Source organism: Triticum aestivum, chromosome 4B (genome assembly GCF_018294505.1).
Source record: "Triticum aestivum cultivar Chinese Spring chromosome 4B, IWGSC CS RefSeq v2.1, whole genome shotgun sequence".
In the NCBI taxonomy this organism is placed as follows: domain Eukaryota; kingdom Viridiplantae; phylum Streptophyta; class Magnoliopsida; order Poales; family Poaceae; genus Triticum; species Triticum aestivum.
In genome coordinates, this window is record NC_057804.1 from 454687759 (window position 1) to 454759847 (window position 72089).

The following is a 72089-nucleotide window of genomic DNA, read 5'->3' on the forward strand; positions in this document are numbered from 1 at the left end:
TTAGGGGGAACACTTTCTTGAAATTTTAATGAGGGATCATCTTATTTACTACCATCGTTCTAAGCAAATAAGATGCATAAACATGATAAACATCACATGCAATCAAAAAGTGACATGATATGGCCAGTATCATTTTGCTCCTTTTGATCTCCATCTTTGGGGCTCCATGATCATCATCGTCACCGGCATGACACCATGATCTCCATCATCGTGTCTCCATGAAGTTGTCTCGCCAACTATTACTTCTACTACTATGGCTAGCGGCTTTGCAATAAAGTAAAGTAATTACATGGCGTTGTTTAATGACACGCAGGTCATACAATAAATTAAGACAACTCCTATGGCTCCTACCGGTTGTCATACTCATCGACATGCAAGTCGTGATTCCTATTACAAGAACATGATCAATCTCATACATCACATATCATTCATCACATTCTTTTGGCCATATCACATCACATAGCATACCCTACAAAAACAAGTTAGACGTCCTCTAATTGTTGTTGCATGTTTTACATGGCTGCTATGGGTTTCTAGCAAGAACGTTTCTTACCTATGCAAAACCAGAACGTGATATGTTAATTGCTATTTACCCTTCATAAGGACCCTTTTCATTGAATCCGATCCGACTAAAGTGGGAGAGACTGGCACCCGCTATCCACCTTATGCAACAAGTGCATGTCAGTCGGTGGAACCTGTCTCACGTAAGTGTACGTGTAAGGTCGGTCTGGGCCGCTTCATCCCACAATACTGTCAAAACAAGATTGGACTAGTAACGGTAAGCATATTAAACAAAATAAACGCCCACAACAACTTGTGTTCTACTCGTGCATAGAAACTACGCATAGACCTAGCTCTGATACTACTATTGGGGAACGTAGCAGAAATCAAAAAAATTCTATGCATCACCAATATCAATCTATGGAGTAATCTAGCAATGAGGGGAAGGAGAGTGCATCTACATACCCTTGTAGATTGCTAAGCGGAAGCGTTCAAGTGAACAGGGTTGATGGAGTCGTACTCGTCGTGATCCAAATCACAGGAGACCCTAGTGCCGAACGGATGGCACCTCCGCGTTCAACACACGTGCAGCCCGGTGATGTCTCCCATGCCTTGATCCAGCAAGGAGAGAGGAAGAGGTTGGGGAAGACTCCGTCCAGCAGCAGCACGACGGCGTGGTGGTGGTGGAGGAGCGCGGTACTCCAGCAGGGCTTCGCCAAGCACTACGAGAGACGAGGAGGGAGAGAGGTAGGGCTACTCCTTGGGAGAGAGAGACTCATGTGTTGGGCAGCCCCAAAACCTCCACTATATATAGGGGGAAGGGAGACGGGGAGGCGCCCTAGGGTTTCCCCTAGGGGGCCGGCGGCCAGGGCAGATGGGATCTCCCCTTTGGGTGACTTGGCCCCCAAGCCAGGAGGTGGGAACCCTAGATGGGGCGCCCCAAACCCCCTGGTCACGTGGGAATAGATGAGGGGGGCGCACAGCCCCTTAGTGGGCTGGTTTGTCCCCTTCCCTTGGCCCATGAAGCCCCCCCAACACTTGCCGGGGCTTCCGAAACACCTTTCGGTCATGCTGGTCATCACCCGGTACCTCCGGAACACTTCTGGACTCCAGAACCCTTCGTCCAATATATCAATCTTCACCTCCGGACCATTCCGGGACTCCTCGTGACATCCGGGATCTCATCCGGGACTCCGAACAACATTCGGTAACTGCGTACATACCTTCCCTATAACCCTAGCGTCATCGAACCTTAAGTGTGTAGACCCTACAGGTTCGGGAACCATGCAGACATGACCGAGACAACTCTCCGGCCAATAACCAACAGCGGGATCTCGATACCCATGTTGGCTCCCACATGTTCCACGATGATCTCATCGGATGAACCACGATGTCAAGGATTCAATCAATCCCGTATACAATTCCCTTTGTCTATTGGTATGTTACTTGCCCGAGATTCAATCGTGGGTATGCCGATACCTTGTTCAATCTCGTTACCGGCAAGTCTCTTTACTCGTTCCGTAACACATCATCCAGTGATCAACCCCTTGGCCACATTGTGCACATTATGATGATGTCCTACCGAGTGGGCCCGGAGATACCTCTCCGTCACACGGAGTGACAAATCCCAGTCTCGATTCGTGCCAACCCAATAGACACTTTTAGAGATACCCGTAGTGCACCTTTATAGCCACCCAGTTACGTTGTGACGTTTGGTACACCCAGAGCATTCCTATGGTATCCGGGAGTTGCACAATCTCATGGTCTAAGGAAATGATACTTGACACTAGAAAAGCTTTAGCATACGAACTACACGATCTTTGTGCTAGGCTTAGGATTGGGTCTTGTCCATCACATCATTCTCCTAATGATGTGATCCTGTTATCAACGACATCCAATGTCCATGGTCAGGAAACCGTAACCATCTATTGATCAACGAGCTAGTCAACTAGAGGCTTACTAGGGACACGGTGTTGTCTATGTACCCACACATGTATCTGAGTTTCCTATCAATACAATTATAGCATGGATAATAAACGATTATCATGAACAAGGAAATATAATAATAATAACTAATTTATTATTGTCTTTAGGGCATATTTCCAACACGGTGGTGCTGGATTGTGGAGGAGGACCCATGGTCGTTTTGCGAGGTTCCCCAGACTCCGCCGGTCCGTGGCAACGACCGGAGCGATCTCGACCCCAATGACAAGAAGCTCATGGTCGCCACCACTAGAATTCACCACCTCGTCTCCACGGGCATCACACTGGAGATGATTGGGGCCGACTTCATCCACTGCCGTATCGCCCCTTTGCACCAGAAGGGGAGGTCGGCCTGGGATTTCAAGAATGCAGCAGATATCATGAGGGTTCGCCCCTGGCCTGAAGCATAACTTCACGGTGATGTGGCATGCATCCATCTGCCAGAGGCTCTTTCAGCTCAAGGTCGACGAGGACGGCAACACTGAGAGGACCGGCAAGGCCACAAAGACCGGCAAGACCGGCAACCCGTTTAGGTTGCCATCGGGGGTGCACCCATTAAGCAACAACTCTTGCCTGACTGACATCATTGCTATGATGCCAGTCTTCAACGCCCATGGCCTGGACCCAACCTGGGATGAGCCAAAGATGTCGGGGGAAACGAACACCTATGGTGTCACAAGGATCCCTTCTACATTCAGTAGGGGATTAGCTGCACAATGAGCATGTCGGGGGTTGGGTGCGACATATGCCAAAGGATGGCTTATCATGCTGGGAGCGAGTAGAACGTCGCCGGTGCCAGGAAACGGGATTAGGCGAAGGCATGCACGCCGGTGAATCTTACCCAGCTTCGGGGCTCTCCGGGGAGATAACACCCCTACTGCTGCTCTGCGGGGTCTCCACATGATCACTAGGGCGTAGTGACTACAAGGTTGCTCCTAGAGCTGTATTCTGGAGGTAGAAGGAGGCAAGGCTAGCCCTCTTCTTCCTACACGATCGGGTCTAAGGCTAATGGAAGCGAACCCTTTGCATGGGTGCCCCGGGGGGTTTATATAGGCCAACCCCCCGGGGATACAATGGTAATCCGGCTGGGTGCGGGTCCCAGTCGTCTGTCTCACAGGTCGCCGTCTTCTCCGCTGACTGATGGGGCCCGCCGACTTGCGGGCCCTGCCCGCGAGTCCGGCACTGTAGGCGTGCCTCTGATGATGCAGGCTTGGTCATTGGGTCGTGGCAACAGTGCTGCCGTCTATCAGGCAATCACTATCGTTACTCCCCATCTTGTCTGGCTAATGGCGCGTGGGACCCGTGAGAGGGGCTGGCCGACTCCGGGGAGCCGACTCCCACGGGGCCGCCTTCGGAGCGTATCCGCCGTCTTCTAGCTCTCACTGACTGGCGGGTCCGCCGTCTCTGAGACGTATAGGTAGGCCATCGTGGCCACAGTGCGCCGCGCACTATGGCTGAGCTCAGGTCTGGCATGGCTATAGTGCCGGGCCACGTCGGAGATCTCCGGCGGTACGGCACACTGTAGCCACGCCGGCTCCTTGCAAGCAGGAGGTGATGGCCACGCCGTGGTCGTACCCGCGATGAGTGTAGAGTCGTGGGCCGACTCTCCATAGCCGGCTCCTCTGGAAGTTGCCGGCCATGAGTCGGCCCATCTGGGAGTCGTCATCTGAGACTCGGCTCATCTGGGAGTCGTCATCTGAAACTCGGATCATCTGGGAGTCGTCATCTGAGACTCGGTTCATCTGGGAGTCGTCATCTGAGACTCGTTTCATCTGGGAGTCGTCATCTGAGACTCATTTCATCTGGGAGTCGTCATCTGAGACTCGGTTCATCTGGGAGTCGTCATCTGAGACTCGGCTTTGAGGGGCGCGGCCTGCCCCGATGTCTTGAAAGGTTCTGGGGCTCGGGTCAGCCTACCCGTGGCCCATTACTCCGACAGTAGTCCCCGAAGCTGGTGAGGCTCCGAGAATGACTCACTGGGGGGCCTCAACAGTTTCATTCTTCCAGTGGTCGAATCTGGGCTTCGTTTAACGTCTTCCTCTAGGCCGACTATCCGTAGTCGGATTCGTAGAGGGTCGTCTTGTTCTGTGGAAAACTCGAAAGTCGTGGCGGGAGACCAGGCGGCGTGCCTGATACGCTTCCCTGTTGCCGCCCACCGCGGCCCTATCACGCGGCGCCACGCGGCAGGGACAGTCTGCCATCCCACGCGTGCGACGGGATGGGCTGTCAGGCGGGGCCCGCCACTACCGCACCTCGGCACGCGAACGGATCCGCTGCGGCCGCACGAACGGTTAGGCTTCTCACGCCGTTACTGCGCGCAGTAACTTCGTGGGGTAAATCGTGGGGCAGCGTGGGGCTCTTGGCGCAGTTAATCCCACGCCCGCCCCCTCGGCTTCTCAGCCTCCAAGGCTATAAGTAGGGGGGGAGTGGAGCGTCATAGCACGCGCGCCCATCTCCCTCGACCCCCGCTTCCTCTTGCTTCCTCTCTCCCTCTTGTCGCCGGCGAGCAGAACCACACCGCACCAGCCAGCGATGAGCTCCTCCTCCGCCGCCGCGGCTCCGGCCGTGCGTTCCGGCACGTGGGACGGCTCGGAGGTCGACGACGACCTCACTGAATTTCTCCGCAAGACGCGCCGGCTCCCCGGCACACACCTCGTGCGAGCCCGCACCACGCCGGCGAAGGAGATATCGCGAGCGCCGGAGGAGGGCGAGCGGGTCATCTTCCGCTCGCACCTCATGCGCGGCCTGGGGCTGCCGGCGAGCGGCTTCTTCCGCTCCTTCTTGGAGTTTCACAGCCTCCAGCCGCACCACCTCACCCCGAACACGGTGGTGCTGCTCTCCGCCTTCGCCACTCTGTGCGAAGGTTTCCTCGGCGTTCTCCCCACCATCGAGCTGTGGGGGGAATTCTTCTCTTCTAAGCTCGGCACGCACGTCGCCGGCGTGCCGGCTCAATGTGGTGCCTTCATCACGATGCGGCGCTCGACGGCCGACAACCCCTTCCCTTCCATCTCGCTGATCAAGTCGGTGAGGATGTGGCAGCGCTCATACTTCTACGTGAAGAACCTCGCCTCCAACGGCGACTGGGTTAATCTGCCGGCTTACGAAGCCGGCCCCCCAGCTGGGAGGCTCCCTAGCTGGTCTCATCGGGTCAAGACGCTGACTCCCGCCGGAGCCGCCGCCGTAGCGTGACTCCGAGCCTTGACGCAGTCGGAGGGCCTCGTCGGGTCTGACTTGCTGGCCACCTTTGTGGCGCGCCGAGTTCTCCCGCTCCAAGGTCGGCCTCACCTGATCTGTTAGATGAGCGGCCTCCGAGACCCAAGTCGGATGAGCACCAAGGAGATGCCCCGCGCGGAGGTGGCAAACATGGTGAATCATATCGCGAACTACGAGTTCAGGGAGGACTGGCAGTTCAGCAAGGAGCCGTACTCGCGCGACAACCCCCCACCAGTGGTAAGTCGCATCACCTTATTGCTTTGTCTTCTTTGCGAGTGAATCCGGTTTCTAATTCTCGTTGGTTTCTTCTGAACTAGAACCCCCTCATGCAGCCTGCAGCCGGCGCCACGAGACAGCCCCGCGAGTTTGTCCCCGATCGCGCGGAGAGCGATGTCGACAACCCCGACTTGGGGGCGGCAGCGATGGAAGCCGGCGCTGAAGGCGGGGGAGGAGGAGCGGTAGGCGGCTTCAGGCCCTCGGCCACCTTCGCCGACTGGCCTGATGACGACGCCGAAGGGGAAGTCGCCCCGCGCCACCAGCCGAGGGTCGGCTCGTCGGGCGCCGGCTCCTCCGCCGGCCTGGCTGGCCAAGGCGGCGCGAAGAGGCGTCACGCCGGGCCGAGTGCGCCCGGCGGCAAATTGAAGAAGTTCAAGGGGGCGGCCACCGCGACCAAACGGGAGGAGGCGGCCGCGAAGGCCAACCGCTTCTGTAGGGAAGTGAGAAGGCCGCTGCTAGTCTCTGCGTAAGTCTTTACGCTTTTTTATTTTCCTTCAGTGAATCTTGTCCGAGTCTTCTTTTATACTCCTCCAATTCTTCTTCAGGGCCCCTCATTCCCTTGAGAGAGTCGCCGTCCCCTCTGTCATGGGGTCGGCAGAGACGTCCGCCAGTACTCGGTGGGTCGATCCCGCCGCCGACCTCTGGGAGGCAACGGAGCGAAACGCGCGGGGGAAGCGCAACGAGGAGCAGGCCGACCGTCTAGAGAAGGCGGAGGCTGAGAAGGCAGCCGCCTCCGCCCAGAAGAAGCTGGAGGATGCCGAAGCCGCCCTTGCGGCGAGACAGCGAGCCGAGGAGGCCGCGCGTCGCCGATCGGCGATGCTCGTCCCCCCACTGTCCTCTGCACCGCCGCCTCCAGAGTTCACGGGGCAGACCGGAGAGGCCGGCACCGAGAACTCCGTCGTGGAGAAGGAGAGCGGCGAGGCCTCCATGTCGGACACTCTCGTGCCGCCACCGCCGCCTCCACCGCCGTCTAGGAGACCGCACGGCAAACAGCCGGCGGGTCCGCCAGAGCCGCCGACTGTGGACGAGTCCGAGGCGAGGCTGCTTCTCCAAGTCGCCTCGCCGATGCGCCGCCGTCCTGAGAGGGCGACCTCGGCGCCGCGACCTCGGGAGACCGGCGCCGCCAGCTCGGCAGCCCTAGACGCTGAGGCAACAAGCGCCGCGCCCATCGGGTGGTTGCGCGGAGGTGGCACTGGGCCGCTGAATCAAGCGCTTCTAGACGTTCAGGCGAAGCTGCACACTGAAGGCGACACCCTTCAAACTTGCACCAGGGCGCATCTGGCAGCGCGGACGGTCGTCCGAGTACGTTCCCTTCTTCTTTTTGATTCTTGCTTTTCTCTGTGGGGGCGCGCCAGCGCACCCACTGGGTGTAGTCCCCGAGTTTCGGGCCGGCTGCTGAGCAGGCGGCTCGGAACTCCCTCTGGCGAGTTCCAAGTACTTATTTTGTCTGACATTGTTGTTTGCAGGAGTATCACAACCTCCGCGCCACTGCCTTCAACCGCAATGTTGAGGAGTTGAGCAAGCGGACTGCCGACTTGACGGAAAGCCGGAGTAAGTTCTTTCCCTCTTCTTCGCGGGGGCGCGCTGGCGCACCCGCGGGCTGTAGTCCCCGAGATTCGAGCCGACTGCTGAGCAGTCGGGCCGGATCTTTCCGGCGATCTTCTTTGCTGATGACTTTGTTTGTCTCTTTCTTTCGTTCTTCAGGGGCCAACGCTACTCTTCAGGAGCAGCTGGGTGAAGTTAACACCGCCTTGCACGCCAAGGGGGAGGAGTGCAGCAAACTCGCTGCGGAGCGCGATCTGCTTACCGCGCAGCTGGCCGCGTAGAAGGAGCTGCTCAAGAAGGCGCAGGACAAGGCCGAGAAGAAGGAGGCTGCTCTCTTGGCCGAGTTCGAGAGCGAGCGCTCCTCCTGGACCGACAGGGAGGCGATGCTGACTTCCGGCTTCCACGAGATTGAGGATATTATTGATGGTGAGCTTTCTTTCTTTGAGTTTCCGACTATGTGTCAAGCTGACTTCTGATTTTTCGACTTGCTTCTTTTTTGTCTTGGCAGACTTCTTCCTTGGCCACTCGCAGGCAGTCCCTTTGGCCATCGAGGCTGATCGTGAGGCGCGAAGGGCAAACGGCGAGGAGATTGCCGACAACGCTCCCCTGACCGTCGATGAGCAGCTTCTGAGCATCGAGGCCCATCTTCGTCCGGCCCACCGGCGGATGCGCCGGCTTCAGCGTGCCGGCACTCAGGCAGTTGCCGCCCTGTGGCCAGACATGCCGGCTCTGTGTACCGCCAGCCGAACTGCCGACTAGCTGGAGGTCGCAGCCGGCCGTCTTGAGGCCTGGAAGGGTTCCTCGGCCCGGGCCGGAGCGCGCCGGGCCTTGGAGTTCATCAAGGCGTGGTATCCGGGGCTGGACCTGGACCATCTGGCCGCGTTCCGGTTAGAGGCCCAGGCCGAGCTGGAGGCGGTGGACGGCGCCCTTGTCGAGCGTGCGGCGGCCATCGCCAAGTACACGGACACCAGTGTCTTCATCCCTGAGCGGGCTGAAGGCGGCGAGGAAGTGCCGCGAGAGTGGTTCGGGATGAACCCGGAATATGGCGAGGAGTCGTTCGAGGTGATTGACTCCAGCACCGAGGAAGAGGGCGAGGCGAAGGACGAAGGCGAGATGGAGGTGCCAGAAGGTGGAGCGGGCGACCAGCCTCAGCTCGACCGCGCCTCTAGCAACGAGCCGCGTCCGACTGGGCCAACTGCCGCAGGCAGCGATCAAGCCGAGACTGGCCAGCCGACTCCCCCGACGCCTGACACCGCCGTCTCCTCCGACCCTCCGAACCCGTCTGCTGCTCCTTAGGCTGCCTTCTGGCTTTATTTATCTGTTCTAGAAGGTCTTTGATGAACTTGTTAATTTGCACAATTCCACCCTCGGAGTGTATTTTAAACTTCTGTCTGAAGATTCGGCCAATGGGCCTATGCTTATGTAAATATTAATCCGAGTCCTATCTTTCCTTGCTCATTGCTCCTTTGGCTTTTTCCTTTGCCATCTTCCCCTAGTTGCCGCTTTGCCAGCCGGCAGACCGCTCTACGGACTGCTGCTGGGCCAAATGCCTGGCTACTCTGGGGAAAGCAAGTACTTGCCTTTCTTTGGAGTTTATTTAACAAGTTGGATAGAAAGCAGTAAGCCGAATATTCGCGAGTCGGCTTGTAAAAAAGGGGGGTTGGAAACCGGCTTAAGCTATGTTGACGTTTTGGGTCCTTAGCCATTTTTCGTGTGGACGCCCATTCATCCTTACTCCTGCTTACCAAACAGTCGCTCTGCGAGCTGCGGCTTCTAGCAGGAGATGGCTTAGGCGCCGCACACTACTTGTCCGACTTCAGGAAACATTTCATAGCACCAGACGGCGAATCCCCGGGCCGACTAGTCGAACCCGGCGCCAAGCGGCATAGCAAGAAGTAGCATACTTGAAGGCATAATTCTTATCATACAGATAATCAAAAAGGGCAGTCCCCGAGCTCGTCTCGGGGGGCCCGAAGTCTCGGTACTTTAATACAAAGGGGTAGTGTGATACAGACTGAATCAACTGTAAAACCTTCGGAGGAGGTTTGCATTCCATGGTCGTTCCGACTCTTTGCCGGAGTCATCTCTCTTGCGAGCTCGGGGCTTCTGAGCATCGATCAGGTAGTAGGAGTCATTGCCCAACACCTTGCTGACAATAAAGGGGCCTTCCCAAGGTGCCGACAGCTTGTGCTGGCCGGCTATCCGCTGGATCAGTCGGAGCACAAGGTCGCCCTCTTGGAAAGATCTTGGCTTGACCTTCCTGTTGTAGTATCGGCGCAGGCTCTGCTGGTAGATGCCGGACCGACTGAGTGCCAACAGACGGCCCTCTTCCAGCAGATCGACGCTGTCTTGACGTGCTTCTTCTGCTTCCTCCTTGGTGTACATGGTGACTCGCGGCGAGTCGAATTCTATGTCCGTCGGGATGACGGCTTCAGCACCGTACATGAGGAAGAAAGGCGTGAAGCCGGTTGACTTGTTTGGGGTCGTGCACAGACTCCAGAGGACGGCTGGCAGCTCCTCGAGCCAACAGCCGGTCGAGCGCTCCAGTGGTTCAACCAGGCGGGGCTTGATGCCAGATAGGATGAGGCCGTTTGCTCGCTCTACCTGGCCGTTTGACTGCGGATGGGTGACGGACGCTAAGTCCAGTCGGATGCCCTGTGTAGCGCAGAAACGGGCCAAGGCTCCTTTGGCAAAATTTGTGCCATTGTCGGTGATGATGCTATGTCGTATGCTGTACCGAGTCGTAATGTCGGCGATGAAGGTTACTGCAGTCGGACCATTCAATTTCTTGATGGGTTTTGCTTCGATCCACTTGGTGAACTTGTCCACTGCGACAAGTAGGTGAGTTAGGCTGCCTCGTGCCGTCTTGAATGGTCCCACCATGTCCAGGACCCAAACCGCGAAGGGCCAGGCGATGGGAATGGTCTTGAGGCCGAAGTTGGCTGGAGCGGCTTGGAACGGAACATCTGGCACCCCTTGCAGTTTTGGACTAATTCCTTGGCCTCTTCCAGGGCAGTCGGCTAGAAGAAACCGTGTCGGAAGGCTTTGGCGACGAGCGCCCTTGAAGCCGCATGGTGGCCACACTCACCTTTATGGATGTCTCTGAGAATTGCTTGGCCTTGTTCTGCCTCGACACAGCGTTGGTAGACACCAGTGACACTGCGCCTGACCAGCTCTTTGTTGACTATGGTATAGGCTACCACTCGGCGTTGCACTTGCCGAGCCAGGATTTCATCAGCTGGCAGCTCTCTGTTTACTAGGAACTTGAGGATGGGCTGGGCCCATGAGGGTTCTGCTACTTCTTCGATTGCCACTATTGCGACTTGGACAAGGGTGGCTGGGCTGGGAGGCGGCGGGCTGGGATCCGCGGCCGCATGCTGGGTCGATGAAGTCCCCGGGCCGACTGGAGCAGTCCCCGGGCCGAGTTCTGGAGTCTTCAGGCTGACTGTTGCAGTCCCCGAGCCGGGTTCTGAAGTCCCCGGGCCGGCTTTGACTGCGGCATTTTTGGAGCCGTCTGCTGGTGCTCTTGAGTCGGATCCGACTTCTTCGGGAGGAGCGGGCACAAAAATGGAGTCTGATTCCGGCGAAGGCTTGATAGATGGCTTGAGGAGGCGCTGAAGGGCGACGCCGGATGGTATTGCTTGACGGGTGGAGCCAACTCATGCCAGGGCATCCGCTTGGTCATTGTCATTTCTTGGAATGTGAAGGAATTCACACCCCTCGAAATATCTGCTGAGTTGCTGCACCAGGAAGTGGTAGCTCGCCATGTTTGCGTCTTTGGCGTCCCAGTCACCAGATGACTGCTGGACCACCAAATCGGATTCGCCGTAGCACAGGATCCGGCGGATGCCGAGTTCTTTGGCAAGCCGGAGCCCGTGAACGAGCGCCTCATATTCGGCAACGTTGTTGGAGGCGGCGAAGTGGATCTGCAGCGCGTACTTGAGCTTGTCGCCTTTGGGGGAGGTGAGGACGACACCGACTCCCAGGCCGGTGCGCATCTTGGAGCCATCGAAATGCATTCGCCAATGGGTGGAGTCAGGTGCTGGCGGCAGGTACTGGGTCTCGGCCCAGTCGACAAGGAAGTCGGCCAGTGCTTGTGACTTGATGGCGGTGCGGGGCTGGTAGTAGATGGTGTAGGGAGCCAAATCTATGGCCCACTTAGCTACTCGGCCTGAAGCATCACGGCTTCTGATGATCTCGGCCAGTGGAGCGGTGCAAACCACAGTGATTGGATGTTCTTGAAAGTAAGGCTTCAACTTCTTGGCAGCGAAATGCATGCCGTAGCACATCTTCTGGTAGTGGGGGTAGTTCTGCTTGGAGGTCGACAGTACCTTGCTCAGGTAATATACCGGTCTCTGGACAGGGAGTGCCTTGCCTTCCTCCTTGCGCTCGACTACGACAACTGTGCTGACTACCCGGCTGGTGGCGGCAATGTATAGGAGCATGGGCTCTTTGGGAGTCGGAGCCGCCAGCACAGGGGGAGTAGTCAACATCATCTTCAACTCGAGAAATGCTTCATCCGCCTTGTGGTTCCACTCGAAGAAGGTGGTCTTCTTCATCAGTTGGTACAAAGGGAGAGCCTTCTCGCCCAGTCGACTGATGAATCGGCTGATGGACGCCAAGCAGCCGGTGAACTTCTGCACATCTAGCAGTCGGCAGGGGACTGCCATCCTCTCGATGGCGTTGATCTTTACAGGGTTGCACTCTATGCCGTGTTTAGAGAGACCAGGAAGCCAAGGAGTTGGCCAGCTGGTACTCCAAAGACGCATTTCTCCGGATTGAGCTTGATCTGGAATCGGCGCAGATTCTCAAAGGTTTCTTGGAGGTCTTCCAACAACGTTCTCCGCTTTTCCGTCTTCACTACCACATCATCCACGTAGACGTGGGCATTTCTGCCGAGTTGCTTGAGGAGGCACTTCTGCATGCAACGCTGAAAGGTGGCGCCAGCGTTCCTCAAGCCGAACGTCATAGTCAGGTAGCAGAAGGCTCCAAACGGCGTGATGAAAGCAGTCTTCAGTCTGTCTGCCGGGTTCAGCTTGATCTGGTGATATCCTGAATATGCATCTAAGAAGCTCAACAACTCGCATCCGGCTGTGGATTCTATCACCTGGTCAATTCTTGGTAGGGCAAATGGATCTTTGGGGCAAGCTTTGTTGAGGCTTGTGTAGTCGATACACATCTGCCACTGCTTGTTCTTCTTCAGCACTAGGACCGGGTTCGCCAGCCATTCTGGAAAGAACACCTCCATAATGAAGCCGGCCGCTAGAAGTCGGACTATCTCTTCCCCAACAACTCTTCTTTTCTCTTCTGACATGCGGCGCAAGGGCTGCCTGATGGGCTTCACATCAGATCGGACATGTAGCTTGTGCTCGGCGAATTCCATCGGTACACCCGGCATGTCTTTAGGGGACCATGCAAAGATGTCTCGATTCTCACGGAGGAAATCGACGAGCTCGCCTTCCTATTTTCCGTCTAGGTTTGCGCCTATGACAGCATGCCTCTCCGGGTGCTCCGGGTCCAAAGGTATCCTCTTTGTTTCTTTAGCCGGCTTGAACGAACCATCAGCTTCCGACTCCTTGGGGTCGGGTGACATCTCTGGCTGCTTGCCGGCCATCGCCACAACCCGGTCAAGGAGCCGCCTTTCAGCTGCGATCACCAGAGACTCGGCCAACCGACTGCTCTCGGCCGCGCAGGCGGACGACTTCCTATAGTCACCAGCCACGGTCAGAATCCCCTTTGAACTCAGCATCTTCATCTTGAGGTAGGCGTAGTGGGGGACCGCCATGAACTTGGCTAAGGCAGGTCGGCCAAGCAGCGCTTGGTATGGGCTTTCAAGGTCCACCACTTCAAACCAGACTGGCTCTCGGCGAAAATGATCTTTGTCTCCGAAGAGGACGTCTATCTGGATCTTGCCGATTGGGGAGCAGGATAGGCCAGGCACAATGCCGTGGAAAACAGTTCGGCTGCTTTGAAGCTGTTTCTGCTTGATTCCTAATTTCTCCATGGTATCCTTGTACATGATGTTGATGCTGCTGCCTCCGTCTATCAGCACTCGCGAGAAGCGAGCGGCCCGCCTATCAGTGGCCAAGGTAGCACACAGAACCAAGGCGTAGGAGCCTGGATTCGGCATCACCTCTGGGTGATCTGCTCTGCTCCAACTGATAGGCTTCTCGGACCAATGCATAAACTCCGGTGTATCTGATGCTACTGCATTCACTTCTTGTTGCTGCAACCATCTGCTGCGTCGATCATCAGCCATACTGGTGAACACCACATAAGCTCCATGTTCTTCGGGATATTCATCTTGTACAGCGCCGACTGGTCTGGCCGCCGGCTGTTGGGGCGGCTGTGGAGGCGGCGGCCCAGCAGGCGGAGGAGGAAGGAGGCCGTCTCCCTTGGCGATTCTGGTGAGCCAGTGGCATTTCCGGGTGGTATGGTTTGATGGCTTCGCACCGCTGTGGAACTTGCAGGGACCATGCAGAGTCTGCTCGTAAGAGAAGGCTGGCAACCAGTTGGCCTTGCCGCCTTTCTGCCGCTTCGTCGGAGGCTGCCCCTCAGGCTATTGGTCTTCGACTGTCGCGACCTGCCAACTGCTGGAAGTCGGCTGCGGGGCCTTGCGCTTGTGATCATTCCGCTGCTGTCGCCGACTAGTATCTCCAGCCGGAGTTCTGGGAGCTTGGGCGGCCACTTTGCCAGTCGCACTAACTTGAATCTCTCTCTTCATGGAAGAGTCGGCGGTGGCATACTTGTCTGCAATGACCAGCAACTCGTCGAGGGTCTCGGGCTCGTCGCAGAGGAGCCGGTGCTTGAGGAGGGTGCCTTCTCTGCACCCGGCGGTGAAGTACTCGATAGCCTGCACCTCGTGCATGCCCTCGCAGGAGTTCCGAAGCTCGCCCCATCGCGTGAGGTAGTCGCGTGTTGACTCGTCTTGGCCTTGCACGCACAAGGAGAGTTGTCGTGGCTTGGGAGGCCGCTTGTACGTGCTGGTGAAGTTGCGGATGAAAGCTTCGGTGAAGTCGACCCAACTGTTGATGCTGCGGGGCTTCAAACTGTTCAACCATGTCCGGGCCGTGCCCTGGAGCATTAGCGGAACGTACTTCACGGTTACACGCTTGTTGCCGTTTGCTATGTTGACGACTATGGAGTAGTCAACCAGCCAATCTTCCCACTTCACGGAGCCGGTGTACTTGGGGGTGTCTCGGGTGAGCGTGAACCCTTTGGGGAAGGGCTCATCTCGGATGCGGGGGCCAAAGCAGGGTGGACCCAGCTTGTCTTCTTCTTCCAGCGCCAGGGATCGGTGGAGTCGGTCGATTCGGAGGCGAGCGTCGTTCTCTCCGACTCCCTCTCGACGGCTGAGGTGGTCGCTGAGAGTCGGATGCTCGATAGGCAGCGGGGAGACTCGTCTTTCCCTTCGTGGAGGGGGAGGCAGGTAGTCGCACTGCCGCTCCACTGCTCTTGGGCGGCCGTCTTGGTCGTGCTCGATGCTGATGCGAGTCCGACTGTGGCTGACAGCCGAATCCTTCTCTTTTCTTCCGTGGACTCCGCCAGTCGGCGTAGACGTCGCGCCTTGATCTCGGCGGGGAGGTAAGTCATCATTTTGTCGCTGTGGTGCCTCCGTGCGGCAGCCAGCTTCGTTCTGTGCGGCAGCCGCTTTGAGGAGTCGCTGGACTCGCTCGGTCATTTGGCGGCGCTCTTCGCCTTCGAAGTTGTCTAGCTCGTCTGCTGCCGCCTGGGCGGCACGGATATTCTCCGCAGGCGTGGCATATATGGGGCGATCGTCCCCGAACAGGTTGGCGACAGCCGCGCCGTGTTGTCGGACCGTGCCTAGGCGGCTAGGCCCAGTCGGTGCTGGCGAGCCGCCCATAGCGCGATCCATCTCACGTTGGTAGGCCTCCGACAAGCGTCTCATGCTTGCCAGCTTCTTCGCGCCTTCGACAAGCTAAAGGCGGCGTGCCTCCAGCGTCTCGGCGTCAGCATCCTCCAGAATGGGCGCCGTCAGGTCTCGCAGAGTCGCGTCGAGCGGGTCATGAGCTCCTTCACTGGAGCGCTCGCCATGACTGATGATGAGCACTTCCGTGATGGCGCTTCCGCCACTCGCCTCGCGAGGGAGCAGCTCGTCGTAGATCACCACGTTGGAGGGGAACGTGTCGAGCGACACGCCATCGGAGTCGACCAGCATCGGGTCGGTGGAGCCTACGGACTCCAAGTCCACGGCAGGCTCGCCGGCGACATGGAGATGGTCGAGGAGGCCCGCGAGGAGGCTTTCGGGGCCGCCCGTGCCCGCATCGGATGCAGGCTCGTCGGAGATGCTAACCTCGCCGAGAAGGTCAGCGAGGCAGCTCGCAGCGCAGGCGTCGTCGACGTTTTGCAGCGCGTCAGGGCAAGCGCCATCAGGCGTGCCGGGCTGGCTACGCTCGCGGGGGAGGAAAAGGGTTCCCGTCCAAAGCAGGTCTTCGGACGACGGTGCACCTCGCCCCACGGTGGGCGCCAAATGTCGGGGGTTGGGTGCGACATATGCCAAAGGATGGCTTATCATGGTGGGAGCAAGTAGAACGTCGCCGGTGCCAGGAAACGGGATTAGGCGAAGGCATGCACGCCGGTGAATCTTACCCAGCTTCGGGGCTCTCCAGGGAGATAACACCCCTACTGATGCTCTGCGGGGTCTCCGCATGATCACTAGGGCGTAGTGACTACAAGGTTGCTCCTAGAGCTGTATTCTGGAGGTAGAAGGAGGCAAGGCTAGCCCTCTTCTTCCTATACGATCGGGTCTAAGGCTAATGGAAGCGAACCCTTTGCATGGGTGCCCCGGGGGTTTTATATAGGCCTACCCCCCAGGGATACAATGGTAATCCGGCTGGGCGCGGGTCCCAGCCGTCTGTCTCACAGGTCACCGTCTTCTCCGCCGACTGATGGGGCCCGTCGACTTGCGGGGCCCGCCGGCGAGTACGGCACTGTAGTTGTGCCTCTGATGACGCAGGCTTGGTCATTGGGTCGTGGCAACAGTGCCACCGTCTATCGGGCGATCACCGTCGTTACTCCCCATCTTGTCTGGTTAATGGCGCGTGGGGCCCGTGAGAGGGGTTGGCCGACTCCGAGGAGCCGACTCCCACGGGGCCGCCTTCGGAGCGTATCCGCCGTCTTCTAGCTCTCACTAACTGGCGGGTCCGCCGTCTCTGAGCCGTATAGGTAGACCATCGTGGCCACAGTGCGTCGTGCACTGTGGCCGAGGTCAGGTCTGGCATGGCTACAGTGTCGGGCCACGCCGGAGATCTCCGGCGGTACGGCACACTGTAGCCACGCCGGCTCCTCGCAAGAAGGAGGTGACGGCCACGCCGTGGTCGTACCCGCGATGAGTGTAGAGTCCTGGGCCGACTCTCCATAGCCGGCTCCTCTGGAAGTCGCCGGCCATGAGTCGGCCCATCTGGGAGTCGTCATCTGAGACTCGGCTCATCTGGGAGTCATCATTTGAGACTCGGTTCATCTGGGAGTCGTCATCTGAGACTTGGCTCATCTGGGAGTCGTCATCTGAGACTCGGTTCATCTGGGAGTCGTCATCTGAGACTCGGTTCATCTGGGAGTCGTCATCTGAGACTCGGTTCATCTGGGAGTCGTCATCTGAGACTCGGCTTTGAGGGGCGCGGCCTGCCCCGATGTCTTGAAAGGTTCTGAGGCTCGGGTCAGCCTACCCGTGGCCCATTACTCCGACAGAGCAGGTCTAGCAGTTAGCACATATGGGATTTAGACAAGTTCGGGCCGCAAAGATGCGTAATACCCTAGTCCTGCTTGCCTAGATATATGTGTTCTTGAGCTTTTGAACTAGCTACGTTGCGAGCACGGTCCAAAAGTCTGAATCACCTCTATGCATGCTTTGGGCCTCCTTTTATACGTAAAGGGGTTGCCATAGTGGCACACAGGAGGTGGCAAGCTATAGCGTATGAACTTATCGCTCGGCAACGTAGGACAAACACATTTAAAGCGTTGCCTACGTGCCCTCTTGCTTTATCGGGGATGGCAACAGAAGCCATCCTATCTGTCGCTGCTCCTCCTTGCTTTGACACGTGTCCAGGCTGATGAGGCATGCAGCGCCACGCTGGCTAACTAGCTGTTGTGTTGGCACAATGGTAGAGCCTCCACGAAGATCTGGATGCCGCCATGCAGGCGCCTGCTTAGTTGGCACGCCGATCGTTGCACTGGAGTGGTGGTGAGGTGGAAAACCCTTGCCGGGCGCGGGTCTAGCCGCGGCCCAGTGATCGTCCCCAGCAAGGCTTGCCGGGGGCCTTGGAGTCGTCCCCGACAAGGGTCTTGCCGGGGGTCTTTGTCTTCTGGTCCCACGTTGGCCCGTGGACTTTCAATCTTTTAGGAGAACCCTCATGCTACCAAGAATGCGTTCTCAGATCTTGGTCTTAACGTTTTCGATGGTGTCTGAACTCTGAGCCCCAAGGGTGATGTGCTTGTTGGTGCTGCGCAGGTTGCCCCGGCAAGGGTGTTGCCGGGGAGGTCCAGCTTGCCTCTTGCTCATTGTGCTTCGAGTATCTGTCTTGGTAGTCTTTGGGTTTTGTCTTCCTCTGCCTCGCCAAGCCCTACTGCAGGTGTGGCTGCAACTGCCCGTGCACAAGTAAGGGGTACAGAAGTACCCATACTTTTGTACATTAACACAAACCTTAACATCAATATTCTTACTAAAGCACAATTACTCATCAACATAACTCACATATCATATCGTCATATTTTAAAACCATTACTAAGAGTCAAGTTTATTTTGTCCAATGATCTTCATGAAAGTTTTTATTATATCCTCCTTGGATATCTATTACTTTGGGACTAATTTCATATGTTGCTTTTGATAAGCTCAAAAAATATAAGTGAAGATCATGAGCATAATTTTTTTTCTTCCTCTCAAAATAATCTAAGTGAAGCAAGAGAGAATTTCTTAAAAATTTACTAACTCCCAAATAAATCTAAGTGAAGCTTGAGAGCATTTCTTCAAAAATAACAAAGCACACCATGCTCAAAAATATATAAGTGAAGTACTAGAGCAAATCCATGGCTCTAAAAATTTAAGTGAAGCATAGGAGCAAGCATAGCATAAGTTTTGGCTCTCTCAAAAGGGTGTGTCCAGCAAGGATTCAACACTTAAGACACAAATCAAAACTAGCAAAGACTCATATCATACAAGACGCTCCAAGCAAAACTCATAGTTTGTGACGAATAAAAATATAGTTTCAAGTAAAATACCTATTGTTGTTAGAAGAAAGCGGGGATGCCACTCGGGGGCATCCCCAAGCTTAGTTGCTTGCTAATTCTTTGAATATTATCTTGGGGTGCATCGGGCATCCCCAAGCTTAGCCTTTTGCTAATCCTTATTCCTTCATCCATCGTAAGATAACCCAAAACTTGAAAACTTCAATCACACAAAACTCAAACAAAACCTTTGTGAGATCCATTAGTATAAGAAACCAAACCACTACTATAAGTACTGTAGAAAACATTTTTTTGCATTATATCTACTGTATTCAAACTTTTCTATGGCAAAAATGCATCAAAGAAAACCATAGAATCGTCAAAAACAAGCACACAACCTAAAGAAAACAGAATCTGTCAAAAACAGAACAGTCTGTAGCAATCTGAATATTTATGATACTTATGTAACTCCAAAAATTCTAAAATAAATTGGTGGACATGAGGAATTTGTCTATTAATCTTCTGAAAAGAGAATCAACTCAAAACCACTCTTCTATAAAAAAATGAAAAATAATTTCTTGAGTGCAAAAGTTTCTGTTTTTCAGCAAGATCAAATCAACTTTCACCCAAGTCTTCCCAAAGGCCTTGCTTGGCATAAACACTAATTGGAACACAAAAAACACAATAATAGCAGTAGCATAATTTTTCTAACACACAAGAATAGAAAGCAAAAATAAATTTTATTCATTGGGTTGCGTCCCAACAAGCGCTATCATTTTACGCCCCTAGCTAGGCATAACACGTAGGATCTAAGTGTTGTCATCTTTGGTTCTAGATCCTCAAGATGCCCTCATGATTGATTCATATGGTGGCTTAATTCTTGTTCTAGGTAAGTGTTCCATTCCCTTACTTAGTGGAAATTGAAATTTAATATTTCCTTTTTTCGTATCAATCATGGCACCAATAGTACGCAAAAACGGTCTACCAAGAATAATTGGACAAGACGGATTACAATCAATGTCAAGAACAATAAAATCTATGGGCACATAATTCCTATTTGCAAGAATAAGAACATCATTAATTCTTCCCAAAGGCTTTTTAATAGTAGAATCCACCAAGTGCAAATTTAAAGAGCATTGTTCAATATTGGTAAGACCAAGCACATCACATAAAGATTTCGGAATTGTAGAAACACTAGCACCCAAGTCACATAAAGCAAAACACTGATAATTTTTAATCGATAGTAGGTTCCAACTCATCATGCAATTTTCCAGGAATTGAAACTTCTAATTCCAACTTTTCTTCAAAAGCTTTCATCATGGCATCAACAATATGTTTAGTAAAAGCTTTATTTTGTGCATAAGCATGGGGTGAATTTATCATGGATTGCAACAAAGAAATACAATCAACCAAAGAGAAACTATCATAATTAAAGTATTTGTAATCCAAAATAGTGGGTACATCACTAGTTAAAGTCTTGACTTCTTCAAACCCACTTTTATCAATTTTCTCAACAAGATTTTCACTCTCCGAATCATAGGGACGCCTTCTAAGTAAAGTTGACTCTTCTCCAGTCCCTTTTTCATCAATCTTAAATTTACTAAACAAAGAATCAATAGAAGAAACACCAATCATTTTAAGATCTTCATCACTTTTATGATAATAATCACTAGAAAACGCTCTTTCTAAAAATTCTCTTTTAGCTCTAACCATAGTGGTTCATTTCTTACTTTCATCCATAGAAAAATAAAGAGCTTTAATTGATTCTTCAACTTTAGGCACAAAAATTTTCATCTTAAGAGTTTCTACATCTTGAGAAATTCTATCAACACTTTTAGACAAATCATCAATTTTATTCAACTTTTCTTCTATCGAAGTGTTGAAAGCCTTTTGTGTATTGATAAATTCTTTAATATTGCTCTCAAGATCAGAGGTGTTTCTATTATTACTATAGGTGGGATTACCATAGGAATTACCATAATTATTAGAGGAATTACTAGGGAAAGGCCTAGGATTAAAATTACCTCTATAAGCATTGGTATTGAAATTATTTCGCGAGACAAAATTCACATCTATGGCATCACTATTTTGCTAAATCAAAGTAGACAAAGGAACATAATTAAAATCAATAGGAGCACCTTTATTAGCAACCAACTTCACAAGAGCATCAACTTTTTCACTCAAAGAATTTATTTCTTCTACCGAATTGACTTTTTTACTAGTAGGAGCTCTTTCGGTATGCCATTGCGAGTAATTTGCCATAATATTGTCTAGCAATTTAGTAGCTTCACCCAAAGTAATTTCCATAAAAGTACCCCCCGCAGTGGAATCTAAAAGATTACGAGAAACAAAATTCACGCATAAAATTTTTGTATGATCATCCAAAGATATAACCCATGAGTTGGGCAATTCCTTAGCATCAATTTCATCCTTTCCCAAGATTGTGCAACATGCTCATGTTCAAGTTGCTTGAAATTCATGATCTGGGTTCTAAGGGAAATGATTTTTGCAAGTGGAAAATACCTAGTGATAAAAGCATCTTTGCACTTGTTCCAAGAATCAATACTATTGCGAGGCAAAGAAGAAAACCAAATTTTTGCACGATCTCGCAAAGAAAACGGAAATAATTTCAACTTCACAACATCATTGTCCACATCTTTTTTCTTTTGCATATCCATAATTCCACGAATGTGTTAAGATGGGACGCGCATTCCTCATTAGGAGTACCGTTAAATTGATCTTTCACGACAAGATTCAGCAAAGCAGTATTAATATCACAAGAGTCCGCACTAGTGGCGGGAGGAGCAATCGGAGTGCTAAGAAAAATCATTGTTGGTGGTATTTGAGAAATCACACAACTTGGTGTTCTCTTGAGTTATGATGACTTCACAACAAGATTGCACTCAAAAACAGATCTGACGAGAAAAAGGCGAATGAAAAAGAGGGCGAATAAAACGGAAAATTTTTGTGAAGTGGGGGAGAGGAAAATGAGAGGCAAATGGAAAATAATGTAAATTGCGAGGAGATGAGATTTGTGATTAGGAACCTGGTTGATGTTGAAGTTCCTCCCCGGCAAAGGCGCCATAAATTCCTTTTGATGTCTTCTAGAACTACATCGGTATTTCCCCAAAGAGGAAGGGATGATGCAGTATATCGACGGTAGGTATTTCCCTCAGTGATGAGACCAAGGTTATCGAACCAGTAGGAGAACCTCCTCACACCATGTAAATAGCACCTGCACACAAATAACAAATACTCGCAACCCAACGTGTTAAAGGGGTTGTCAATCCCTTTCGGGTACGGCGCCTCAAGATAGGCAAATAATGTGAGGTAAAAGTGGTAGATAGGATAAATAGATTGCGGAACAAATAAATTGCAGCAAGGTATTTTTGTATTTTTGGTTTAATAGATCTGAAAATAAATGCAAAGGAAAATATATCGCAAAGGCAAATATGATGAAAAGAGACCCGGGGGCCGTAGGTTTCACTAGTGGCTTCTCTCGAGAAAAATAGCAAACGGTGGGAAAACAATTACTATTGGGAAATTGATAGGACTTCAAATAATCATGACGATATCTAGGCAATGATCATTATATAGGCATCACGTCCAAGATTAGTAGACCGACTCCTGCCTGTATCTACTACTATTACTCCACACATCAACCGCTATCCAGCATGCATCTAGTGTATTAAAACAGAGTAATGCAATAAGAACGATGACATGATGTAGACAAGATACGTTTATCTATTGCGAAGATATAGATCCCATCTTGTTATCCTTAGTAGCAACAATACATACGTGTCAGCTCATCTTGTCCAAAATGTCGAAGCATGGATTTATTCATTCAATGCGTTGAATGCATCACCTCTGGAGGGAATTAAAAACATTCCAGTCATTCACAACTTCCAAGATGTCTTCCCAGAAGAACTCCCATGGACACCCCCTGTTCGAATTGTCGAATTCATCGTCGACTTGAAACCAGGTCCTACCCATATCGCCAAACGACCCAACAAGATGCCGCCTCATGAACTCCTTGAACTTAAGGAGGAAATGATGATTCACTTCACTAGGGTTTCATTCGTCCAAGTTCCTCTACTTGGGGAGCACCTTCTCTCTTTGTGGAGAAGAAGGATGGAATGAATCGTTTGGTCCAAGATTACCGCCCTATCAACCAAGCAACAATTCAGAACAAGTATCCCTCGGATTAACTATCTTTATGATCAACTTGTTGTTTCCTCTGTATTCTCTAAATTGAATTGAGGTTGGGTTGCCATCAGATCCGGGTGCGTGAAGAGGATATTCCAAAGACCGCATTTGTTACTCACTATGGTTCATATGAGTACACCGCCATGTCTTTTGGCTTGACCAATGCTCCAACGACATTCTCTCGTCTAATGAACTATATCTTCATGGATACCTTGACAAGTTCGTCGTGGTCTATCTGGATGATATCTTGTATATTCCAAGAATAAAGAAGAACATGTTGAACATCTTTGCCTTGTGCTGGAAAAGCTTCAAGAGCATCAACTATATGCCAAGTATTCCAAGTGTGAATTATGCTTATCCTAAGTAACCTACCTTGGTCATGTGATCTCCAAGGATGGTATTGTCGTCAACCCAGAATGAGTTCAGGCTATTCTTGACTGGACTCCCCCAAAGAATGTAAAAAAGTCAGAAGCTTTCTCGGACTCGCTAGCTATTGTCGCTGTTTCGTCGAGAACTTCTCCAAGATCGCCAAGCCCTGGACTAGTCTGGTTCACAAAGGTGTTAAGTTCGATTGGGCAGATAAATGTCAGGAAACTTTCCAGGCACTCAAGGACAAGCTGACTTCTACCCCAGAGCTTGCTCCTCCAGATTCCCAAAAGGATTTCATCATTTACTACGACACATCTCATCAAGTATTAGGTTTTGTCCTAATGTAAGAGCGCAGGGTGATTACTTATGCCTCTCGTCAGTTGCGCCCTCACAAAGAGAAATACCTAGTTCATGACCTCGAGCTTGCTGCAGTTATCTATGCACTGAAGTTGTGGCGACATTACCTTCTCGGTAATCATTACAAGATCTTCACTGATCATCAATCTGAAGTATTTGTTTACTCAACTAGATCTGACCCTCCATCAGCAGCAATCGATGGAAGCTACAAAGACTACGACTGGGTATAACTTGTACCCTAGGCAAGGCTAATGTCATGCCCGATGCCTTGATCCGCAAGTATTATTGCAACAACCACGTGGTTCATAAATCTCAACCCCGCCTTCATGAAGAGCTTTGCAAGCTGAACCTTCACCTTGTTCCACAGGGTTCTCTGAATAACCTTATCCAGGAACCAACTCTTCTAAAAGCTATTAAGTCTGCGCAAGCCAAAGATGCTGAAGTTATCTGATGAAACAGGATCTTACTTTGTAGAAAGCTAGAGATTTCTCACTTGCTGAAGATGGTACCTTATACTTCAGAGATCGCATTGTGGTACACTGATTCGAACTTATGACAGAGAAAGTGATGAAAGAAGCACATGACACACCTCTCTCTATTCATCTGGGAAGTACCAAGATGTGACACTCTAAAAATTTTATTTGGTTTTTATCAAAAACTTTGTGGTTTTTGAGGAGAGGCTATTTAAATTTTTTCTTTTTTTTCAGAAAAACCTTCCACTTAAAAACTTCCTTTGCTTTGGCAAGGATTTTTTTTTTTGCAAACCTTAGTGTTTGATCTTTTGAAACTTCTTCTCTGTTGATTCTCTCTCTAATTTAATTTTTTGAGTTTAAATTGTTTTCTTTTAAAATGAAGCTCTATGAAAATTTGGGGATTTTCATATCTTGGAACCACTCTTGACTTTGCATTGTTCCCATGTGGTAAAACCCCTCCAAAACCTCCCCTACACCTTGTGATCAACCTAAGTCCTCTGTCCCAACTAATCCAAACAAGTTTTGGTTTTTATTCTAATTATTTTTCCTCTCAAAACAAATCTGAAAATTATTTTGAGCCCAAATGATTTTCAAAGCAAGTACCATTTTGCAATTGAGTTTTGACCTCAAACCAACTCTCCTGGATAGTCCTTTGTACCCAGAACCATCTTGATCCACTCTTCCTCTTTTCAAAATTTTCAAAATTTAGTCTCTGCAAGTTTGGACCAGATTTGCCAAATTTGATGAAATTCATATCTACACTGCTCCAAAAATTCCACCAAAAATCATGCAGCCTACCTGAGCAATGAGAAGCCACTCCACCAAGTTTCAGCTCAAGGAAAAATCCCTAGATGCCAATTTCATTCTGTCGAACACCTTGCGGGCACTGTTACTGTTCAAAATTCAGAAAAATTCAGTCTTCAGTGTCGTTTGCGTTCGTCAGTTCCCCTCACGCGTAGACAGTGCACTTGGCACGTTCCTCGCAGCCTCTCCCTCCTGTCCGGAGCTTCACACGCGTGCGTGGAGCCTTCCTGGCATTGGTGGCAGCGAGCCTCGCCGGCGTTGGGAGCTTCTGCGGCGTCGGGACCTCCCGTGGCGGCTGACAGGGGACAAGAACGGCGGCTCAACGCCGTTCCGCGCCGCCCATCGCTCCCTGGCTCTCCGCGTGGCCTCATGCACGCCAGCGCACCCCCGCTGCCCCGTCGTCGTGGCCCGACAGCACTGGACGCGCTCTCTGCCGCCAGCGGACCCGCGTCGTCCCGTTCCGACCAAAGCCTGCCCTAAGCTTCTAATCCAAGTCCGGTTAGCGTCTAAACGGACCCAGTAAACTCCCACGACGGCGCTCGACTCCCTAATCACCCCCGACCGAGCACTGCGCCACCGTAACCATCGCCGGAAATCCCCGTTCACGGCCACCGCCTCGGACCGCCTATAAAAAGGGCCCCCGAGCTCACCCTCGTGCACGCCTCATGCCCACACCTCACCAACGCCCCGCCAGGCCACTAGGGGGACCTCGAGGAGGTCTCCTCCCCCAGCTCCGGCCGCCCCGATCCGCCTCGGCCTCCACCTCGATTCGCTCCGGTGAGGCCGTCTCCGGCGCCCAAACCCCGTCAGTTACTCCCTCTAGCTACCAGAAGCCTAACCCCCTCCTCAATTTGATCACTGCAGCTCTCTCCGACGAAGTCCGCAACCACCCGAACCGCCGTCCGCCGGAGCAAAGCTCGCCGTCGACGTGGTGCTCGCCGACCGCCACCACCTCCACCAACCGACGCGGAAGGGTGCCCTGAACACGGAGGTACCCTCCGATCCCCCTGCCTCGTCGTGGATCGCCGCCGGCGACCACCGCGGCTCTCGGGCACCGGCGAGATCTGCCGCCCCATTCATATTTTCAAACCTGACAAGCGGGACCCGCTGTCAGCCTCTCTATCCAGTCGGAGCGAAGCGTTTTCTGAAAACGTATTCTGCCGAATGCGCTTTCCCTCTGGGCTGGCGTAGTCGCTACCGAAGCGCTTTCTGTTTTTATAATCTAGCCCCTAGAAAACTTCTGTTTCATTACAGATGAGTCCCTGGACAAAAACCTTTATAACTTTTAAACAGAAAGGTATTTTTGGTTGATTCTTTTTCTGTTCTCTTTAAAATTTTGTCTAGTTTTTTATCAGATTTATTTGAAAAATATTTGGTATACTTTCTGTGCACTCCTTGGTATTTACGATAGCGCATATACTTTCTTTATACCGTAGATACCGAAGGAGGTGACGGAGCCGCGAACTTCACCGAGCTAGGCTCCGACTACTCTGAACCAGGCAAGCATGTTTGAACTTTTGATATGATGAGTGTCTTGGCATGTTTTGCATTTAGTTAGTTTCATGGCATGTTGATAAGCATATCGATGAACGTTATTTTATGCGATAATGAGGTAAGTGAGTTCGATGATCCATAAGTGGATGGATGTGAGTATGAATGGCCATGTGTTGGCATGAGGATGGGTGAGATGGCAGTGTTGTAGCATGCCAGTCTCATGCCGGACTATGTGACTTCAGTGTCAAACCATGTCGGTCCAGTTCCTCTCATTTTCTTCCCTGTACTACCACCTGTTTTCCGCAAGGAATATGGTTTAGTAAGTTGCAAACCGCTTTTCTGGTACACACCAAAAGGAGAGGCCGTGATGATGGTTCCATGGCCCTGGATTAAAGCCAGTCATCCGGTCAGGGGGCATAGGTGTTTCCGGTTGGGACCGAGAGGGGGGCACCCCTTAGAGCGCGCGTATATAAATTTGATCCCATGCTATTCGAGATTGTGATCTCCCCGTCTCAAAAGTTTTCTTGGACGATGTCTAGGGTGATTCCTAGCATCGAGAGGTAGGATGGGTGTGTACTGGTTAGCTGTGTTTTCTTCCGAAATACCGTAAACGGAACTAGTCCTTCGTGACTACGGAAATCCGTTGGCTGTGGGAATAATTTTGTACAAACTCTGCAGAGTCATATATCCCCTCCAAATCATCTATTCCATGTCCAAATTCGTATTATCTTGTCCTAACAATGACAGTTTTGATGACAGAGACTCCGGTGATTCGCATGAGTGCTAATTCCGGTTAAATGAATATTCCTGTGGATGGACTAACCCATTTATTCTCATGAATTAAATGTTTATTATGAGTATTATTTACTTATGAATCGAAGCCCTTTCTGTGATGTCGCCCCGACGTCCGACTGTGGCATTTCTTTTAAAGCCCTTTCTGTGATGTCGTCCCGACGTCCGACTGTGGCATTTCTTTTAAAGCCCTTTCTGTGATGTCACCCCGACGTCCGACTGTGGCATTTCTTTTAAAGCCCTTTCTGTGATGTCGTCCCGACGTCCGACTGTGGCATTTCTTTTAAAGCCCTTTCTGTGACGTCGCCCCGACGTCCGACTGAGGTATTTCTTTTTAAGCCCTTTATGTGGTGTCGCTAAGACGCCCGACTGTGGCATCTTTTTCCTTATATTTATTTGTTCACCTTTCGAGGCGTCGCTTCAGACACCCGATCGGAAATTATTTATGTTCTGTTGGGATTTCAGGCGGACTACCGCTGTTTCCCTTTTACTTACCTTGTTATGATAATTTTGAATGTACATTGGTGAATTTATTCATGACGCATTCATGCATGCATTTGTTATATCTTACGTCCGAACTGTCTTGCGAGTACTTTCAAAGTACTCACTGGCTTGTTGATTTCGCCAGATGCTGACGAAGGCGATCTCATGGATGAAGAGTTTGATAGCGAGTCCGACACTTAGAGGAGTCCCAGTCAGTCTCGTGCGACCCTGGATTTGGTCACTGTTTTATATCCGCTTCCGCTACCAAATAAATTCATCGAGCCTCACCTCGACGCTCGACGAGATGATAGACTTAGAGTCTTGTATTTCTCTCCCCGTTGTGTTTTTCCACCACTGCCCTATCCTCGAGTCAGCAGTATGTCTCCACACCACTGTGTCATGTCCGCCATTATGTATAATTATTGGCGTGTTTGTAATAATGTGGTTGAGCAACCGCAGTTTGACCCTATAATATATTTTATGTTACTGGCTTGTTGTATCAAGAAATTGTCTACCATTGAGGAGGATTTCTCTCATACTGGACTCAAAAGATTGGTTTCTCAATAAATATTTTTATTGGAAAACCGGTCGTGACACAAGATGTATCTAGACATTCGTCAGAAGTACTGGTGGTCTAAGATGAAGCAAGACATTGCTCGGTATATTGAAGAATGTGACATTTGCCGCGCGTCAAAGGAGAGCATCAGAAACCGGCTGGACTTCTGCAACCATTCCCTATTCCTGAATGGAAGTGGGATAAGATTCAGATGGACTTCGTGACTGGCCTTCCCAAGTCACAAAACAGTAATGTTGTTATCTTTGTTGTCATCGACCAATTCTCCAAAGTTTCCCACTTTCTGTCAATCAAGGAGACAATCACTGCTAGTCAATTAGCAAACTTGTATATCTCCAGAATTTTGATACTCCACTGCATTCCAAAGGAGATCAGTTCAGACCATGGCAGCATATTCACCTCAAAGTTCCGGGATAGTTCCCAAGAAGCAATGGGAACTCATATTATGGAGCACTGCTTATCACCCCAAATCCAAGGTCAAGTTGAGCAAGTCAACCAAATTCTTGAAGACATGCTTTGGTATTGTGTCATCTCATTCAGAAAGAAGTGGGAAGAATCTCTCCCTTATGCTGAATTCTCTTACAGCAATAGCTAGCAAGCTAGCTTGAATATGGCACCCTTCGAAGTGCTATATGGACGGAAGTGCCGAACCCCTCTGAATTGGTTAGAAGCTGGGGAACAACCGCTCATTGGTCCAGACATTATCCAACAAGCTGAAGAGCAAGTCTGCATTGTCTGGGATAATCTCAAGGTGGCCTAGTCCTGTCAGAAGAGCAATTGTGACCGTAAACACTAGGTTCTACCTACCAACCTGGTGAGCAAGTTTATCTACGTGTCACTCCTTTGAGAGGCACTCATCAGTTCGGAGTTAAGGGCAAGTTAGCTCCTCGCTACATTGGTCCTTTCCGCATTCTCGCCCGTTGTGGACTTGTGGTTTATCAGCTGGAATTGCCACCTCAATTCTCTCACGTCCATGACGTCTTCCACGTGTCGCAACTTCATCATTGCTTCAAGGACCCGCACCATGAAGTGGATCCAAAATTGATCGACGTGCAACATGATCTCACTTACAAAGAGCATCCGATCTGCATTCTTGAAGAAGAATGTCGAACCCGTTAGAAGGTTACCAAGTTCCTCAAAGTGCAATGGTCAAATCATATTGAAGATGAAGCCACTTGAGAATGCAAGGATAATCTTCATGCGGAATACCCCGATCTTTTCCCTTCCACCTCTTCATTCTCGGGACGAGAATTTCTTTTAGAGGAGGAGAGTTGTAACTCCCCTATGTAATGAGCTGCAGTAACCCCTCTGATTAAGCTTAGACATTTTTCTAAACAGTGCTTCATCACCTTTGATTCCATATCACATTTCAAAATCAACTTTGAATTCAAATTCAAATTGTAAGTGAAATAAAGAAATTCACAAACATGAAAACTAAAATGTTCATAATGTTGCAAATAATCCATATATAATTATGGTGGAGAAACCAACATTTTTTATAGTGTTTAAATGCCCTAAAACAATTAAAATAGAGGGCAAACAATAATTTAAATGCTTTTAAATTATAAGAATACAAACTATTTTAAATAATTGCCAAACTTTTTGTGGTTGTGGGTTAAATTGTTTTACTAATAACTGTGCAAGTTTTATATTTTATAAAACTAAAATAATATGAAAAGAAAACACAAAACACAAAATAAATAAAATTAAAAACAAAAATTTAAAATGAAAGAAAAAGGGAAAGGCCTCGGAGCACTAGGCCTAGTGCGGCCCGGCCAAGCGCCTCAGGTCATCTCCCTCCCACTTCTCCTCCGACCGGGGCACTCCCGCCCGACCACCTTGCCGGCAACGCCGAGAAGGGATTAGGGTGCCACGCCCCCGCCGGCTCGGACTCCCCTACCACTCCCCCACTCCCACTCGTCCTCTCGCACGCGCTCTCCCTCGCTCGCTCCACCTTCTCCCCCTCGCCGGACGCGGCCGAAGCCATGGCTCACCTTGCCGCCGTGGCCACCGCCCTCCCTGCGCTCTGAGACGTTGCCCACAAGCACCGCCACTCTCTCTCCCATCTCCCTCACCCCTGGATCTAAGCGGGGAAGCTATGTCAATGTCGCCCACCTCTTTTCTCCATGGCCGCCGTGGATCGCCACTGTCGTTCGTCTGCTTCAAGCCCTCCTCGAGCCCCCTTCCCTCCTCTACCGCATCGCTGTGAGCAAAAGCCCCTCTCGACCCCCTTCCCCCTTCGTTTCTGCAAGTGTAGATGTCGCCCCCATCGCAACCAAGCTCGCCGCGCGCGAGATCATCGCCAGCACGTCTCCGGTGACCTTTTGGTCAGGTGGTGTTGCCCATCGTCACCGCCATGACGAGTATAGCCCGGTAGACCCCCTAGCCGGCCCGTTTTCTTGCTCCCACATTGACCCCGTCCTCGACCGAACTCTGGCGATCGCTGACCTCGACGCTGATGTCCATTCCGGTTACCCTGGGACGCACCTCCACCATCGTTAGACGCGGCTCGCCTCTCTCGTTCGAACCGCGCCGATGGCGCTTGTTTTAGAGCATCTCCAACAGGTGCCGAACGCGTCACACGCAAAAAACTAGTTTGTCGCGCGCCCACCGCCTGGTTTGGTGCGGCGCGCAGCGCTGGCTCCAGCAGCTGCGCTAAAATGCAGCGCGCGTGCCGCTCCAGTAGCGCGCACACAACAATTTTTTTATTTTTAGATAAATCGGAAGCATAGATAAATAAAAACTAGATAGATTGCATAAATAAAAAACGATACAAAGGTATTTTACATCGGTGCAACTAGAGATAGATAGTTCGAAAGCATAAATAAACTACGGCGCAACTAGATAGAAACTACTCCAAGTCGCTATTATCATCACCATCATCATACTCGTCGGTGTCGTCCGAGGTATCGAGCCATATGTCCAACCAATGATCATCGTTTTCCATGAAGAACGACCTCCCACCTGCTGCAACGATATCCGACTGCGCATTCACCAATGCCTTCCGCCGACGCCTCTCCAACCGCGAATTGCGGCGCCTTTGCTTGTCCTCCTCGCGGCGCCTTGCCCGGTAGGATTGCTCGTAGGCGACGTCCTCCGGGTGGCGCCGGCGCCACTCACCCATGACCCGCTCGTCCTCCTGGGCAACGAGGAGGCGGCGCTGCCGCTCAGCGTGCTCCGCACGGTCTTCTGCCGTGTTAAGACGAGGCGGCGGGGCGACGTCCAGCGCCTGCTGGAGCGTGTAGACGTCCTGGAAATTCATCTGCCCGCGCGGCCTGTCTAGGCGCCACCCCGCCGCGTCGTACGCACGAGCGGCCTCGTGCGCCGTCCCGTATGTGCCGAGGCCGAGCCGGAGATTGCCGGAGCGTATCTCGGAGTAGTACCCGCCGTTGGGGCGCAGGCGAACGCCGCGGTAGCCCGACGCTCCTCGGCGGTGCGGCGGCATGGTGGCGCGTCGGTGGCGGGGCGCTGGAGCGATGGAGGCGCGCGTAGCAGAGGAGGAGGAAGAGGCGCGTGGTAGAGGAAGCGGAATCGGAGTTGTGGAGAAGGCGTGTGGCGAGCGCCGCATTTTATAGGCGCGCCGAAAGCGGTCCACTAAAAATGGTGCGCGAGCTGCCGCCTTTTCGTGCACGCGCGCAAGCGGTTCCCGCGCGCGCGAGTTTCCCGCCACCGTTGGAGCGCGGCAAAATGTTCTGCGCGCGCTAAAAGCTGGGTTTACCGCGCACGCGCGTCTTTTGGTGCGCCTACTGGAGATGCTCTTAGTCCACCACACACGAATCTAGACCCCCTCCCGAGCGCCTCTGTCGTGTTTCGTGTCGCCGACGGCGAGGCGCCGACCGCTACTGACGTGGCTGGCCTGGGGCCACCCCAGGGTCACTGACCGGTGGGCCCCAAGGCCCAAGCTGACCTCGTTGACTGGGTTGAACAGTCAACAGGTGCTGACTAGGCAGCCTCAGTCGCTGACTGGTGGGTCCCACTGCTTAACTAACTAACTACTCCCTCTGTAAGTTAATATAAGAGCGTCTAGACCATTAAAATAGTTATCTAAACGCTCTTATATTAGTTTACGGAGTGAGTAATTAGTAAAAATGAATTAAATTAATCTGATATAACACTGGCAGGTAGGCCTGGATACTTAATTAGCTATTTTAGTTTAAAATTAAACTCTGTTAGCTCCCCTGTTAATGGCATATGGGACCTAGCGGTCAGGTTTGGCCTGGACCAGCTGGGTTAATTGCTAACGTCATGCGGATGCAATAATTCTAATTTTTGAATTAATTTAAACAATAATAATTTCATAAAATATTTAAATCTTTGAAAAATCTTATAAAATAATGTAATGCCCCGGATTCGATGCGCCACGTGTCCTTCAGTTATTCGCTGTCATTGCCATGTCATTTGCTTGCGTGTTGCATTTTGCCATGTCATCATCTGCATTTTATCTGCATGTTTTTCAAAACTTGCATCCGTTCGGGTTCCGTCGGTTCTCTCCGTTGTCCGTTCGGAGTCCGGACCTCTCGCGCGCGCCCGTCGCCCCTCTCAGACCTTGATTTCGTGTGCGGGTGTTAAACGTTCTCGGAATGGACCGAGTCTTGCCAAGCGGCCATGGTATAGCACCGGTAGACCGCCTGTCAAGTTTCGTGCCATTTGGAGGTCGTTTGGTACTCCAACGGTTAACCGGGGAACCGTAAAGCCCCTCTCTCTTTGCAGCCCAACACCCCCTCCAAAGTGGCCCAAAACCCAGAAAACTCCCCTCCATGCTCTCGGTCGTTCGATCATGATCGCGTGGCAGAAAACCGCTCCTCATTTGGACTCTCCTAGCTCCCAGAATCTATAAATAGGTCCTCCCCTCCATTTTTTCGCGGATGAATCCCCCTGAAACCCTAGCAATTTCCCCTCGCCGCCGCCGGACGCGTCCACCCGGCGCCGGACACGTCCGCCCCGCTCGCACCCGGCGGATCCGCGTCCGCCATGTGGCATCCCCGCGCCCGCCTCGCCGCCGGCCTGCGGAGCCCATCGTGGGCCCGCGCGGGCCCTCGCGCCGCCGCCGCCTGGCCCGGCTCCCGCGGACACCCGCCTACGCCGCCGCCCGCCGGCCGCCTCGCCGCCGCGGACCCCGCCGCCGTGCGCCTCTCCGCCGCCGGCCGCGGCCTCCTCCGCCTCTCCGCCCGCGCCCTCCGCCTTCCGCGCTGCCCATCGCCGCCATGCGCCGCCGTGCCGCCCGGTGGCCGCTCCGCCCGTCGCCCGTGGCTGCGCCACCCGGTGGCCGCGCCGCCCCCGTCGCCTCCCCGTCGCCTCCTCCGCCTCCCCTCGCCAGGATACGGCCGGATCCGGCGAGATCCGGCCCGGATCCGGCGAGATCCGGCCCGGATCCGGCGAGATCCGGCCCGGATCCGCCCGTCTCCGGCCATCCCCCTCCTCTCCGGCGAGATTCCGGCGAAGTCCTCGCCGCGGTTGACTTTTTCCCCAGGGTGAGAAAATCTGCTAAGTCCCAGATCTATGTAATTTTCATGCCATGTTCGACCTGCCATATCTCTGTGCATGTAGCTCCGTTTCGTGCGTGCAATATGTCAAATTGTTTGCCTCAACGAGTACATCATTTCATTCCATTGCATCATGTTCATTTGAGCTCATCTGGATGCCTGAATCATCGTTGCAAGAGTGCTTCATGATGTTGTCTGCTGTCTGTTATCAGAACGAGCTCATTTTTCATTTTTTTCCATGATTGTTGTGTGCATCCTATGAGGTTGATGTCTACATGTGTTTTGATCTATGCTATGTCTTCTTTACAGAGGTGCTTACCATGTATTTTTGTGATCAATGTGGTGACTAGCACAAGCATGCAAACTAGGCATCGTGATGCTGCTGATTTTAGTCCCTGTTCTGCTGTTATTTTGATGCCATGTAAACATGATGCTACAGAGAGATCCATGCATATTTTGAGATACTTCAGTAAGGGTGTTTTGAACACGTGGTTATTGTCTATCCATTCATGCCCCTTTTTGCAATTATGGATTAGTCTAGCATGTCTTTTTCGTGCTCTACTTTTGCTTCAAAATGTTTCCTGGCAGATTGTTTACTTATTCAATTTTGCCAAGGTTGTTGTAGTCGATCCTTGCATGCTATGAACTTGTTATTGACTTGGTTTGTTTCACAAACATGTCTTCTTGATGATGCTATGCTTATCTTGTCATGCAATTACTTGTGGTGAGTGAATCGAGCTTGTTAAGTAGGGTACTTGCTGTTGTTGTTTTGCTAGGCTGAATCTGTTATTTCGTGATACTATGTAAACCTGCTTCTACTAATCATTCTATGCATAATCTGGAGATGTACACTAAATATGTTTTGTTCTACATGTTATGCTCTATCCATCCATGCCCCTGGTTGCAATTATAGCTTGCTTTAGCTTGTTCATATCTTGCTCCAAAGTTGCTTGATAATGTTGCTGTCAGCCTATTAACATTAAGTTCAGTTGTTGCCATGTGTTTTGCTAGTGATACATGCACCCTATGGACTTGATCTTGCCATGCTTAGCTTCACAAACATGTCTTATTACTATTGGTTGCCTTGCCATGCTATGTTTTGCTCTGTGGTGAGTGGTACAAGCTCATCTACATGCCTTCATAATTCTGTTTCTGCCATGTTTGAATCTGTATTATAACTTGCCATGTTTACGTGGGTGCCATCATATTTTCTGATCCTTTTTGGCTTATGGTCAGTAAGGGACTTTTGATCTATGCAATTAGTAGATTCATGCCATGCCTTTGTTTGCCATGATAAGTTCCTGTAACATGTTTTTTGATAGCTCTGAACATTGCAACCTGATGTTATTTTCTGCAAAGTCTGAAATGTTATCATTTGCAATCTTGCCATGTGTGTTTGAGCATGTTCTAGTGATTTCTGGAGATAGCTCAGTGTTCATGTTTTGTTATGCTTTACCTGTACATCATGTCCATGCCTTTTGTTTTTATATTGTGGTACTGTAGCATGTTGTTTTGATGCTTGCAATATGCCTAATTGTTGTTCTGGACAGCTTGTCCTTTAAACTTGTATAGAGTGTGTATGTTGAACCGTTGCTCCGTTTTGAGTGTGCTCTATATGAAACTTGCTTGATTTTGCATGTAGTTTTATATTATCATGTTGCATCCTTGTTTTGAGGTGTTTGCTTGATGTTTGTATGCATTTTGCATCAATGCCATGTTTAACTTGTTTTGCTCATATCTTCTAGGCCGTAGCTCCAAACTAAATGAACTTTATATGTAACTTGACTAGAATCTCGTGTAGATCATCTTGTTGCATCTTAACTTGCTGTTTAACAACTTGAACATAAGGTTATTCAGATCTGGACCATTTTCGAAATATGCATATGAGGACTTACCGGAATTGTTATATGTTGTTCCCGGCCTCATTTAAACTTGCTTTGATGTGTTGCTCTTCTTTGCATCATCTCTTGCCATGAGTAGCTTCATGTAGCTTTGTCATGCATCATGCTTGTGTGTGCATCATGCCTTCTTCATGTGTGGTGTGTTTACCATGTAGTGTGCTTCTTCTTGTTAGTTCCTGTTTAGTTGCGATCGTGAGGATTCGTTCGTCTACACTTGGTTCGGCTTCATCCGTTCATCTTCTTCATGGACTCGTTCTTATTCCTTGCGGGATTTCAGGCAAGATGACCGCTACCCTGGATCTCACTACTATCATTGTTATGCTAGTTGCTTCGTTCTATCGCTTTGCTGCGTTACCTAACTTTTGCTCTTCAAGCCTCCCAAATTGCCATGAACCTCTAACCTTTGACACCTTTCCTATGCAAACCGTTGCTTGTCTATGTTACCGCTTTTTCTCAGCCCTCTTATAGCGTTGCTAGTTGCAGGTGAAGTTGAAGATTGCTCCATGGTGGACAGGATTTTGGTTGGGATATCACAATATCTCTTATATTATTAATGCATCTATATACTTGGTAAAGGGTGGAAGACTCGGCCTTATGCCTGGTGTTTTGTTCCACCCTTGCCGCCCTAGTTTCCGTCATACCGGTGTTATGTTCCCGGATTTTGCGTTCCTTACGCGGTCGGGTGATTTATGGGACCCCCTTTACAGTTCGCTTTGAATAAAACTCCTCCAACAAGGCCCAACCTTGGTTTTACCATTTGCCTCACCTACTCCTTTTTCCCTTGGGAGTCCCGCATCCCGAGGGTCATCTTTATTTTAGCCCCCCCCCCCCCGGGGCCAGTGCTTGTCTAAGTGTTGGTCCGAACTAGAGCCCTTTGCAGTGCCCCCTCAGGGAAACTTGAGGTCTGGTTTTAGTTGTACGGATTGCTCATCCGGTGTTGCCCTGAGAACGAGATATGTGCAGCTCCTATCGGGATTGTCGGTGCATCGGGCGGTCTTGCTGGTCTTGTTTTACCATTGTCGAAATGTCTTGTAAACCGGGATTCCGAGCCTGATCGGGTCTTCCTGGGAGAAGGTATATCCTTCGTTGATCGCGAGAGCTTGTCATAGGCTAAGTTGGGACACCCCTGCAGGGTATAATATTTCGAAAGTCGTGCCTGCGGTTATAGGCAGATGGGAATTTGTTAATGTCTGGTTGTAGATAACTTGACACCATATTCGAATTAAAATGCATCAACCGTGTGTGTAGCCGTGATGGTCTCTTTTCGGCAGAGTCCGGGAAGTGAACACGGTTTCTGGGTTATGCTTGACGTAGGTAGGAGTTCAGGATCACTTCTTGATCATTGCTAGCTTCACGACCGTTCCGCCTGTTCTCTTCTCGCTCTTATTTGCATATGTTAGCCACCATATATGCTTAGTCGCTGCTGCAGCCTCACCACTTTACCCCTTCCTTTCCCATTAAGCTTTGCTAGTCTTGATACCCATGGTAATGGGATTGCTGAGTCCTCGTGGCTCATAGATTACTACAACAACAGTTGCAGGTACAGGTTGTGTGATGATCATGACGCGAGAGTGATGCTTGCTTTGCGTTGAGTTCTTCTTCTGCTTCTTCGATCAGGGGATAGGTTCCAGGTCGGCAGCCTGGGCTAGCAGGGTGGATGTCGGTTGAGTTTCTGTTTGTGTTTCATCCGTAGCCGGATGATGCTCTTATGTACTGTGATGTTGTATTCGTGTGGCATTGTATGCCTTATGTATGTATCCCCATCTATTATGTAATGTTGATGTAATGATATCCACCTTGCAAAAGCGTTTCAATATGCGGGTCTATCCTTGGTTGGACCTTCGAGTTCCTTTTGGATAGGGTCTCATATTGGGTGTGACAAGTTAGTATCAGAGCCTCGACCGACCCTAGGAGCCCCCTTGATTGATCGTGTAGTTTGGCCGTTGTTGAGTCTAGAAGAAAACTGTTTTCGGAGTCTAGTTATATCGGAGAGTAGGAATTCGTTTTACTCCTCAGCCCCTTCGTCGCTCTGGTAAGGAATCTTGACGTAGGTGTTTATGAATTACTTCTCTTCCCCTTCAAATTTTTCTTTAGGTTCACGCAGTTGGTTTTCCGGTAGTTGGTTCTCTTCTCTTTTCATCCGGTGTATTTCTCGTCAAGTTGACTCGAGCCTCTTCATCTTTGCCAAGTTCAATCCTCAGTTATTTTCTTTCCCACCCGCCCACCCCTTTTCTTCTCAGAACCGGAGTCCGTAATCGAGTATCTATCCTACTCGTGTGAAGCCTTTGCTTTCTTTCAACCGGTGTTTTCTCTTCAAGATATTCGCCGGTTCCCCCTTCCAAGTTGCCTTTGTTTTCCCGCCCTCCCGCCCTCTTCTTCCCGAAGCCTGAGTCTGTTTCGGACATCAATTTCATTCGTACGGAGGTTCTTCAGTCTTCCCTCAATCATTTCAACCGGTGAATTCTCGTTTTGTTATCTTCATCTCTTTTTCTTCTTTGGTGGATTCAATTCAAGTTTTTCGGGTTAATCATATTCTTTTCCTCGGATCAAGTGTTTTCCCTACTCGTTCGTATCTCGCTAGTTTATCCTCCCGGAGTGTGCAAGACATCTCAGGAGATTTGTCTGTGTTCAAATTAATTCGAGGTTGTCACCTCATTCAAATATTTCAATTGTTCTGGTGCCTCATCTATCTGTTCATCATCCCCTTCCGACGGTGTTATCTCTTCAGTGGGCCCTAACCCACAGGTCTTTTCCCAGGATTTTACCTGACTCTTTCTAATTCCCCTGGAGTGATTCTCAATTCTTTTAAGTGTGACGTAAGAATGGATTTCATCAGTCAGATGCCATCTCCAAGATTGTTTTCAAGTTCTATTCATTGTTGGCTCAACCTCTTTGCTTTTCATTCTCCCGGAGTATCACAATAATTTCGGTGGTGTTTCTCGTCGTCTTTCTCAGCTTTGAAGACCGAAGAAGAGTTTTTCCTCTCAATCTTGCCCGTTCTCTCGAAGATTCGTGGTTCTAGCTTCATATTATCCTCTCGAATTATTCTATTTGTCAGATATTCCTTTTCTTACCCATCCGGAGTTTGTCAGGAGTTGTTTTGCATTTCTTTTCACCGGAGGCCATCATTCCAGTAGAATGCTTCGTCCTCTCATTTCAGCTACCATTATCCAATTATCCCGGTGCATCTGTCAAGTATTCGTTGATCAACTCATGATCTCTGTGTTCTTTTGCATCTAATCCCCTCTAACATATTTGTTCTTCTAATTCTTACCGGTGATTCTTTCTCTTTCATCAGTCATTTTCTTTTCTAACGGTGGTTCGTTCAAGATTCTTTTTCCTTGATCATCATATTAATTCATTCGTTCTTTTCAATCCTTCCGGTGGTTCATGAAGACCTTCTCAAGTTCGCGCTATATCTCTTCTCAATCCTTTCAAGAATAATAAGTAGTATGCAAAATCCATTGTTGGTCATCAATTTAATTTGATGAAGGATAAACATACAATAAATCTTATTCTTATTTCATCAGAGTGATTAATCCCTTCCTTCGGAGTTTGTTCTTGATGAATAAATTCTAATTCCAAGTGCTTTCATCTTTTCTTTTCCGGAGTTCAATTTTCTCAGCCATTTCATCGGAACCTCCATCTAAATCATCGCAAGGCTTTAATCTTATTCTTTATTCCTTCTTCCTATTTCATCATCCTTTTGTTACCGGAGTTCTTCATGGTGGTTCTTTATGATTTAATTCATTCTCCAAGAGTTCATCAAGATTCTTCTCGGTGGAGTTCAAGTATCTTTTCTTCTTGCATCTCAAAGTGCAATTAATCCTCCATATCCTTTTGAAGTGGAGTTTTGCATTCCTTCGTTCTTCTCAGTAATCCAATCATTTCCGTTTGCGGTCGGTTATCACCTCATAATTTTGAGATGTTTTCCATAAGTCCACAACAAGCTTATCCTTTCGTTGTTGATTTTCTCAACAACTCCGTTCAACCCTTCCTTCTAAGTTCTTTTCATTCAATTCTTTCAATTCTTCCGGAGGCCTTGTGTTGTTCCTCTCATCAAGTATCATTCCATCTTCCCTAGTTCATGATTCGATCCTCTCCATGTTCAGTCGGAGAGCTGCCTAAATCATTTCAGTCTTATTCGTTTCTTATCTCGTTCTAATCGGAGTGGTTTTATAGTCTATCTGATTCAGTGAGCTTTCGATTCTCGTCATTCTCGTCGTTCCTCTCTTGTTCTCGAGTGCTCTCGATTCTTTGCTTCTTATCTTGAGTTCTTGTTTCATCTCACCCCTTTTCTCTCTCGTCTCGGTCCTAAGATCTCGGGACGAGATCTCTTATTAGTGGAGGAGTGTTGTAACGCCCTGGATTCGATGCGCCAGGTGTCCTTCAGTTATTCGCTGTCATTGCCATGTCATTTGCTTGCGTGTTGCATTTTGCCATGTCATCATCTGCATTTTATCTGCATGTTTTTCAAAACTTGCATCCGTTCGGGTTTCGTCGGTTCTCTCCGTTGTCCGTTCGAAGTCCGGACCTCTCGCGTGCGCCCGACGCCCCTCTCAGACCTTGATTTCATGTGCGGGTGTTAAACGTTCTCGGAATGGACCGAGTCTTGCCAAGTGGCCTTGGTATAGCACCGGTAGACCGCCTGTCAAGTTTCGTGCCATTTGGAGGTCGTTTGGTACTCCAACGGTTAACCGGGTAACCGTAAAGCCCCTCTCTCTTTGCAGCCCAACACCCCCTCCAAAGTGGCCCAAAACCCAGCAAACTCCCCTCCATGCTCTCGGTCGTTCGATCACGATCGCGTGGCCGAAAACCGCTCCTTATTTGGACTCTCCTAGCGCCCAGAATCTATAAATAGGTCCTCCCCTCCATTTTTTCGCGGATGAATCCCCCTGAAACCCTAGCAATTTCCCCTCGCCGCCGCCGGACGCGTCCGCCCGGCGCCGGACACGTCCGCCCTGCTCGCCCCCGGCGGATCCGCGTCCGCCACGTGGCGTCCCCGCACCCGCCTCGCCGCCGGCCCGCGGAGCCCATCGCGGGCCCGCGCGGGCCCTCGCGCCGCCGCCACCTGGCCTGGCTCCCGCGGCCACCCGCCTCCTCCGCCGCCTGGGCCGAAGGCCGCCGCCGCCCGCCGGCCGCCTCGCCACCGCGGACCCCGCCGCCGTGCGCCTCTCTGCCGCCGGCCGCGGCCTCCTCCGCCTCTCCGCCCGCGCCCTCCGCCTTCCGCGCTACCCGCCGCCGCCATGCGCCGCCGCGCCGCCCGGTGGCTGCTCCGCCCATCGCTGGTAGCCGCGCCGCCCGGTGACCGCGTCGCCCCCGTCGCCTCCCCGTCGCCTCCTCCGCCTCCCCTCGCCGAGATCCGGCCCGAATCCGCCCGTCTTCGGCCATCCCCCTCCTCTCCGGCGAGATTCCGGCGAAGTCCTCGCCGCGGTTGACTTTTTCCCCGGGGTGAGAAAATCTGCTAAGTCCCAGATCTGTGTAATTTTCATGCCATGTTCGACCTGCCATATCTCTGTGCATGTAGCTCCGTTTCGTGCGTGTAATATGTCAAATTGTTCGTCTCAACGAGTACATCATTTCATTCCATTGCATCATGTTCATTTGAGCGTATCTGGATGCCTGAATCATCGTTGCAAGAGTGCTTCATGATGTTGTCTGCTATCTATTATCAGAACGAGCTCATTTGTCATTTTTGCCATGATTGTTGTGTGCATCCTATGAGGTTGATGTCTACATGTGTTTTGATCTATGCTATGTCTTCTTTACAGAGGTGCTTACCATGTATTTTTGTGATCAATATGGTCACTAGCACAAGCATGCAAACTAGGCATCGTGATGCTGCTGATTTTAGTCCCTGTTCTGTTGTTATTTTGATGCCATGTAAACATGATGCTACAGAGAGATCCATGCATATTTTGAGATACTTCAGTAAGGGTGTTTTGAACATGTGGTTATTGTCTATCCATTCATGCCACTGTTTGCAATTATGGAGTAGTCTAGCATGTCTTTTTCATGCTCTACTTTTGCTTCAAAATGTTTCCTGGCAGATTGTTTACTTGTTATTCAATTTTGCCAAGCTTGTTGTAGTCGATCCTTGCATGCTATGAACTTTTTATTGACTTTGTTTGTTTCACAAACAAGTCTTCTTGATGATGCTATGCTTATCTTGTCATGCAATGACTTGTGGTGAGTGAATCGAGCTTGTTAAGTAGGGTACTTGATGTTACTGTTTTGCTAGGCTGAATCTGTTATTTCGTGATACTATGTAAACCTGCTTCTACTAATCATTCTATGCATAATCTGGAGATGTCCACTAAATATGTTTTGTTCTACATGTTATGCTCAATCCATCCATGCCCCTGGTTGCAATTATAGCTTGCTTTAGCTTATTCATATCTTGCTCCAAAGTTGCTTGATAATGTTGCTGTCAGCCTGTTAACATTAAGTTCAGTTGTTGCCATGTGTTTTGCTAGTGATACATGCACCCTATGGACTTGATCTTGCCATGCTTAGCTTCACAAACATGTCTTCTTACTGTTGGTTGCCTTGCCATGCTATATTTTGCTCTGTGGTGAGTGGTACAAGCTCATCTACATTCCTTCATAATTCTGTTTCTGCCATGTTTGAATCTGTATTATAACTTGCCATGTTTACGTGGGTGCCATCATATTTTCTGATCCTTTTTGGCTTATGGTCAGTAAGGGACTTTTGATCTATGCAATTAGTAGATTCATGCCATGCCTTTGTTTGCCATGATAAGTTCTTGTAACATGTTGTTTGATAGCTCTGTACATTGCAACCTGATGTTATTTTCTACAAAGTCTGAACTGTTACCATGTGTGTTTGAGCATGTTCTAGTGATTTTTGGAGATAGCTCAGTGTTCATGTTTTGTTATGCTTTACCTGTACATCATGTCCATGCCTCTTGTTTTTATATTGTGGTACTGTAGCGTGTTGTTTTGATGCTTGCAATATGCCTAGTTGCTGTTTTGGACAGCTTGTCCTTTAAACTTGTAGAGTGTGTGTTGAACCGTTGCTCCGTTTTGAGTGTGCTCTATATGAAACTTGCTTGATTTTGCATGTAGTTTCATATTATCATGTTGCATCATTGTTTTGAGGTGTTTGCTTGATGTTTTTATGCATTTTGCATCAATGCCATGTTTAACTTGTTTTGCTCATATCTTCTAGGCCGTAGCTCCAAACTAAATGAACTTTATATGTAACTTGACTAGAATATCGTGTAGATCATCTTGTTGCATCTTAACTTGCTGTTTAACAACTTGAACATAAGGTTTATTCAGATCTGGACCATTTTCGAAATATGCATATGAGGACTTACCGGAATTGTTATATGTTGTTCCCGGCCTCATTTAAACTTGCTTTGATGTGTTGCTCTTCTTTGCATCATCTCTTGCCATGAGTAGCTTCATGTAGCTTTGTCATGCATCATGCTTGTGTGTGCATCATGCCTTGTTCATGTGTGGTGTGTTTACCATGTTGTGTGCTTCTTCTTGTTAGTTCCTGTTTCGTTGCGATCGTGAGGATTCGTTCGTCTACACTTGGTTCGGCTTCATCCGTTCATCTTCTTCATGGACTCGTTCTTCTTCCTTGCGGGATTTCAGGCAAGATGACCGCTACCCTGGATCTCACTACTATCATTGCTATGCTAGTTGCTTCGTTCTATCGCTTTGTTGCGTTACCTATCTTTTGCTCTTTAAGCCTCCCAAATTACCATGAACCTCTAACCTTTGACACCTTTCCTATGCAAACCGTTGCTTGGCTATGTTACCGCTTTTGCTCAGCCCTCTTATAGCATTGCTAGTTGCAGGTGAAGTTGAAGATTGCTCCATGGTGGACAGGATTTTGGTTGGGATATCACAATATCTCTTATATTATTAATGCATCTATATACTTGGTAAAGGGTGGAAGACTCGGCCTTATGCCTGGTGTTTTGTTCCACTCTTGCCGCCCTAGTTTCCGTCATACCGGTGTTATGTTCCCGTATTTTGCGTTCCTTACGCGGTCGGGTGATTTATGCGACCCCCTTGACAGTTCGCTTTGAATAAAACTCCTCCAGCAAGGCCCAACCTTGGTTTTACCATTTGCCTCACCTACCCCTTTTTCCCTTGGGAGTCACACATCCCGAGGGTCATCTTTATTTTAGCCCCCCCCCCCCGGGCCAGTGCTTGTCTAAGTGTTGGTCCGAAGTAGAGCCCTTTGCTGGGCCCCCTCAGGGAAACTTGAGGTATGGTTTTAGTTGTACGGATTGCTCATCCGATGTTGCCCTGAGAACGAGATATGTGCAGCTCCTATCGGGATTGTCGGCGCATCGGGCGGTCTTGCTGGTCTTGTTTTACCATTGTCAAAATGTCTTGTAAACCGGGATTCCGAGCCTGATCGGGTCTTCCTGGGAGAAGGTATATCCTTCGTTGATCGCGAGAGCTTGTCATGGGCTAAGTTGGGACACCCCTGCAGGGTATAATCTTTCAAAAGTCGTGCCTGCGGTTATAGGCAGATGGGAATTTGTTAATGTCCGGTTGTAGATAACTTGACACCAGATTCGAATTAAAACGCATCAACCGTGTGTGTAGCCGTGATGGTCTCTTTTCGGCAGAGTCCGGGAAGTGAACACGGTTTCTGGGTTATGCTTGACGTAGGTAGGAGTTCAGGATCACTTCTTGATCATTGCTAGCTTCACGACCGTTCCGCCTGTTCTCTTCTCGCTCTTATTTGCATATGTTAGCCACCATATATGCTTAGTCGCTGCTGCAGCCTCACCACTTTACCCCTTCCTTTCCCATTAAGCTTTGCTAGTCTTGATACCCATGGTAATGGGATTGCTGAGTCCTCGTGGCTCACAGATTACTACAACAATAGTTGCAGGTACAGGTTGTGCGATGATCATGACGCGAGAGCGATGCTTGCTTTGCGTTGAGTTCTTCTTCTGCTTCTTCGATCAGGGGATAGGTTCCAGGTCGGCAGCCTGGGCTAGCAGGGTGGATGTCGGTTGAGTTTCTGTTTGTGTTTCATCGGTAGCCGGATGATGCTCTTATGTACTGTGATGTTGTATTCGTGTGGCATTGTATGCCTTATGTATGTATCCCCATCTATTATGTAATGTTGATGTAATGATATCCACCTTGCAAAAGCGTTTCAATATGCGGGTCTATCCTTGGTGGGACCTTCGAGTTCCTATTGGATAGGGTCGCATATTGGGCATGACAAATAATCTATAACTCAGATGAAAATAATTTATATATGAAAGTTGCTCAGAAAAATGTAACAAATCTGAATATTCTATCCGTTCATCTATCACACGCTTCTAGCATGATGAACGTGGATCCTTCCCCTCCAATTCATTTGTCCGAAAAATTCCAAACATCGGGAAAACATTCCCAGATGTTTTCTCGCTTCGTCTATATCGTGTAGCACTATGTTAGGTCACCCCTAGCTCTGCATATTGCCATGTCATGCATCGTGATGCATCTATTTGCTTTATATTTATTGTTTCTACCCCCTCTTCTCTCCGGTAAACACCGAGACTGACGCTGCTTGTGAGATCGACTACGCTCCTGATGACCAGTCCTTTTCAGCAGAGCTCCCACGCAAGCAAAACCCCCTTGATCATTCCTATATCACCCATTCCTTCTCTCTCATGCTTGAATTAGATTTTGCTATTGTCGTTCGTTTGTACCTATTCTGATGCATAGCCTGATTTTGTAACCTGCTATTGTTACCTACCTGTTTATCCTATATGCTTAGTATATGTTGCTTAGTGGTCCATCAGTGACCCCTCACCTTGTCCCAGTTGCCCCCGCCTTATCACCAATGACTCGATCAACTCGATAGACGTCCAAAGCCCGACACATCACCTCACACGCCCTTAGTTGTACTACTCTGCAGAACTACTATCGAGTGCCAAGGGTGAAACTTTATAACGCACTTCTGATGATATCTCTGTAGTATAGCTAATCGGTCATGGTCTACGGAGGGTGATTCCTCCTTCACCACTCCCCATAACAACTCTGTCATGCAACACCTTAAGTTGGAACCCACGAGGGTGATTCCTCCAAGTTCACCTTGACGGTTACATCAAGTGGAATCCCTCGAGGTTGATTCCTCGGATTCCCCCTTGGTGTGGACACACGGTTAATTTGACCTTATCCCAGAACCATGATGAAGTCGGGTCGGCCCCGTGGGATACCCACAAGAGAAATATGAAGTCGGGTTGACCGTGAGGGTACCCGCGAGTGATGCAGAGTCGGGTTGACCTGGAGGGTACCCGCGAGCTAACTACGTGGCATGGCCGGGTATTCTTAGCTCTTGTCGTACGTTCGTGAGATGGGGCGACAGGGACCACAGATCATGGATCATTGATCGTCTCTGCGCACTCCCAAGACACTAATAGTTTGGATATGTGATCTATGTAGGCCTCTGGCCTTTTCGCATTGACAACCACGCGGGAATAAGTATGGGCACTCTGCGTCATACGATTCTTCCGGAAGCTCACTAACGTTAGTGGTTTAGCAGCACGCTACCGGGTGGTCCATGTAAGCACCTGCACCGGGTTTAGCCAGGACTGATCTCGGCAATCCTTGCAACATGCAGGATTGCAAAGGATGATTGACCCATAACCCCTTTGCATTTAGGATGTAGACTAGCGTCCTAGCCTCTCTGTTGAGCCTAGGTAGGACTACAGCGTGCCAATCTACCGAGGTCGGGCATGACCCAGGAAAGTGTGTTCGGTCGGAATTAATCGAGTGTGTTGGGTAAGTTTGTGCACCCCTGCAGGGTAGTTAATCTATTCAAATAGCCGTGTCCACAGTAACGAATGCTCGGAGTTGTATCCCGATCTATACAACTAGAACTGGATACTGGATATGTGAAATGGATATGATGGCTCCAGGATTGCTTTCTCGCAGGAAGTCGAGGAAGGATCTCTAGGCGATACTACAACATACTTGCTACTTATATTATGCTAATCTGCACTCTTCTAATGCTGCAAGATGCTTCAAGATGCTAGTCTTTGATAGGTTGGGCTTTCACTACTATTTTGGCATTTCTGCCGTTCAATCCAAATATATGGCCCCATTCCTTTGATACTGATGTGTACTTAGTATAGATATGATGTAAGTCTTGCGAGTACTTTGGATGAGAATTCACGGTTGCTTTGTACCTCTTTTCCCATATACCCGGTTGCTGCGATCAGATGACGGATCCCACGAGCCAGATGCCACCACCGACGACTACTACTACCCCGAGGGTGCCTACTACTACGTGGAGGCCGCCGACGACCAGGAGTAGTTAGGAGGCTTCTGGGCAGGAGGCCCTGCATTTTCGATCCATGTTGTTTTTTGTGCTGGCCTTCTTAAGGCAGATTTGTTTACTTATGTCTGTACTCAGATATTGTTGATTTCGCTGACTCGTTTGTATTCGAGCCTTCGAGGCACTAACTTGTAATATGATACGTCCATTTTGCATCATGCTTTTATATTGAGATTTATTGCATAAGGGGCTGTTATTACACATTATATCACAATACTTATGCCTTTTCTCTCTTATTTTGTAAGGTTTACATGAAGGGGGAGAATGCCTGCAGCTGGAATTCTGGACTGGAAAAGGAGCAAATATTAGAGACCTATTCTGCACAACTCCAAAAGTCCTAAAACTTCAAGGAGATCAGTTTTGGAATAAATAAAAAATATTGGGTGAAGAAAGCATCAGAGGGGGGCCACCAGCCAGCCACAAGGGTGGAGGGCGCGACCTACCCCCTGGGCGCACCCCCTACCTTGTGCCCCCCCCCCCAATGCACATCTTCTGCTATATGGTGACTTTTGCCCAGAAAAAATAGGAGAGAAGCTTTCGGGATGAAGCACCGCTGTCTTGAGGCAGTACCTGGGCAGAACAAATCTAGGGCTCCGGCGGAGCTGTTTTGCCGGGGAAACATCCCTCCGGGAGGGGGAAATCATCGCCATCGTCATCACCATTGATGCTCTCATCAAGAGGGGGTCAATCTCCATAAACATGTTCACCAGCACCATCTCCTCTCAAACCCTAGTTCATCTCTTGTATCCGGTCTTTGTCTCAAAACCTCAGATTGATACCTATGGGTTGCTAGTAGTGTTGATTACTCCTTGTAGTTAATGCTCGTCGGTTTATCCGGTGGAAGATTATATTTTCAGATCCTTAATGATAATTAATACTCCTCTGATTATGAACATGAATATGCTTTATGAGTAGTTATGTTTGTTCCTGAGGACATGGGAGAAGTCTTGTTATAAGTAATCATGTGAATTTGGTATTCGTTCGATATTTTGTTGAGATGTATGTTGTCTCTCCTCTAGTGGTGTTATGTGAACGTCGACTACATGACACTTCACCATGATTTGGGCCTAGGGGAAGGCATTGGGAAGTAATAAGTAGATGATGGGTTGCTAGAGTGACAGAAACTTAAACCCTAGTTTATGCGGTGCTTCGTAAGGGGCTGATTTGGATCCATATGTTTCATGCTATGGTTAGGTTTCCTTAATTCTTCTTTCGTAGTTGCGGATGCTTGCGATAGGGGTTAATCATCAGTGGGGGGCTTGTCCAAGGAAGGGCAGCACCCAAGCACCGGTCCACCCACATAGCAGATTGTCAAAGTAACGAACGCGAATCATATGTGCATGGTGAAAACTAGCTAGACAATAATTCCCATGTGTCCTTGGGAGCGCTTTGCCTTATATTAGGTTTGTCCAGGCTTTTCCTTTGCTAAAAAAAGGATTTGTCCACCTTGCTGCACCTTAGTTACTTTTGTTACTTGTTACCCATTACGAATTACCTTATCACAAAACTATCTGTTACCGATAATTTTAGTGCTTGCAGAGAATACCTTGCTGAAAACCGCTTGTCATTTCCTTCTGCTCCTCGTTGGGTTCGACACTCTTACTTATCGAAAGGACTACGATAGATACCCTATACTTGTGGGTAATCAAGACTCTTTTCTGGCGCCGTTGCCGGTGAGTGAAGCGCCTTTGGTAAGTGGAATTTGCTAAGGAAACATTTATATAGTGTGTTGAAATTTACTGTCACTTGTTACTATGGAAAATAATTCTTTGAGGGGCTTGTTCATGGTATCTTCACCTCAACCGGAAGAGCAAAGAGTTGCTCCCCAACCTATTGCACCTACTGAAAATATTTATTTTGAAATTCCTTCGGGTATGAAAGAGAAACTGCTAGCTAATCCTTATACAGGAGATGGACCATTACATCCTGATATGCACCTAATCTATGTGGATGAAGTTTGTGGATTATTTGAGCTTGCAGGTATGCCCGAAGATGTTGTCAATAAGAAGGTATTCCCTTTATCTTTGAAGGGAAAGGCATTAACATGGTATAGGCTATGTGATGATATTGGATCATGGAACTACAACCAATTGAAATTGGAATTTCATCAGAAGTTTTATCCTATGCATCTGGTTCATCATGATCAGAATTATATATATAATTTTTGACCCCGTGAAGGAGAAAGTATCACTCAAGCTTGGGGTATGCTTAAGTCAATGTTATATTCATGCACCAATCATGAGCTCTCAAGAGAAATTATTATTCAAAACTTTTATGCCCGACTTTCTCATAATGATCGATCCATGCTCGACACTTCTTGTACTGGATCTTTTATGATGAAGACTACTAAATTCAAATGGGATTTATTGGAACGAATTAAACGCAAATCTGAAGATTGGGAACTCGACAAAGGCAAGGAGTCAGGTATAAACCTTAAGTTTGATTGTGTTAAATCTTTTATGGATACCAATGCTTTCCATGATTTTAGCACTAAATATGGACTTGACTCTCAGATAGTGAATCATTTGCTACTCATGTTTATCTCCCTAAGGAGAAGTGATTTAAATATCATCCTCCCATTGAAGTGTAAGTAGTAGAACCTATTAAAGTTTAAGAATAAACTATTACTTATAATGTTGATCCTATTGTTCCTACTGCTTATATTGAGAAACCACCTTTCCCTGTTAGAATAAAGGATCATGCTAAAGCTTCAACTGTGGTTCGTAAGAGTTATACTAGAACACCTACACCCCCTGAACAAGTTAAAGTTGGACCTAGTATTGCTATGGTTAAAGATCTATTATTGGTCGATAATATTGATGGGCATGTTATTTATTTCCGTGATGAAGCTGCTAGGATTGCTAAACCTGATACTAAAGATATGCCTGTTGTTTCTGTTAAAATAGGAGATCATTGTTATCATGGTTTGTGTGATATGGGTGCCAGTGTGAGTGCAATACCTTATAACTTATATAAAGAAATTATGAATGATGTTGCACCTGCTGAGATAGAAGATATTGATGTTACTATTAAGCTTGCCAATAGAGATACTATATGATCACTTGGGATTGTTAGAGACGTTGAAGTCTTGTGCGGGAAAATAAAATACCCTACTGATTTTCTTATTCTTGGTTCCCCACAAGATAACTTTTGTTCCATTATATTTGGTAGACCCTTCTTGAATAGTGTTAATGCTAAGGTAGACTGCGAGAAGGATATTGTTATTGTTGGTTTAGGGGATATGTCTCATGATTTTAATTTTTCTAAATTTCGTAGACAGCCCCATGATAAAGAATTGCCTAGTAAGGATGAAATTATTGGTCTTGCTTCTATTGTCGTGCCTCCGAATGATCCTTTAGAACAATATTTGCTGGACCATGAAAATGATATGTTTATGAATGAAAGAAGGGAAATAGATGAAGTATTCTTTAATCAAGGGCCTACTTTGAAACACAATTTTCCTGTTGAAATTCTCAGAGATCCTCCTTCACCCAAGGGTGATCCCGTGTTTGAATTTAAATAATTACCTAATACTCTTAGATATGCTTATCTCGATGAAAGAAGTTATATCATGTTATTATTAGTGCTAACCTTTCAGAGCGTGAAGAAAAGAAATTATTGAAAACTCTAAAGAAGCACTATGCCGCTATTGGGTATACTCTTGATGATCTTAAGGGAATTAGTCCCACTCTATGTCAGCACAAAATAAAATTGGAAAAAGATGCTAAACCAGTTGTTGGTCACCAACGGTTAAATCCAAAAATGAAAGAAGTGGTAAGAAATGAAATATTAAAGCTTCTGGAGGCAGGTATAATTTATCCTATTGTTGATAGTCAGTGGGTAAGTCCCATTCATTGTGTCCCTAAGAAGGTAGGTATTATTGTTGTTCCTAATGATAAGAATGAATTGATCCCACAAAGAATTGTTACAGGTTATAGAATGGTAACTGATTTCCGCAAATTAAATAAAGCTACTAGAAAAGAACATTACCCTCTACCTTTTATTGATCAAATGCTAGAAAGACTATCCAAATATACACATTTTTGCTTCCTAGATGGTTATTCTGGTTTCTCTCAAATACCTGTGTCAAAAGATGATCAGGAAAAGACTACTTTTACTTGCCCTTTCGGTACTTTTGCTTATAGGTGTATGCCTTTTGGTTTATGCAATGCACCTGCTACCTTTCAAAGATGTATGACTGCTATATTCCCTGGCTTTTGTGAAAAGATTGTTGAGGTTTTCATGGATGGTTTTTCTGTTTACGGAACTTTTTTTGATGATTGCTTAAGCAACCTTGATTAAGTTTTGCAGAGATGTGAAGAAACCAATCTTGTCTTGAATTGGGAGAAGTGTCACTTTATGGCTAATGAAGGTATTGTCTTGGGGCATAAAATTTCTGAAAGAGGTATTGAAGTTGATAAAGCTAATTAAAGTAGACGCTATTGAAAAGATGTCGTGTCCTAAATGTATCAAAGGTATAAGAAGTTTCCTTGGTTATGCTGGTTTCTATAGGAGGTTTGTTAAAGACTTCTCTAAAATTTCTAGGCCTCTCACCAATCTTTTGCAAAAACATGTTCCATTTGTTTTTGATGATGACTGTGTAGAAGCATTTGAAATACTTACGAAAGCCTTGATTTCTGCACCTATTGTTCAGCCACCTAATTGGAATTTACCCTTTGAAATGATCTGTGATGCTAGTGATTATGTTGTTGGTGTTGTTCTAGGACAAAGAGTTAATAAGAAATTAAATGTTATCCATTAGACAGTGCCCAGAGAAATTATGCTACTACTGAAAAAGAATTTTTACCAGTTGTATTTTCTTATGATAAGTTCAGATCTTATATTATTGATTCCAAAGTAACTGTTCACACTAAGCATACTGATATTAAATATCTTATGGAAAAGAAAGATGCTAAACCTAGACTTATTAGGTGGGTTCTCTTGTTACAAGAATTTGATTTGCATATTATTGATAGAAAGGGAGTTGAGAACCCCGTTGCAGACAACTTGTCTAGGTTAGAAAATGTTCTTGATGACCCACTGCCTATTGATGATAGCTTTCCTGATGAACAATTAGCTGTCATAAATGCTTCTCGTAATACTCCATGGTATGCTGCTTATGCTAATTACATTGTTGCCAAATTTATACCACCTAGTTTCACATACCAGCAAAAGAAAAAGGTTTTATATGATTTAAGGCATTACTTTTGGGATGACCCACACCTTTATAAAGAGGGAGTAGGTGGTGTTATTAGACGTTGTGTACCTGAGCATGAACAGGAATAGATCCTACGCAAGTGTCATTCTGAGGATTACGGAGGGGACACCACGCTGGAGATAGAACTTCACATAAGGTATTGCAATCCGGTTTTTATTGGCCTGCTCTCTTCAAGGATGCTCGTAAGTTTGTCTTGTCTTGTGATGAATGCCAAAGAATTGGTAATATTAGTAGACGTCAAGAAATTCCTATGAACTATTCACTTGTTATTGAACAATTTGATGTCTGCGGCTTTGATTATATGTGACCTTTTCCTTCCTCTAATGGGTATACACATATTTTAGTTGTTGTTGGTTATGTCACTAAGTGGGTAGAAGCTATTCCAACTAGTAGTGCTGATCATAACACTTCTATTAAGATGCTTAAAGAATTTATTTTTCCGAGGTTTGGAGTCCCTAGATATTTAATGATTGATGTTGGTTCACATTTTATTCATGGTGTTTTTCGTAAAATGCTTGCTAAGTACGATGTTAATCATAGAATTGCATCTCCATATCATCCTCAGTCTAGTGGTCAAGTAGAATTGAGTAATAGAGAGAGATTAAATTGATTTTGCAAAAGACTGTTAATAGATCTAGAAAGAATTGGTCCAAGAAACTTGATGATGCATTATGGGCTTATAGAACTGCTTATAAAAACCCTATGGGTATGTCTCTGTATAAAATGGTTTATGGAAAGGCTTGTCACTTACCTCTTGAACTAGAACATAAGGCATATTGGGCTATTAAAGATCTCAACTATGATTTCAAACTTGCCGGTGAGAAGAGGTTATTTGACATTGCCTCGCTTAATGAATGGAGAACCCAAGCCTATGAGAATGCCAAGTTTTTTAAAGAAAAAGTTAAAAGATGGCATGACAAGAGGATACAAAAGCACGAGTTTAATGTAGGTGATCACGTTTTGCTATACAACTCTCGTTTAAGATTTTCTGCAGGAAAACTTCTCTCTAAATGGGAAGGTCCTTACATTTTCGAGGAGGTCTATCGTTCCGGTGCCATCAAAATCAGCAACTCCGAAGGCACAAATCCGAAGGTAGTAAACGGTCAAAGAATCAACCATTATATCTCAGGTAATCCCATAAATGTTGAAACCAATATAATTGACACCGTAACACCGGAGGAGTACATAAGGGACACTTTCCAGAACGTTTCAGACTCCAAAAAGGAATAGGTATGTGGTACGCTAAGTAAACCGACTACAAAACTATTCCAATAGCATTTTTTCTCTATTTTGGAATATTTAAAAAAATACAAAAATTAAAAGTAGTCCAAAGAGACACGAGGCGACCACAAGGGTGGAGAGCGCGCCCTACCCCCTTGGGCGTGTCCCCCCACCTTGTGGTACCTCGTGTGCCCTCCGGACTCCCTTTTTTGGTTGGAAAAAATTCATTATATAATCTCCCGAAGGTTTTGACTACCATACCATGGCAAAATCCTCTATTTTTATTTTGAGTTGTTTATGCAGCAGATTTAGAGCAATATGTCATCCCAGGATTCGAAGGGACAAAGCTATGTGGCTGACTACATTGCAGACCCCAAAGTCTACGGGGATTTGGAGCATGGTGGTTGGACCATGGAGGAAGAAGAAGACTATGATCCTCAGGGAAAAGAAGAGACAAGCTCACATGAAGATGAAGTCCCACTACTTCAACCTAGGGACATGCACGTGGAGTTCAAAAAGTCAAGTCTCCCTAATAAAGCAAAGAAACCTAAGATCGAGTTTATCCCTTTTCGTCTCTTGCAGGAAAACAAACAAGAATTATGTAAAAAGATATTAAGTCTTGAGCAGGAGATCGATGACTTAAGGGAGCAAAATTCAATCCTCAAGCGCAAGCTAAGGAAGAAGCCTACATCATCGACAACTCCATCATCGCCACCTCTGAAGAAAGAGACATAAATACATGGGTATGGGCACTCCCCTTGGCAACTGCCAAGCTTGGGGGAGGTGCCCCGGTATCGTATCACCATCACACCTCTATCTTTATCTTTTTTCTTAATCCGGTTCTTTTGGTTATATCTTGATCTAGTAGAATAAAATTGTAGTATGATCTAGCTTTGAGTTTTGTTTTGATCTCTATCTATGTAATCGAGTCCATGAGTTATATATAATAAAGAGTAGTTTTGAGTTGAGGGCTTTGCTATCCTGCTATGATCTTGAGGTAATTAAAGAAAGAATAAAAAGAAATAAAAAGATCATATGTTGATCTTATGGAGAGTAATGACTTCACATATAAAGAGTATGATGAATAAAAGTTGTTGAGGGTTAACTAACATAGTCTTGGTCATTGCTGCAATTAATAGGAAGTAATAAAAAAAAGAGGTTTTACATATAAATACACTATCTTGGACATCTTTTGTGATTGTGAGCACTCATTAAAATATGACATGCTAAAAAGTTGATGTTGGACAAGGAAGATAACATAATGGGTTATGTTTTCCTATATCCGAATAGAAGTTATATTGTCATGGATCATCCAACATGTTGAGCTTGCCTTTCCCTCTCATGCTAGCCAAATTCTTTGCACCAACTAGAGATACTACTTGTGCTTCCAAACATCCCTAAACCCAGTTTTGCCATGAGAGTCCACTATACCTACCTATGGATTGAGTAAGATCCTTCAAGTAAGTTGTCATCGACGCAAGCAATAAAAATTACTCTCTAAATATGTATGATCTATTAGTGTGAAGAAAATAAGCTTTATGCGAACTTGTGATATGGCAGAAATAAAAGCGACGGACTGCATAATAAAGTTCTTTATCATAAGCGGCAATATAAAATGATGTTTTTTTGCATTAAGATTTTGTGCATCCAACCATAAAAGCGCATGACAACCTCTACTTCCCTCTGTGAAGGGCCTATCTTTTATTATTACCTTCTACCCTCATACAAGAGTCATGGTGATCTTCACCTTTCCTTTTTTACACTATATATATATATATATATATATATATATATATATATATATATATATATTGACATTACCACTCAGATGTAGGTTTTCTATAAAGCATTATTGTTGACATTACCCTTGAGGTAAAAGGTGGGAGGTGAAACTATAAGCCCCTATCTTTCTCTGTGTCCAATTGAAACTTTGTACCCATAAGTATCACGTGAGTGTTAGGAATTGTGAAAGACTAAATGATAGTTGAGTATGTGGACTTGCTAAAAAGCTCTTATATTGACAGTTTCTGATGTTATGATAAATTGCAATTGCTTCAATGACTGAGATCATAGTTTGTTAGTTTTCAATGAAGTTTCCGATTCATACTTTACCTTGTGAATGAATTGTTACTTTAGCATAAGAAATCATATGACAATATATGTTGTTGTTTTAAAGATGATCATGATGCCCTCATGTCCATATTTTATTTTATTGACACCTCTATCTCTAAACATGTGGACATATTTTTTGATATCGGTTTTCGCTTGAGGACAAGCGAGATCTAAGCTTGGGGGAGTTGATACGTCCATTTTACATCATGCTTTTATATTGAGATTTATTGCATTAGGGTTGATATTACACATTATATCACAATACTTATACCTTTTCTCTCTTATTTTTTAAGGTTTACATGAAGAGGGAGAATGCCGACAACTGGAATTCTGGACTGGAAAAGGAGAAAATATTAGAGACCGATTCTGCACAACTCCAAAAGTCCTAAAACTTCACAAAGATCAGTTTTGGAATAAATAATAAATATTGGGCGAAGAAAGCACCAGAGGGGGGCCACTAGCCAGCTACAAGGGTGGAGGGCGTGCCCTACCCCCTGGGCGCGTCCCCTGCCTCGTGGGCCACCTGGCAGGCCCCCGATGCCCATCTTCTATTGTATGGTGTCTTTTGCCCTGACAAAAATCATAAGGAAGCTTTCAGTATGAAGCGCCGCCATCTCGAGGCGGAAGCTGGGCGGAACCAATCTAGGGCTCCGGCGGAGCTGTTCTACCGGGGAAACATCCCTCCAGGAGGGGAAAATCTCGCCATCGTCATTACCATCGATCCTCTCATCGAGAGGGGTTCAATCTCCATCAACATCTTCACCAGCACCATCTCCTCTCAAACTCTAGTTCATCTCTTGTATCCGATCTTTGTCACAAAACCTCATATTGGTACCTTTGGGTTGCTAGTAGTGTTGATTACTCCTTGTAGTTGATGCTAGTTGGTTTATCCGGTGGAAGATTATATTTTTAGATCTTTAATGATAATTAATACTCCTCTTATTATGAACATGAATATTCTTTATGAGTAGTTATGTTTGTTCCTGAGGACATGGGAGAAGTCTTGTTATAAGTAATCATGTGAATTTGGTATTCGTTCGATATTTTGATGAGATGTATGTTGTCTCTCCTCTAGTGGTGTTATGAGAACGTCGACTACGTGACACTTCACCATGATTTGGGCCTAGGGGGGCATTGGGAAGTAATAAGTAGATGATGGGTTGCTAGAGTGATAGAAGCTTAAACCCTAGCTTATGCGTTGCTTCGTAAGGGGCTGATTTGGATCAATATGTTTCATGCTATCGTTAGGTTTACCTTAATTCTTATTTCGTAGTTGCGGATGCTTGCGAGAGGGGTTAATCATAAGTGGGAGGCTTGTCCAAGGAAGGGAAGAACCCAAGCACTGGTCCACCCACATAGAAGATTATAAAAGTAACAAACGCGAATCATATGAGCATGATGAAAACTGGCTTGACAATAATTCCCATGTGTCCTCGGGGGCGCTTTGCTTTATATAAGAGTTTGTCCAGGCTTATCCTTTGCTACAAAAAGGATTGGGCCACCTTGCTGCACCATAGTTACTTTTGTTACTTGTTACCCGTTGCGAATTACCTTATCACAAAACTATATATTATCAATAATTTCAGTGCTTGCAAAGAATACCTTGCTGAAAACCGCTTGTCATTTATTTTTGCTCCTCGTTGTGTTCGACACTCTTACTTATCGAAATGACTACGATAGATCCCTTATACTTGTGGGTCATCAAAATATAAAGCTTATATGACTTTAATTTTTGTCTAGAGTTGTGTTGTGATATATTCTCGTGAGTCTCTAATCTTAATCATGCATATTTGCGTACATGATTAGTGCACGGTTAAGTCGGGCGTCACATCTACCATGTAAAAAATGGATTTTTTTATATGTTTTGTGAATTTTTTCTTGACCAAGTGCAGATGAGTCTGGACTCGGAAATGGATATTCATTTAGCACCATATTATATAAATTTTATAATATATATAGTAGATGGAACAAAAAACTGACCATAATGTCATAGGTTCAGAGAATTGATCATAACTTGAAATTCATCATCAAATAGAAGTGGCAACATCTTTCCTGGAAAAAAAAAGAATAAGCAGCAACATCTGAGATATATAGATGATAGAGATAGCAAAATCATAAGAAAACTTACAGACTACTCCATCCGTTCACAAATATAAGATGTTTTGAGTATTTCAATATTGACTACACACGAACCGAAATGAGTGAACAAACACACTAAAACATATCTATATACATCTAATTCAGAAAAAAATTAGAATATCTTATATTTGTGATATTTGTGAACACAGAGAGTACGTTCCTTGATGCATTGAAACGGTGAATGGAAACAACATGGAAAGAAGGCGATGCCTACATCGATAGACATGATTTTAGCACTTGAGCTAACTATTATACGATTGGGCATGAGAAGAGCGAGTGTATCTAATTACAAGAGCAGAAGCACATGAGCAGATCAAATTATCAATCAGACATTAACCTACGGCTTTGGAACAGAAACAGAGCCTCGGACGCCTGCTGCCAAGTAAGAGAAAAAACGGGGCGAAGGAAATATGCCGCCTGATTACTTACACCGTGCTGCCCGTCATGGCCGGCTGCTCCCATCGCCGCCGCGCGCCCGTCCGCACGATCATGCGATCAGCCTGTGCTCTACCCCGATCATAATTGAGGATGGGAGTATTCGATTAAAAAAGGGGGATGGGAGACGACGTCCCGTGTGTGTTCTGCGCTACAGGCTTGTTGCATTCTGAATCCTAAAACAAGAGACGAAGCATACCACAAGCGCTCTCAGAGCTCAGGCATTCTCGATCGTCTGATCGATTTCCTAATGTGATTCGGGCCGTCGAATCAAGCTGCCGGTCGATCTCGGCCGTCGGATCAAAACTGAGACCTTTGCAATGAATAGTGTGCGCCTCGGTCATGCCACCGCGCGTAAATAGACTGCCCCACCAAGGGCATTCTCGTCATTTCACCCATAGGCATATAAACGCAGCACGCCCGTGGTGAACCCTAGTTGCCTCTCTCTTCCTCCCGGCCCAACTCCCCTCTCTCTTCCTCCTGCCCCTCATGCCGCCACCCTGCCTCCTCTCTGGCCTTGGACGTCGACACCCCCACGGTCACGCATCCTCTTGCATCTCCAGAAGGTGAGCTGCCACCTGTAGCGCCGCTGCTCCTCCGTCGAGCTCGAGCATCCCCATCGCGATGAGGAGTGGGCGAGCCGCCGCCGATAGCACCGCTGCTCCTCCGTCAAGCTTGAGTGTCCCCATCGCTAGGAGGAGCGAAGGTTTGCACGACCGGGGCTGCTCGGCCCTCTCTCCCTCGGTGCCAAGGGCGTCAAGCAGCTCATGGCGGTGTCGAATCCGGTGTCGGGGTCGAGGGGCGCGCACGATCCGGGCGCGGCGGTCATGGTTGTCGTGTGTTGGACGCTGGTTGGCTTGTCGTTCTTTGAGGTGAGGGAGAGCAGATGCCCTGCATCTTCGCCCATGTGTCTCTTGATCTTGCCTCCGCTCGTCCTCCTCTCACCCCTGGTCGTAGTCGCCATCAATGGGAGATGAGGTCGTCGGCGACGTGCTGCTGGTGCGGGATTTGGCCCAGGTGGTATGGGGCACTGTTGCCGCTCGTGCGGTAGAACGACGGCTGTAGTGGTGCGTCTGGGGAGTGATGCATCGACCTGGTCTTGTGTTGGGTAGGTGAAGTCGTCCGACGGGATGCAATAGTTCTTCATCCACTTCCATGGCCCCAACGACAGTTCGCCCCCATATAATCTCATCTCCTGCTCAATTATTTTGCTTCTTTTCATTGATTAGGTGCAGATTCAGACATTAGCTGTTGATAATGTTCGAATTCCCTTTGCATTTACTGTCCTAACACCCATGAAATTCACTTTATGAAATGTAACTAAGCTGCATGATTTTCAGCACAAGAATCCATCAGAATTATATACCTATAGTCATGCTAATATGATGGATCTGGACGAAAAATTTGATCCCATGTTTAATTGACCTATGGGCAACCCGTTTGGTATTTTGGACCCAAATTTTGTTGAGAGAGCCGCTGCTGGTTTCTTTGGTCGGGGACTTCAGGTTACACATCCCAGGGATGCGCGGCAGATACCTATCACACTAGTAATCCTCAAACTAGAAGTTTTGGTCAGTGCAGGGTATTATCACCTCATGCCATTGTACTTTGTACTTTTAGTTTACTTTTCACTTCTACTCTACTTTTTGTATACATGGATTGCTTATTGTGTTGTCTTTGATAATAATTTTCTGCAATAGAAATAGTCACCACACGTGATAATCTACATCTCCTCTTTTATAAGAATGAAATATGTAACTCTCATTTGGATAAATGCCTATGAACAAATCAGTTTGTATGCCGACATGTCCTCATGATAGAAGTCAGTTGGTTTGTTCCAGTGGCAATAGCTGGGGTAGAGACATTTGTCCTGACTGAAATATAGTTCATCCAATTAGGTCATGTACCAAACAAGCAAATCCACTATCCACTGCTTTGTACATTAATTCATATATAGCTAGACACATCAGATCGATTTGGATACTTGTAGTTCTATCTGATTTAAAACATTGCTCTTTGTTGTTGTTGTAGTCAACAATTCAATATAATTGTCTTTCTTTTAGATGTTATTGAAACTGCCTAAACATATTGTGTTGCCATAGATATAGATAGATACATACAGCACTCATATGCTCATTTTTAGTGCAGTGGTTTCTAGACAGTTATTTTTCACATGAAAGTGTTTATGGTAGTGTAACAATTCATTTTTCTTACTAATTCAATTGTGTTGTCTTTTATGTATTACTTCCTTGGAGAGTTTTTTTGTGTAGAGTGGTGCATGCATAGATATAATCCTCATTATGTTCTCTTTGCTAGGAAGCGGATGATATCACAATCATGCCAAAGGCGATGCTCATTCCCATTCTTAGTGAGTTGGGTTTACCGGATGCCATCCAGAAACAAGAAATGAAGCTGACTCCGGGCACTCTCAGCGATTTGGGCTTCCTAGCTGTTGGGTCGTTTTGTTTGATGCGATCTGGGCTATCGGATCGAGCACTGGGATGACCTCATCTGTCGTGCCACCATGTGAATAGTTTCACCTCGGTCGTGCCACCGTGTGTTTCCTTTCTCGGTGTTCTCCGGTGCTGGAAGGGGTTCTAATGATTTTCCTGTCAGGAGGAAAGTAAAGTCCCAAGAGTTGCTCCGCCCCTGATGGTGCTCCTAGATGTGCTGCACATCACCTCCTTGCCTCCTTGGCTGCTTCGGTGCCCGTGGTGTTTGTGCTTGTTGGCAAGACGATGCAAGGCGCAACTCCAATGTGGTTCCTCGCTGATTGGATGGCATTCAGGCGCAACCCCTGCGCCCACTGAGTATTGCCTCGGCTACAACCTCCCCCGGTGAGCTCCATCTTCCTCCTGCTCATCTGCTTGGGCAGCTCTATGGGACATGGCCATGGTTATATTGATGTGGTGCTCTTCTGGTTGATGCTCTATGCCCTACTCATGCATCGGTTCCTACTTGAGATCTGTAGTTGTGGATCCATGCTATTATAGGGTTTGTAGGTTGCTGTTCGTGATCAATTGCTATCAAAGGAGCTCATGTGATGCTCTGGTTTCCATGTGGATGCCCTGGTCCTATAGTTGTGCTCCTGGATTTGCTAGATTGATCAGTTGCGTTCATGCTCGGGCTATGATGATTAACCGTGGCTGAAATAAGTGTGCCTTTGAGCGGTAGAGGTACTTGTGGGTATCAAGTTGGATCCTCCCTCTTGTCTCTAGAATCCTTTTTGATCCTATGATACTTATTGTTCTGTCCTTGGATGGTCATTCTTGTTGAGTGATAACCAGGGCAGATCCACTGTATAAACAGATTCATTTGGTGATAAGAGATGTGAAAGTGCAACTATCCCAAGGTGGTTTTGGTAATTCCTAACAACATATAGCTCAATGAGCTAATGCTATTTCAAGATAAATATTTCAGGAAATCTCAATGATTGGCATGGCATGGATGAGAAAAATGGACCCCTCAAAATGCTAAGGACAAAAGGATTGGCTCAAGCTCAAAGCTCAAGACTCTACATTTTCTATTTTAGTGATCTAAGATCACATTGAGTCTATAGGAAAAGCCAATACTATCAAGGAGGGATGAGGTGTTGCTTAATGAGGTTCTTGCTCAAAATGCTTAGTGATATGCTCCAAAGCCCTCAACTACTTTCTCACATCCACATATGACCTAAACCAAAAGTCAAACTCGGCCCCATCGATTCTTTCTAGCTATCTGGCGCCACTGAGTTCAGATGTCATAGCCACTGCCACAAACCCTAGGCAAATCGGTCTCACCGATAGGGATCTCGGTCTCACCGAGATGGGATTGTAATCTCTCTGTTTCCCTTCGTAACGTTTCGGTCCCACCGAGATGAGCGATCGGTCCCACCGAGATTGCAATGTAAACTCTCGGTTTCCCTTTCGTAACATTTCGGTCTCACCGAGATGAGCGAATCGGTCCCACCGAGTTTATCTGACCAACTCTCTGGTTAGCTTATTACCAAAATCGGTCTCATCGAATTTGTGTAATCGGTCTCACCGAGATTACGTTATGCCCTAACCCTAACCATATCGGTCCTACCGAGTTGCATGTCGGTCCCACCGAAAATCCTAACGATCACTAGATTTGTTGAATCGGTCCGACCGAGTTTCTCAATTCGGTCCCACCGAGATTGGCAAGTTATGTGTAACGGTTAGATTTTGTGTGGAGGTTATATATACCCCTCCACCTCCTCTTCATTTGTTGAGAGAACCATCAGAACGAACCTACACTTCCAACTTACATTTTCTGAGACAGAACCACCTACACTGAGGCCAAGATATTCCATTCCTACCATATGAATCTTGATCTCTAGCTTTCCCCAAGTTGCTTTCCACTCAAATCTTCTTTCCACCAAATCTTCTTTCCACCAAGTCCCCAAGTCTCCCCAACACTCAACTCTCTCTCACAGATTTGGCTATGGTGGAAAGATGATTTGAGTGGAAAGCAACTTGGGGAAGGCTAGAGATCAAGATTCATATGGTAGGATTGGAATATCTTGGCCTCAACACATGAGTAGGTGGTTCTCTCTCAGAAAATGAGTAGTGGAAGTGTAGGTTTGTTCTGATGGCTCTCTCCATGAATGAAGAGTGGGTGGAGGGGTATATATAGCCTCCACACAAAATCTAACCATTACACACAGATGAAACTCGGTGGCGCCGGATATATCAAATCAGTGGGGCCGAATTTGACTTTAGGTTTAGGACATATGTGGAAATGAGAAAGTGGTTGAGGGGTTTTGGAGCATATCACTAAGCATTTTGAACAAGTAAGCCATTAAGCAACACCTCATCCCCTTTTAATAGTATTGGCTTTCCTATGGACTCAATGTGATCTTGGATCACTAAAATGAAAATTTAGAGTCTTGAGCTTGTTACCAATATATGTCCTTAGCATTTTGAGGGGTCCACATCTCTAGTCAATGCCATGCCAATCATTGAACTTTCTGAAATGATTATCTTGAAATAGCATTAGTTCAATGAACTATATGTTGTTAAGAATTACCAAAACCACCCAGGGATTAGTTGCACTTTCAATCTCCCCTTTTTGGTAATTAATGGCAACATATGGATCAAAGCTTCGACAAATGATAATAAGAATGAAGTACATTGTCGCTTTGAGAAGTATGTGATAAGCCAGAGCTCTCCCCTAAATTTGTGCATTGTTTAAAATTTGCTTTGGACTGCAAATGCACAAACTGTTAGGATCATGGGTTACTCTTCCATGTCACATACATCTTGGTGGAGCGCTCAAAATGATAATAAATAAGAACAAGCACTCATCACCAAGGCAAAGTGAATGATCATACAAGAGACAGATAATGTCATCATCCAAGCATAAGCATAAAGAGTGATATGATCAAGCACATGATCATACAAAGTATCTCACACACACAGACATAATGTATCTCAACCAGGCAAGCAAAGCAAATAAGTAGCAAAAGGAGAAAACTCTCTCTCTCTCTCTCTCTCTCTCTCTCTCTCTCCGAAGCCTATGATCTATACACTTTCTCCCCCTTTGGCAACAACTTACCAAAAAGCTCTAAAATGCATAGTGCTATGCGTCTCTCTAGGCTTGATATTTGGGAGGTGGTGTTGAGATGACCCCGAGGACGAATGCATCTGTAGATGATGTTGGAGCTGGAGGGGTTGCCACTGGATGGGCAACAGGAGTTGTGGGAGCTGTGGCTGCAGGTGCTGAAGTTATAGCTCTAGTATATGTCACTAGCACTGCTGTAGACCTCTGGGCCCTAGGCACTTTGTGGAACACCTGTGTAGTAGCTTTGCCCCTCCTCTCCGGAGCTTCTTCCTGGAGTTCTTCAATAGTTGTCTGAATCTCAGTCACCTTCTAGTCCAGGTCATAGAATTTTGTCTCTATTATCCTCTCCAAGCTCTCCTAGTTCTGAGTCAGGGTAGCTAGTCCTTTCTCAACCCTCAGGATTGCTTGAATTAGAAATCCAAGTTGGTCTTGTTTTGACTTGAGAAAGACTTCTGAAGCCTCTACTGCACTTGGCATCTTTGCTGCTTTTTCTGCTCTAGCTTTCTCCTTCTTTTCATGAGCTGCAACTAAGGATGGATCTTCAGCATCCATGACAATTGTGTTGTCCTCAAATTCATGCAGCAAAGGAAGATGTTCTTTGTCCAAAATATACACTCCTTGCTTCATCTTAGAATTGATTAGCTCTTGGATGTGTGGAGCATATCCACAAGATCTCTTCTGGTTAGTTGTTTTCCTTTTGATTGTCTCAACAATCAAGCTCATGACCTTGAACTTCTGTGGCACAACACCAAACAACTGCAGCAAGTTGATGGAATGGCCTCTGGTCATCCTGTGATCTCCAGATTTGGGCAACAAAGTGTGCCTCAAGATAGTGTTTATGGTGGACAAACCAGAGAACAAATAATAGACTGACTCAAATTTATGTGTCTCCAGGGCCTTATCTGGTATCTCCTTATACATATTGGCCATGGTGTTGTGATCTTTCTTCTTCTCAGCATACACATCTATGTCATTTTCTTCTTCTTTATGGGCATTTATGAGCCTAGCCCACTCATCAACAGTTGATTGATGCCTCTACCCTTTTGTCATCCACACAATTCTTCCATCTGGATAGAAATGAGCTATTGAGTAGAATTGCATTATGAGCTCATCATTCCATTTGGTGAGCTTCTGACCAACAAATTCCTCAACACCATTTGCTTTGAAGCTCTCATGCACACCTCGGAAATGATCAGCATTAGCATCAATGAATTTCTAGTCCACCCATCTTGTATCACTGACTATGGGTTTCTTGTCCAGCAACACTGTCTCATAAAAATCTTGTTGCTTTTTGGTGTGGAACCTGTAGTCCACTACAGTCCTCCTCCTCACAGCATATGGATAAGCTTGTCTCCATTTCCTGAGACCAGCATCCTTTCTTTCCTTCATATTTTCAGCCACTGGGTGACTGTGATTGTGGTCTGGAATCTTGGGCTTGAGCTTCCTAAGCACTTGGGCTTCAGCTTCTTCTGCAGCTTTAGGCACTGGGGCCTTGTTCTTCTCTGTTGCAGGTATGTTTCTGGTGCTTCTCTTTGGAGCTTGAGCTGGAGCTTTGGGGGCTATCTTGGGCTTAGAAGGAGCTGCCCCAGACTTGATGGCATCACCCATCAGCTTCTGTGCCTTAGCAGGAGGTGCTTGAGCAGCAACCTCTTCTTCCTCTTCCTCTTCCCTTGCAGAATCTTTCCTCCTAGATGGGTTTCCAGTCACTCTAGTTGTAGTTTTCCTGACCCTCTTCTTCACTTCTTCACCTGCAACTGGCTCAAGTGTGAAGACCTAATACGTCTCCAACGTATCTACTTTTCCAAACACTTTTTCCCTTGTTTTGGATTCTAACTTGCATGATTTGAATGAAACTAACCTGGATTGACGCTGTTTTCAACAGAACTGCCATGATGTTGTTTTATGTGTAGAAACAAAAGTTCTTGGAATGTACTGAAAATCCACGGATGCACTTTTTGGAATTAATAAGAATTTCTGGGCGAAATAAATACATCAGGGGGCCCAGGGCCTGTCCACGAGACAGGCCCCCCCTAGGGCGCGCCCCTATCTCGTGGGCCCCCTAGAGCTCCACTGACCTCAACTCCAACTCCATATATTCCGTCTCGCGGAGAAAAAAATCAGAGAGAAAGTTTCATTGCGTTTTATGACATGGAGCCGCCGCCAAGCCCTAATCTCTCTCGGGAGGGCTGATCTGGAGTCCGTTCGGGGCTCCGGAGAGGGGGATTCATCGCCGTCGTCATCATCAACCATCCTCCATCACCAATTTCATGATGCTCACCGCCGTGCGTGAGTAATTCCATCGTAGGCTTGCTGGACGGTGATGGGTTGGATGAGATTTACCATGTAATCAAGTTAGTTTTGTTAGGGTTTGATCCCTAGTATCCACTATGTTCTGAGATTGATGTTGCTATCACTTTGCTATGCTTAATGCTTGTCACTAGGGCCCGAGTGCCATGATTTCAGATCTGAACCTATTATGTTTTCATGAATATATGTGTGTTCTTGATCCTATCTTGCAAGTCTATAGTCACCTATTATGTGTTATGATCCGACAACCCCGAAGTGACAATAATCGGGATACTTCTCGGTGATGATCGTAGTTTGAGGAGTTCATGTATTCACTATGTATTAATGCTTTGGTCCGGTTCTCTATTAAAAGGAGGCCTTAATATCAAGACTAATTTCTGGCGCCATTGCCAGGGAGCATAGCTCTATTCTCTGAGTCACTTGGGATTTATATCTGTTGATCACTATGAAGAACTTGAAAGACGCTAAGACCAAGATTTTACCCTCAACTACGAGGGGAGGTAAGGAACTGTCATCTAGCTCTGCACTAGATTCTCCTTCCGATATTAATAGGCTTGCGACACCTAAACCTGCTACTGCTATGAATTCTGATATGTCGCATGTTATTGATGATGCCACTTCTGCTATGCATGATGAAACTACTTCTGTGCGTGATACTACTTTGCCATTAGGTGAATTTCTTGATGAACAACTTGCTAGAGTTAGGGGGAATGAAAATATTGAAGATGCTATTATTGATGATAGTGATGATGAAGGTTCTTCCAATGATTATGTATTGCCTGTTGTTCCTAAGGGTTATGTTATGAATGAAGAAGCTGCTAGGGAAATCTTTGCTTGCAATGATAGATCTGATCTCAAGAAATTATTAGCTAAATGGAAGTAGCAGTCTCTTAATGCTAGACTGAAACCTGAGCCTGCTTTTTCTACTTCACATATTTGTGTTACTGATAAGGATTATGAATTCTCTAGTGATCCTGAAATTATTACTTTAGTTGAATCTGATCCTTTTTATGGCCTTGAATCTGAAACTATTGTGGCACATCTTACCAAGTTGAATGATATAGCTACCCTATTTACTAATGATGAGAAGTCTCGCTATTTTTATATCCTTAAGATATTTCCGTTCTCATTAAAGGGTGATGCTAAGGCTTGGTATAATTCTCTTGCTCCTGGTTGTGTGCGTAGTCCCCAGGATATAATTTATTACTTCTCTGCTAAATATTTTCCTGCTCATAAGAAACAAGCTGCCTTGCGGGAAATATATAATTTTGTGCAAATCAAAGAAGAGAGTCTCCCACAAGCTTGGGGGAGGCTTCTCCGGTTACTTAATGCTTTTCCTGATCATCCTCTTAAGAAAAATGAAATACTTGATATCTTTTATAATGGACTAACCGATGCTTCCAAGGACTACTTGGATAGTTGTGCCGATTGTGTTTTCAGGGAAAGAACAGTCAACGAAGCTGAAATATTATTGAATAATATGTTGACTAATGAAAATAATTGGACTCTTCCTGAGCCAATTCCTGAAGCAATTCCTAAACCAATTGAGCCAACTCCTGAGCCTATTCCTAAACCCACTCCGAAGAAGAGAGGTGTTTTATTTCTCAGTCCCGAAGATATGCAAGAGGCAAAGAAATCAATGAAAGAAAAAGGTATTACAGCCGAAGATGTTAAGAATTTACCTCCTATTGAAGAAATACATGGTCTTAATATACCGCGTGTTGAAGAACCATATTGTCTTGATAACCCGACACAGGGGCTGCTATTGATTGCAACAAAGGCAACGTCACTTTTCATGTTAATGGTAATGAGCATACGGTACACTTTCCGAGGAAACAATCTCAAGTTCATAGCATCAATTCTATTGAAAAGGTTCCAACTATTATTTTTGGAGGTTTTGAATTTCCTCTCCCTGCTGTCAAGAAAAAGTATGATATTCTTATTGTTGGGGATTTTCATATCCCCGTTGAGGTAACTTAGTGTTATTCGAAATTTCTCCGGTTCCGTGTTATTCGGAATGAGTTTGTTAACAAGACTTGATCAACCTTGTTAGTGGATTCATTTTGATGATCATGAGATGGATGAAACTAGAAGGCACAACCTTCTGTGCCCTCTTTTTACTTTCTGTTATTTAGAATAAATAAAGAAAAATTAGTATTATCCGTCTGTTTTCTGAATTATCCGTGCATTAAAAAATAGTCTAAAAAAGTGCTCCAAATGCCCTGCAAATTTAGTATGATTTTTTCTGGAATATTTGAGGATTTTAGGCACTGAAATCACTGCAGGAGGGGCAAGCACCAGGCCATGAGAGAGGAGGGCGCCCCCCCCCCCCTCTATAGGGCGCGCCCCCCTATCTCGTGGGCCCCTGGTGGCTCCCCTCCACTTATGCCAGCACCCACACACTTCATCTTCTACCCAATAAAATTCCCATCCAGCTCAAGCACGAGTTCTAGCTCGTTTTGCTGCGATTTTCGATCTCCTTGCTCAAAGCTCCATTCACAAAACTGCTTTGGGAGATTGGTGCTTGGTATGTGACTCCTCCATTGGTCCAATTAGTTTTTGTTCTAGTGCTTTATTCATTGCAATTTTTGCTGCATAGGTGACCATGTTCTTGAGCTTGCATGTAAAAATTTTGAGGTCCCAAGCAATTCCAATGCATGATATAGACTCTAGGCACTTGTAGGAGTAGTTGCTACCAATCTTGTTTAGTTTTATGCACTTTTATTTTGAAGTTACTAAAAAAATTAGATTTATTTCAGAAAAATAAATATGCTTAGAAGAATGTACCAAGGTGGTTCCTCGGTGAAGAAAGGACCCAGGATTGCTATACGTGAGCAAGATGTTACATTACCGAGGGACGCAAATGTACGAGCTTGTGAGTGGCCATCCGATGATTTTATGGTCAGAGCAGGTTTTAAGGAGGAATTTGACGCGTTTGTGCGTAATGCTAAGTTGGAGGACTTCTTACAAGATAAGTGTCCTCAATACTATCAATTGACTGATTCCTTTGTGTGGAGGTTTAAATATAACTATGTGCGTAATTCTCCTAGTGTCATATTTGATATTTATGATACTTCTTATACCATGGATTTAGAGGATTTTACAACTGCTTGCAAACTCCCGCAGTGGGGTAATATTAATGATCCTCACAAATCTGAATTTAGAGATTTTCTTGCTAGTATTACTATGGGAGAATCTAGGGACATAGCACAAGCTACCATAGGGAGCATTCATTTTCCTGCTATACATTATTTTGCTCTCTTCATTGGTAGATGTATTAATGGTAAGGATGAAGCATGTCACATGTGTGTCCCTGATCTGTGTGTCCTCAAGAGTGTTGTGTTACGTTATAAAGGTTATAACTTGGGGGCAATAGTTGCACGTAGGTTGCAGAAAATAGTAGAAAGGGAGATTTCTTTGGAGGGATTTATGCAACCTGTGTGGCTAATTATCTTAATATAGCCCCACGAGAAGGAGATATGATAATACCTCCTGTTTATTTAGATAAAGAAGCTATGTTTAGTTATCATTTTCTTGAGAGGAATGAACAATTCCTCCATTATCGACTAATCTATGACAGACGCAATGTCGTCCCTGTTACTCTTCCTGCTCCCTACCTTTTGATTATCAGGCAAAAGGAAGATGTGTTGTCACCAGGGAGGAAGCAGCTGAATACGAGAGGGGAGTGGAGGCAGCTCGCCAACACGCTGCAGCTCAGGAGGCAGTTGCCGCTGCATCTCAGTACAACCCCGGTTTCACTTATGGATATCAGCCAGGTAGTCCTTGGTACTAGACCAACTTAGGCAAAAAGCCTAAGCTTTGGGGGAGTATGTATTTCTCATCGACTTTACATTCATGTTCACACACTAGTCGTCGGTGCTCATACTCTTTCATTGTATTATCCATGCTAGTTTAAATTCCTTTTTCTAGTTTTCTTCTTGTGTGTTTGATAAACCTTGAGAAAAACCAAAAAATTAGTTAGTTAAATTCTCGTGCTTGTAGTAGAAATTAAAATGAAAACCCAAAAAGATTTCTAAATCTCCTTTCTTGTTGGGAGCTTTCCCGTGTAAATAGTTTTATTTTCTTTTCTTTCCTTTGGGGGTCGAGAAGACCATATTGAAAATGCTTAGTGGCTCTCATATGCATGATTGTTTATTTAATTTAGAGCCCATATTACTTGTCTTCTCTCTTGAGTTGAATGCTTGCAGATTCCAGCTTAGTCCAATGCACGTGCACTCTTATTATTATACACATCGTTCGGTCATGCAAGTGAAAGGCAATAATGACGATATATGATGGACTTATTGGGATGAGAAAAGTTGGTATGAACTCGACCTCTCTTGTTTTTGTAAATATGATGAGTTCATCGTTTTTGAGTCAGCTATTATGAAGTAAACATATTTGCAATGACATATAGAGATTATAGTTGCTTGTGCCATGCTTGGTTAGCTATGAGTTATAATGGTTTACCTTGCGTGCCAACATGCTATTAGAATGATTATGATGTGGTATGATGGGATGGTATCCTCCTTTAAATGAATTTAGTGACTCGACTTGGCACATGTTCACGCATGTAGTTGAAACAAATCAACATAGCCTTCACGATATTTATGTTCATGGTGGATTATATCCTACTCATGCTTGTATTCGGTGTGAATTAATTTTAATGCATGTTTATGACTGTTGTCGCTCTCTCAGTTGGTCGCTTCCCAGTCTTTTGCTAGCCTTCACCTATACTAAGCGGGAATACTGCTTGTGCATCCAAACTCCTTAAACCCCAAAGTTGTTCCATATGAGTCCACTATACCTTCCTATATGCGGTATCTACTTGTCGTTCCAAGTAAATTTGTATGTGCCAAACTCCAAACCTTCAAATGAAATTCTGCTTTGTATGCTCGAGCAGCTCATGTTACAACTAGGGTTGCCTATATCTTCCATGATAGGTGGGTTATTCTCACGAGGAGTGGACTCCGCTCCTCATTCACGAGAAAGGGTCGGTAACCGGGATGCCCAGTCCCATGATCCAAAAAGATCAAAGCAAAGCAAAATAATTGAACAAAACTCCCCCAGGGTTTTTGTTAGTTGGAGGCACTTGTTGTTTCGAGCAAGCCATGGATTGATGCTTGTTGTTGGTTGGGGGAGTATAAACCTTTACCATTCTATTTCGGAACTACCTATAATGCATGTAGTATGGAAGGTACAGCCATCTCATAGATGTTGCGTTGACAGTGAAAGTATGTCACTCAAAATGTTATTCAATCTCTATTTTAAAATCGAGCTCTAGCACCTCTACAAATCCCTGCTTCCCTCTGCGAAGGGCCTATCTATTTACTTTTATGTTGAGTCATCACCCTTCTTATTTAAAAAGCACCCGCTGGAGAGCACACTGTCATTTGCATTCATTACTATTGGTTTATATTGGGTATGACTTGACTGGATCTCTTTTACCATGAATTACAATGTTTAGTCAGTCCTTGATCTTTAAAGGTGCTCTGCATTTATGTTTTGCGGTCTCAGAAAGGGATAGCGAGATACCATTTTTTTATATCATGTTATAATTATTTTGAGAAAGTGTTGTCATCTGAGTTTTATTATTATGGCTCACTAGCTGATTATGCTATTGGTATGAGTGATTGTGAGAGCTAAGTGTTATTGTGAGTATGGTTAGTTCATAATATTTGTTGAAACTTGAATGTTGGCTTTTCATGTTTACAACAACAAGAGCAAACATAGTTTGTAGAAGTTTTTCTTTATCACTTTCAGTTTATCAACTGAATTGCTTGAGGACAAGCAAAGGTTTAAGCTTGGGGGAGTTGATACATCTCCAACGTATCTACTTTTCCAAACACTTTTGCCCATGTTTTGGAATCTAACTTGCATGATTTGAATGAAACTAACCCGGACTGACGCTGTTTTCAGCAGAACTGCCATGATGTTGTTTTATGTGTAGAAAAGAAAAGTTCTCGGAATGTCCTGAAAATCCACGGAGGCACTTTTTGGAATTAATAAGAATTTCTGGGCGAAAGAAATACATCAAGGGGCCCAGGGCCTGTCCACGAGATAGGGGGCGCCCCCCCCCCCAGGGCGTGCCCCCCTATCTCGTGGGCCCCCTGGAGCTCCACCGACCTCAAC